Source organism: Anarhichas minor, unplaced genomic scaffold (genome assembly GCF_050575085.1).
Source record: "Anarhichas minor isolate MPS153535 unplaced genomic scaffold, ASM5057508v1 ptg000022l, whole genome shotgun sequence".
NCBI classification, from domain to species: Eukaryota; Metazoa; Chordata; class Actinopteri; order Perciformes; family Anarhichadidae; genus Anarhichas; species Anarhichas minor.
The window spans coordinates 3641147-3713235 of record NW_027466468.1 but is presented as its reverse complement, the minus strand read 5'-3'; the positions used below and the strand labels follow the sequence as shown (position 1 = coordinate 3713235).

Genomic DNA, 72089 nt, shown 5'->3' with positions numbered 1-72089 from the left:
AGTCCCTTTAAGAATTAGGATTTAGGAGTAACGCGGATATGAAAGCTAGTTTATCCGTCTTTCCTTTACAAGCAGGAAAATTATTTCTCTCTTTATTTGAGAAAAGTTCATATTTGTGTTGTCAAATTTCACTATGACCCTGAAATTATGTCTCTTGTGTTATCATATACTGAATGCAAGCAAAACTACAGAGCAAAATCACACTCTTTCTGATTGAACCAATCTATGAACTGTCTGAAACAATGGATATCCAAATAAAATTGCGTGCAAACATGCCACTCCCCTTGGGGCTAAGCCCCCCCCTTTCTTTGAATCCTAGAAACGCCCCTGCCCCAGGGTTTTCTGCGCTTGGGCTTGGAGACGGCAGAAAAAGTTCTCCTAATATTTCAGTTATTGGACACAAACAACATTATCGGAACACATTAAGAAGGAAACATTTTGATAATTTCCTGTTTCCTTTTGGTTGGCGGGCGACATGAACTAAAATGCAGATTGGATTGCCCGTGATGTGTTTCTATATATTTCCGTAGGACGAGCGAGGAAATGTGCTGTGGGTGAAATGGACTTTATTGTTGTCACTGACATGCTAACATTTGTGTTTTCCTCCTCTGTGTCTTTAGAAAACCACAGGCTGGAGTCTTCATATCAGAATCACTTGGTCCTTAAAGTATTAGTAGTGAGTATTAATAATCACATTTTTAACACACGACGTCGCCAATTTCATCCGTCAGAGTGCAGCTAACACCGTCTCGACTCTTTCCCCCGCAGTTCAACTTCTTCAACTGTTTCGCCTCGCTGTTCTACATCGCCTTTCTCATGCAGGACATGGTGCTGCTCAGACAGGTAGGCCTACCTTCCTCCAGTCCTTCCTTTATTCCTTTAAGGTTTCTTCCTCTTTTTGTATTATTATCTTCCTTCTTTGTGCCCGTGTTTTGTTTTTGTCTAAATTTACTTCTGTTTCCTCTCTTCCTTCCTTGGTTCCTTTAATATTTCCCTTCTTACGTCTTTCCTACCTGTGTTCTTTCTTCCCTCTTGCCTTTTCTTTGTTTCTTTCCTCCAACATTTTTTGGCTTCTCACCTTCAATTTATCTTCCCTTTCTCCCTCTTTCCCTCCTAATTTCACTTTCTTTGCAGTTTTCTTTTCTCCCTGTTTTCCCACTTTTATTTACTTTCCTATTCCATCCACCTTCCCTTACATATCCCTGCCTCTCCTCACCCCACCTGGTTTTCATGTTTCCATCTGTATCCAGAGTCTGGCCACGTTGTTGATCACCAGTCAGATCTTGAATCAGTTCATGGAGGCCTTCCTGCCCTACTGGCTCCAGAGGAGACGCAACAAGAAGATGATCCGCAAAGTCCAGAAGAGAAAAACCCTGGAGGACAAAGAGCTTCCTCTGGCCGATCAAGTCCGGCTGGAGGCCGACATGAGCACCTACTTGGTAGGTGCAAGCGGACTATGAAAGCCTTTACATGATTTTTTTCTCACGCGTCCCTCCGAGTCCATGTGTGTACGTGTTGGTCAATATGTCCGTCTGTGCCTCCCTCTAGGGAACCTTCGATGACTACCTGGAGCTCTTCCTGCTGTTTGGCTACGTCAGTCTGTTCTCCTGCGTCTACCCTCTGGCTGCCGTCCTGGTGGTGTTGAACAACATCACAGAGGTTTACTCTGACGCCTTCAAGATGTGTCGTGTGTTCAAACGACCCTTCTCGGACCCGGCAGCGAACATAGGAGTCTGGCAGGTGAGCCGCACGGACCGCCGGCTCGTTCGTGAACAATCATGTCAGATCACTTGCGCAGCTTTTAAGCATTTATCAGATTTTTCTCGACACAAAAGGAGGCAGTTGATATTATTTTTAGGAACTGAAAACACATAACATGATGTTCTTTATTTGAAACACTGTCCGTGAGAATATTACTCCCCCCCCCCCCCCCCCCCGGGGATAAAATATTGTTTCTATTCCGAACACTGCCAAGTTGATTAAGAACAAGATATCACGTAGTCGGCACTGTGGCCCAGCTGGCAAAACAAATAAAATGGTTTTCCATTTGTGGGACTAAGCCGCTGACTGCTGCCGTCTCTCTGTCTGTGTCCAGCTCGCCTTCGAGGCCATGAGCGTGATCGCTGTCGTGACCAACTGCTCGCTGATAGGCATGTCTCCACAAGTCAAGGCTTACTTCCTCGACTCGGACACGCAGCTCATACTGTGGACGGTGGCTGTAGAGGTAAATACACACACACACAAACACACTCGCACACTCACACACACTCACACACACACTCACACACAGAGACACCCCTGAAGTGCGTGATCCCATACAGGACCTGATTGTTTTGGTGTGACTCGTTATAAAGCAAGGCTCGGCTTGTCTCGTATCACAACACCATAAGAAGCAGGGACTAGTCTATTTGTCAAAATAATGTTCAAGGATTTTTAAATATTTGCTCACTGTTGGTTATATAAGTAATGATCTACTCCTCATTTCTTGTTAATTGTAACTCACTGTGCTCTAGCTACGCTTTGTACTAAATCCTGTAGTGTGCTGCATTACATCTACTGGAACCTACAAGATTGTAATGGACGGATGGACTTTATTGAGCCCTAATGGGGAAATGATTGTGTTACAGCAGCAGCTTATCTAGGCAATACACAACAGTAAATACTCAGTAAATAATTGAACATATCTACACTGGAAGAGAGATGTATATCTATAGAATGCATAATATATTAGAATACACTATAGATATACCAAACTATTTCAACTAAAATATAAACATAACATACTAGTTATAGTGTGCAAATTCGTTGCGCTTTAGTTTTTTTTAATGCAATGAGGCCGACTGAGTATAAATATGTGCTAATTTTGCAATACATGCACATGTAATCATGTGTAAGGTTATTGAAGGGGCAATAAGAGTAGAGTATGGTTGAGACAGAAACTGGAGTGTTAGAGGGTTATTGCTTTGGGCAGGAAACAATGTCCTGTGTCGGTCCTTGTGACATCGAAGCTGAATCAGTCCGTTAGAGAGAGAAATGGTAACAGCTCAAAAGGGCAAACATATTGTCCACAGTCAAAGACGGTCAAAGACGGGAGACAAAATGTCCGGGGACTCAATTTATGTCCAAGGCTCCACGACTACACAACTGTTCCACACTGACTCTGTCCTCTTTACAGACATTATAAACCAGGGGTTCTCCACCTTCCAAATAAATGGGGAAAAAACAAACTCATGACAAAAAAGGGGAAAATGATTGGCGTGGTGATATTGAAACGCACTGCCCATTATTAAAATAACGCATTTTAAGTTGACGTTTTCTTATTTCCTGGGCGATTATGGAGCCCCGGAAGCAGAGGGACTGCACAGGCTGCATTCTTCCTGAAATCCACAACCACCTCAACTGTCTTTAGAGCGTTGAGCGCTGAGTTGTTCTGTCTCAACGTACAGTACCAACGAGAACAAAAAGTAGTTTCATATTACTTCAAAATGTCTTCAAAAGTTGTGTTTGAACAGTTGCAACATGAGAGTGAAGGCCACACACATGTTACACCGTATATATTTAAGGCCACACGCATGTTACACCGTATATATTTAAGGCCACACGCATGTAACACCGTATATATTTATGGCCACACGCATGTTACATCGTATATATTTAAGGCCACACGCATGTTACACCGTATATATTTAAGCACATGCATGTAACACCTTATATATTTAAGGCCACATGCATGTAACACCTTATATATTTAAGGCCACATGCATGTAACACCGTATATATTTAAGGCCAAATGCATGTAACACCGTATATATTTAAGGCCACACGCATGTAACACCGTATATATTTAAGGCCACACGCATGTAACACCGTATATATTTAAGGCCAAACGCATGTAACACCGTATATATTTAAGGCCACACGCATGTAACACCGTATATATTTAAGGCCAAACGCATGTTACACCGTATATATTTAAGGCCAAACGCATGTAACACCGTATATATTTAAGGCCACACGCATGTAACACCGTATATATTTAAGGCCAAACGCATGTAACACCGTATATATTTAAGGCCAAACGCATGTAACACCGTATATATTTAAGGCCACACGCATGTTACACCGTATATATTTAAGGCCACACGCATGTAACACCGTATATATTTAAGGCCAAACACATGTTACATCGTATATATTTAAGGCCACACGCATGTTACACCGTATATATTTAAGGCCACACGCATGTAACACCGTATATATTTAAGGCCACACGCATGTAACACCGTATATATTTAAGGCCACACGCATGTTACACCGTATATATTTAAGGCCAAACACATGTAACACCGTATATATTTAAGGCCAAACACATGTAACACCGTATATATTTAAGGCCACACACATGTTACACCGTATATATTTAAGGCCAAACACATGTTACACCGTATATATTTAAGGCCAAACACATGTTACACCGTATATATTTAAGGCCAAACACATGTTACACCGTATATATTTAAGGCCAAACACATGTTACACCGTATATATTTAAGGCCACACACTTGTAACACCGTATATATTTAAGGCCACACGCATGTAACACGTATATATTTAAGGCCACACGCATGTAACACGTATATATTTAAGGCCACACGCATGTAACACCGTATATATTTAAGGCCACACGCATGTAACACCGTATATATTTAAGGGCACACACATGTAACACCGTATATATTTAAGGGTAACATGGAGGTGCAGTCTTGCTCTGTGCCTGTAGATATCTTCAACAAGGTTCAGTTGATGGAAATTTTTGCTCACTAGATGGAGTCAGAGTCCAGACTAGATCCATACAGGTTGAGAGAGAAGGAGTAAGAGACACACGGAGGGAGGGGGAGAGAGATTTCATGTGCATGAAGTGTGTGTATTCTAATCATCATTGTTGTTCCCTCCCCCTTTTTCGCTGTCTTCTATTCAGACAGTACACACACACACACACACACACACACACACACACACACACACATATATATGCCTCTGGAGAGAAAGCTCAAAACAACAGCACAAACGGAAAAATAGCAAGGACATAGTGAATATGGGGATGACACTCAGGATCAGGACATTCATAGAGAAAACATTCGTATGCTTTTGCACCGCTTAAAAAAAGCTCTAGAGGGGGACGATTGTTCTAACCGTCCAGCAGACTGTAAAACGCTCCATAAAGTCACACTGTAGCTCACTGTGCCGACGCAGAGGCAGAAACTGGGTCATATTGATTGTCTGCACGTTTGATTGAATGTGCGGTCCGCACAGCCGGATGATAAACTCCACTGTCGGTGGAAAAGTTGTTCACTGCGAGTGATTTATTTTATTTATTTATTTCTCCGTCGGCAGCTGTCTAGATAACCTTGTGTTTAATTAAGCCTTCCCTTTGGTCAGAGATAGATTGAGTTGTTTCTGCCTCACTCTGCCTCAATGCAGGTTTAGAACACTGACTTCATCCCAGGAAACTGCATCTGGACAGACTTTTCTCACTCTTATGGTTGTTACCTATTTCTTATGTATTAATTAGAAACAACCAACATTAAGCAGATCCTCATTTTGCTGCAGATTCCCCAAAGGCCTTATGAAGTGAAGTCTACAGGCTCCACTGTGAGAACCTCAGGTCTGATGACAGAGTACGTGTGCACTATTGCAGGGTTTTTAAGGCCCACCTCTGATTGTTCTGATAACTTAGAAAAAGGAGGAACAAATAAAGTGGGCTGTAGCCTAAAAATGTTATGCCACTGTCAGCTAATGACAAAAATAAAAATGCTGCTCTCCCTCACTCATCTTGTGATGCCATAATGAATCAAAATGTAATGTATTTAGGGTCATATTTCCTCACCACACGTTTTGGAGCTTTTGATGATGCTGGGTGGTCTCCCACATCACTTTTTTGTTAAAAAAAAATAAAATAAAAATTGTGTCACTGTACAAAACATACAAATACAGATAGTGGTTAAATATTCCAGGTGACATAGTGAAGAGTTTGTCAAACACGATGCAAATTTGTTCATGCCCGACTAGCAACAGAGCTCAGAATGTCTCATCCATCCAATCCATTTGCTGGTGGCATTAACTGTCCATTACAAGAGGATGAACTCTGATGTTTTCAGTGAACTGCTGCCACTGTTAAGCTAAAGTATCAACTTGTACACGAGACATGGTCTATACCTGTTATCAGCGTCGGAAATACACGAGGGCAAAGGGCAAAAATGCCCCTAAGAAATATAATTTTATCGTAGCCTATATGACCCAGTCCAGTTGCCATAGAATGTTTTTGATTTTCGCCTTGACTGATGTTGCGTGTGCGTGAAGAACCAAACTTTCTAAACAAATAAATAAATGGAGCGCTTCTTAATCAGACCTGTGACTGCGGTCAACTGAGCAGACACTTAAATTGTAGTGCACCTACATGCTGAAATTCACGGTAAACGGCGCAGATCGGGAGCGAGCGAACGACTTTGAAAGCTAGCGGAAAGATTAACGTGAGACAACATCCGGTTTCTTCAGACGAACATCCGGTTTTCAGAATAAGATGCCAACAAAGTATACATATTGCATAATGGGAATTAGATTAAATGAATTATATTCACATCAAGTATAAAACATTCTACCTGCATCTCGTGAGTTAAAGGGAAAATACACCTAAATTGTGTGCAAAGTGTCTTTATTCTTTGATTTGAGGGTTGCTGGAAATTAATAATACCTGACTGACAGTCAATTAAGATTTTACTAAGCAAAAACTCTGAATTTGTACCTTTAAATGGCACATTTAAAAAAATGTTAAGGTGCTCTAAAAATGTTTTTCTCAAACATTCCACACAATGACTGATGCATAAGTTCAGGACAAAAATGGGTAATATCACAATATTTAAGGTGCGACAAAAATATCTTTCTCAATAATTCCATACAATGACTGATGTATATGTAATCAAGGCATCGTTGACTTAATAATTGTTAATAGTTGTTTAAAAAATGTAATAATAACAATAAATAACTACAAAGAAATAAGAATAAAATTGAATATGATTGTCTGATTTATGTTTGTTTTTTGTTCATAAAATCTAAGAAAACACTTTGAATCTGTAGACTACTGCTTAATAGTCTTATTGCCATTTGATGACAATTGCTCATATACTGTAAGCCTAAATAAGTATATTTATTATTTTGAACAAGTTTCAAAAAGTGCCCCCAATTTATTTTAAATGCCGCTGGATTTCAGTCAGTGGGGGCAAAAATTGCCCCCTCAAAAATATGTAAATTTCCTACCCTGGCTGTTATAAATGTAAAAGACAGGTCATTTATTAAGCACATTTCCTCCAGCCCCACCTTCAGGACACGACATGTCAACTTTAACAGACCAGTTGTGTTACTTAGTTTTTTTTAATCATAACCTTTAGTCTACCTCAGGACAAACTTAAAGGGTAACGTTGTTATTTTCAACCTTTTCAACCCCCTACGTTCCTGTGTTTTTGTGTCAGACTGACTAATGGGGGACAACATGTTTTGTAATTGGTCCACTGTTGAAGGAGAACACTGCAGACAGCAGCCGCTAAACAGACTGTGATGTAATCGCTCGAGGCGACTCTGTCTATGTACGTCCACTAAAAGTGCCTGTTTTTGCCACGAACAGATTATTATAAATGTCTGATAACATTATGGAAAGAACCCTACAGAGAAATAAAACCCATGTCTTTACCTGTCACTTGATCCAGTCTGTTTGTTATTGTGTGTCTCGTCAGGAGAAATCTCATTCTGAAATACTGCACCAATTTTAGAAAATGTTGTTCCCATTAGCCACTTGGACACAAAAACATGGGAACATAGGGTTCAGGTTTAAAAATACCCTCCAACCCTTTTAACCTCACTGCTGCTTGGTTTGGGTTTTAATGTCCAGACTCCAGGAGCTGCTTGCAGCAGTGTTTTAGGATTTTAGTCTTCTCGATTTAAAAGCTCGGCCGAGGAGATTGACAGGAAAGTGAGGCCTTCTCGCGCTGACAGGGAGCATGGCGCCTCTCGTCCATCCCCGCCTCCCTCACGCCGTCTCCCTCACATGACCTTTTATGGCAGTAAGTTTGCACGCCGACCCCCAGGGCGATGTTCCCTGCTTGACTTATACTCTGCCCCCCACGCCTGAATAAGGAGAGGAGATGAGGCGCTGCTCTGGTGAGCACAGAAAAAAGCTGTGTTGTGTTGTGTGTGTGTGTCTGTGTGTCAGCGACCCATCCTGCACACACTGACACACTGGATCAGTTAGACGTCTGCACGCACACGTCTGTGCACGCTCCTCTTTAATAATAATAATAATATAATGCCTCGGACCTGTGATAGAAAGGCTCGGTAGAGGTGGGAGGAGTGAAGTAGAGCGAGCAAATGAAGCAGTCAGGGAGGAGAGGGTTGAGAGGAGAAATGATCCGAGGAGAGGGAGAGGATGACTTGAGAGAGAAGGAAGATGACTTGAGAGAGAGAAAAAGCAGCACGTGTGTTTTCTGATCAACCCGACTCACCGGCTGATTGTACATCCGAGCACGTTCCTCCCTGTCACCATCCAGTGCATTTCTCAGAATAGAGCAAGCAGGCTATTAAAGAGATGGGACGACCAGAATAACGATAGCTAGGTTGTAAGGTTGTATAATGTTCAGTGTTCGAAGCGGGAGCCACAGGCGGACACACACAGATGTCGCTTATTGACACAACATCACGTACTGTTTTTATCGAAAGCCGTTAACAGGCCAGAGGGTTCGTGCATTTTAAGTGTGTGTTTTTCCTCCAACAGTTTCAGATTTCACTTTCACAGGTCAGTCATCATCTTTGAACCTCCTTTTCTTTTTTAAAGAAGGGGTTAAAATCAAATCAGTCAGCCCTTCTTATCTTGGTTATAGGGCGAGGGCTGGCGGGAGGGAGAGCAGCGTCTCGTCTCTTTCCAGCAGCGCTGCCATGATACCTGAGTAATTACTATACAGGGCTTACACACATCAGTGAGCAGTAACCAGGCAACCGGCCGGCCGGCGACAGAAGCAGAGACTTTCCCTCAGCATCTCGGATCTATCTGCTCACAAACAATGACTGTTCTAAGGGGGGCCTAGTGGGGGCCAGTGCCCCACTAATATTGAGCCCAGACCCCCCTCCGGCCCCCCTCTAACAGTGGCGAATATGCTCGTACATTTTTCACCCCGCATTCATCTCCAGAGTAGGGGATTTGTATTTATGTCGGTTAATACAGAATGAGTTTAGAACCACTTCTCTCAAGGCATGAACTGTTTTCAAGGATTAATCATTTTATCTGTGATTTAAAGTACAATATGCAGTTAAAAATTTTTTATTTTGACAAAACCGTACGCACAAGAGATCAGAATTGTATGATGGATTAATAGCCTGTGTGGTGTAATTCCTCCTGGACCGTCCTGAACGAACAGCGCAGGTTTTCCCTTCAGTCTTTGTCCAATCAGGGCCAAAAAACCAGAACATGTTGGATCTGCATACTGAGGAGTATTTGTAAAGGTTGTATTCATTAATAGGACTATTGGCAGGAATCTGGCGATTCAATACGTATCGTCATACAAGGGCTACGAGTCGATATATTGCGATACTGTGAGAGGCAATATACTGAGAATTGTTTAATTAAATTGAAGGAAAACTGTCATAGTTAAAGAACACACTACCATATGCATCAAATCTGAGTAAAAAATGCAGTTGAAACAGTTATATCTGCGTCAGTGTTCAGGCAGTATGAGTTAAAGACGGATTAGCTAATTATTTGGCAGAATATGCTTTTAACACATTGAAGCTTGATAATTGCTGACTGGTTGTTATGGCTATAGTATGTTGTCGTGTTTCTGGCCACCTGATGAATCAAACTCACCTTTTAGCTCTGGTTTGGTCTCACCAACCCATTAAGAAGATGCTGCTTCACTATGTTCACCAGCTAGCTTCTTACTGTGCGTGTCAGCTGGAGGTTGATGAGAGTGATGAGACTGAACCTAGCAGTACATTTGTGGGCCAAAAAAAATGTGCCGAAAGATGCTAAAACACTGAAGACATACCGGCTTTAAATAAACAGTATTCTATTTCAGTAAGACTTTATTCATTAAAGGTTCAGCAGGTTGATTTGACTAGCTTTAGTGTAAAAGGTTCAATCATAATTCTGTTTCATGAAGTCTAGACTGGTGTCCCACAGTTTCATTTCAACAAAGAGAAACACGTTGTCATCATAGTAGCTGAGCTTGGTAATAAAGGGGCCATTGTGTGCCACTTCCATCTGGGTTTTGCCAGTTTGTCTGTTTCTCCACGATTATTTTCCGCAGCCCACCACACAGTAATCTCCTTACACTGTGTTTTTAGATAATCAGATTATATATGAATAGGGATGCCGCCTGAAACTCGATTCTAAATAGGAATCGTTCCAAATGAGTAAAAACCCTGAATATTGATAAGGTCCGGAGTTAGCGGTTCTGCTATCGGTTCTTTAGAAGTTACAGAGTGAGATCTTGTCTCTCTGTCTCTATGCCTGTCTCTCCGTGAGGGGCGGAGTCGTGCTTTACTCCGACACACACACCGACTCCAGCTCAGTACGTGAGACACGCATTATGTAAAGAGAACAGAAATACTCGAGTAGATGCTGAGAACTCTAGTTGTATCAAATGCAATAATACCCTCACAAGCAATGGAGGTAACATCAGTAATGTATCAAAACATTTGGCAAACAAGCAGATCATGAATCTGCAGAAATGCAGTTTTCCACTGTTTGTTGAGCAGCCGTCCATCCTCCACTGCAGGTAACGTTAGTGATGCTTTACAGAGTTTGATCATAAGAACAGGCTAATCAATGAAAGCTAATTATTTAGCTGCAAATGTATTTTAAAGATTTTGGAACTTTTTTCCAGATCCAGGAAAAGGAAATCCAGTGATAAGTAGTGATAACTCCATATCACGTGCTGGAGAGTCTGAGTTTGAATATTATATTCTGCTAATGTCAGATTACACATGAAACTGCAGAACTAGCAGTTCCTCATCAGTTGGATTGAAATGTTAGTATCTCAATTCACAGTAAAGCGGTGCCATGGTAACAGCTTTAAGTGCCGAAAGAGCAGTCTAGTCAGCCATGCAGCCGCATGCTCTCAAAGACATGTCTGCTCTCATGGTTAAAGATTACAGTCTTTGGATTAGGACCCCCCACTGGGTTCTAACTAGACATGGGGGATCATGTAGGTGAAGGAGAAGACCAGTCAAGTTCCATGTAGCGATGGCAATGAAATCACCTTTAAAACTGCATTTGAATTTCCATCACATCCTTTAGTGTCGGGCACAACAGAATTTATTGTCAGACCTTGAACAGAACAACATTTCAGACGTCACGTTCTCAGGCGCCGTCCTCTGTCTCAGCTTAACCTTGCGCCGCTGAATCACTCAGAAATATAAATTAGCCTCCAATAGCATTAGCAATCAACTAAGAGCCGGCGTGTTTATTGTGCACTTTCCATCAATGTGACAAGTCCCCCGGGTCAGGGGTTTCTTCTCTCGTTCCGTTGTTAATTAGCGGAGCTGCTGTGCTGACTGGAATGACAAAAAATCTGAGCTTCTGAAGCCAGAAATGTAAAAAACCCTTTGAAACGGTAAAGGCTCAGGACAGACCTTTACTCACCACCAGGGCTCATAATTACCATTTCTGTCTAACAGCTCATCGTGGAAGTAAATCGAGGCAACGCAGTTCATCCACACATTTTCCAAAAACCTCACCTTGTGTTACCTGTGCACAAATAATCGGTAACATCCTGGCTAAAGACCCCTGAGGACGATCATTGGACTGTTGGTGACGGGAGTATTTCGTCAAATTAAAAAGTCTACAAGGAATGGTTTCAAAAACGTAGGTTAACAACCTTGGTTAAAGCTCATATCAACATTGTGTGGGTGAGCCCTGTGAAGTTAACATTAGAGAGTCACAGAAGCATATTACCACTGGAAGCTCATAATCATGCGTCTCACCCAAATCACTTCCATCTACAAGCCAGAAACCCATTTCTGTGAAGCAGTCTGCTCCCTGTCCACTGTAGCGCGCATCGGTCCATTACCGTGATGAGGAAAAAGGGTCCTGAATCAAAGGAGCTGATGGCAGTTGGCGGTCCTCCAGATGGCACAGGTGTGTGAATGTGTGTGTGGACGGTGGCAGTTGAGAGCTGTTTGCTCAGCATTAATGGACGTGAATGTGTACTGTCATCTTCATGGGAAAGCACACGTCCTGCTGATTCAGGTGTGTGCAGGTCACCTGTGTCTGATAACCAGAGCAGCTGAGAGAAGACATTTATCATCACACAATTTGCTGGGTAATAGTTGGTACTGTATCAGCAGTTTTCACACGTACCCTCATATAGCACATGTACTTTAGAGCGTAGAGTGTTGGAACACCAGGTTGCAATAGAATATAGAGGATGGTTTATTGTGATATTTTGGTTCAAAGAAGTCATTAGTACTATCTGCAATAGGACGGTGATATGTTTGTTATTGTTTGGCTCTGGAGTCCATCATATTGAATTGATCGTAGTAAGTTTTAGATTTTGGTGGTGAAGGTCACTGAGACCTCACGTGCGTCCCATTCTCGTGAACGTCCCAGGAAACAACAGGAGGGAATTTAATTTCATCTGGCACAAACATCCTCTTGAACTTAACAAATTTGGTAGTTCGAGGTCAAAGATCAGGTGACTGTCATCTGACTGACCAGATGCAGACTGTGGGTATAAGCTTTGCCATTGGCAGCACATCACATTGTTAGCAGCATTGTCCTCCACAAGCTGCTATCTGCGCTGTGGCTAGATCACCGTCGCGGCGTCCTGTGCTCAGCGCCGCCCAAGACGATTGTGATTGGTTTAAGGAAATACAAATAAGGGTTTTTTCCCCTCTATACCAGAATGATAACGTGTTGAGTCAGCCCTTTCTTTAGCGCTGACACAGAAGATATCTGTGCTGACATTTTGGACGGACGTGGATGTAAACTCTGACTTGACTGGATGGTGGATGCACAGAACCTCAAGGAGGCCTTTTTATTTTTATTTTATTAGCTTCATTTGTACACAAGTAGATATCGTGGGTCTAGAGTCGCAGCCCTTTTATGCATTGCTCCCCAAGTCTAGGACAGGTCGGCAAGATAACGGTCATGTGTCTCACTTGTTGATAACCAGACAGGATACAGAAAGCCTCCCATACAAGCAAGAAGCTCAGATGCCTGTAGTTCAGACACAGAGCCTCACCCGGGAACTATTGATACCATGTGTCCTGTATCCCATAAAAAACATAATCAAGTTATATCGATCTTTCTTTCAAAGCATGCCCTCCTTACTACATTTTCTTTTTTAAAGGATGCACATACAAACATCAGGGTCTAAAGTATCTGTTACTCCATGTGATGTGTCTGTTGTTGTGTGATTTCAGCACGGGCTGCTGGCCTTCAAGTTCATCCTGACCTTCCTCATCCCAGATGTTCCCAAACACATCCAGATCAATCTGGCCCGCCTGGAGTTTGAATCCCTGGAGGCCCTCAAGAAGAAGGTAAAACCTGACAACACAGTCACTTCAACGTAAAGCCACTCGACAACAACAGCGACGACTAATACAAGAAAAGAATGCAGCACAATTAGACGATTGTAGGCTTCTCATGTTTAGAATATCGGAACCAATTTATATATTTTAATGACGGAACAAGCCTGTCATATTGTGGTGGACCCTTTAAATACATCAAATTAAAATAAAACCAGTAATACAATAAAATAAAAATATACATGTTATTAGCATTGAACGGTCAGAGTGTCTACTTATGAATGACATTACCTATCAAGATGCTGGAAAGGATCTATTCTATATAGCCAACGAGGGGAAACCAGATAGTATTATATATTATAAATCATCCGTTTAAAGGTAACCTCGGTTTCTTGATTTGAAGACGCATCATGACCTCCTTGATCCAATGTATAAAAGAGCGAGGGCTTAAAAAGGGTTAATCGTGGCGCTAACAGTAACACGAGTCTTAGGCAAAAGGTTTGTGAGTGGATGTCTAAAAGAAGCAGCTGAGTAAATACACAACGTCCTCTGTGCTGCATTGTCCACAGAAAGTGACGCAAACAGAACTTTAGTTACATTAACTAGTGAGAGAGACACGAGTGCAACAAGATAAGCTGTTTCTGAAGACTGATGAACTGGATTCAATTTATCTCTGCGCTTGTTTGCTGCTGTTAAAAAATAAAAATAAAATAAAAAAGAAGAAAGTTTGTGAAAAATCCAGACCTTGAAAATGTCTATAAATAGACATGGGTCTTTAAAAGTGCTTGAATTTATATATTTTGTGCAAGAATATAAATTAAAGTTCTGATGTTTGTATTTACTATGTAACAGCACAGTTGAGAAGTGCTCACACATTCCAGGCTCTCTTTGTTTAACTCTTCTGTAGAGCCTGCTACTTCTCCGTGTTGTTGCAGTAGTTAACCTCCATCCCTGTCTCAAACTCTGCCGTGTTGGGTCTTTGCATTAGAGGGTCCTGGGCTTGGGGAATCCTTGAATTTTATGTTTGAGAAGCAGTGGGAGCTCTGGGCATGTTATCCGACTTCCAATGAAACTCCCGCATTACTACATAGACGCATGCCCTGGCTTCTAAGAGTGACAGAAGACCATGAACAGATCTCTCAGCACTAGATGTTTCATATGTGTGCGTGCTTCTTAAAAAGGAGCAGCACACACACAAAGGGGAGGTAGTCTGATGCCAGAGACGCTGACAGGGTTTGAGCCTCCGATGCACAGCACTAGGTCATGTCTGACCCCATTAAGGAAGGTCCTACTGCAATGTGTTGTGGTGATGGCCTTCAGCATTAACAGTGTGTGAGAGTTTGTCCTCATCAGCACTGTTATCCAGTTCAAACGCTTAGTGACCAACAGGCTGGTTCTTCATATCAAAGTCAAGGACGCTTCCTTGGTAGGACGAGGACTGTTTTTGTTTTACACATGACATCAACAGTGTCTGTCAACGTCAGTATGTTCCCAGATACTAAAACCTCCCACAGACTGATCACAGAGGGAAACAGATGGCGTGGTTTCAAATGACTTCCTTTGTTTTCTCAGCCTCAACCAGCAGGAAGCCAGATTCACACAATTCTCCCGCTTTGGAAACCTGAGCAAAATATTCAGTTTCCACTCTTATGGAACAAACCAATTAAAGCGGCAATCATCAGCACACTTGAACAGCTTAACGTTACTGACCTGCAGTGGGAATTCATTGCTTTAAAACCAAAATGGTATCGTGTATATATCACACCTTTTACTGCAGAGCTAGTCTTTAGCTCAGACGCTGCTGGAGAAGAAGGTGTGTCTGCTTTGTATTAAAAGCACAGATATAATCGACACATAATGGGCGTGTGAGCATTAGTCCATTGTGAGGGACTAGTGATTAGCTGTCTAAGAATAGACTATATTCAATTTTGTGTATCAATTCCTAAAAACATTTTAATCCATTTTCCAGTAATAGTCTACATGCAGTACATGATGTTGGATGTTATAAGGACATAAAGTGATAAATCAGATCCCTCTGTTCACAGTTCTGAACTTTTATGCATTTGGCGGCATGTTCTTAATACTTTTACATAGGGGTGTCATGATAAACCGGTATAGAGAATAATTAAATAATCTCTCGCCTCTTAAATCACGTATTTCTACAGCTATGTTACAGACTCTCCCCTCCCTCTACTCGTATCTTAAGTGTAATTCATCTGATAAAAAAAGAGTCAAAAAGCACAATAAACAAAGTTCAGAGATGAATTTGACTGATAGCATTTCATTTTTCTGATTTTTATATAGATATCGCAATAATATCGTAATCGCGAACTCTTTTGGCCACAATAATCCTGTCGGGAAAATGTAAAATTGTTACAGCCTTAAAATGACAGTTTTCATAAAATACAATTAACAGAATTGCAATATATGGCGAAATATGGCAATATATTGAATCCTCCACCTGTATCATGATACATATCGTATTGCCAGCATCTTGCCAATACACAGCTCTACTGGTGACCATGTTAACCAAGTTCTTCATGTGTGACCTATGAAGTCAAACTCCGCTAATCGCTGTATAAGCAGTTTTATTTGTGTAGATATAATTCTTGCATTGCGATGGTATTGCTGATAGAACATTTTGTCCAGCCCTAGTGTATCTTCTTCTGATTATCGTGTATAATCAGAAGGTTATGTCCTCACACATACATTAGGATAAACACACACACACATGGTGGTCCCGTTGAGGCCGTAATAACTCCCTCGTCAGGCTACCAGCCTCCCCACACAACGTACACAGCGATGTTATGCTTACGTCCATTACAACATGCTCGCCCATAGCTTCCCATTTAGCATTAAGTATGAGCTCTTGATGCCTGTCCCAGAGCACTTTGCCGAAGACAAATGGCGTGCCCTATGTTAATAGTATTGACACGGCTCCTCCGCGGTAAAGCATTAGCTTGCTCGGCACCGCAGCCATTTGTTTGATGTGGGCTGACGGAGGCTGAGTGCTTTTCTGATGAGCTGTGTGGCTCTTGGTTCATCATGTCTCTCATGCGTATTCTTTGTCATACGTCTGCTGCTGCACAGTACGCAGCCATTTATACATGTTTGACCCTTTACATACAGCTTCCCCGTCCTCAATGTACATAATCCGGTCGTTGTAACACAGGTTACACACAGATTGTAGGTCAGTCCTTACCCCTGAAAGGTCACAATTCACATTGTTACATTAGTCTGTTGGATAAAACAACGCTAGTTTATTTCCTGTCCTGGTGACATGCTTGCCATGGCCTGGTGTATCCTTTTGTTTCGTTGGGTGTGATCAGTGTTGCTCTGTGGTCTCTTGCTTCTGCAGAGATCGCTCCGTGGAGGGTGAGTAGCTCTGGCTATGTGAGTTTGGGTGATATTTGGTTTGGAGACTGGAGTGACGTTTTAAAAGGGTTTTGTGTTTTCTCTGTTGAGCACTTGGATGCTCATCTAATCTCCTAACTCCAGTGGTTTGTTTGTGAGTCTGTGATATAACATGAGTGAGTTTGGATATTTAGCAGAATCCCCTTTTCCCCGGCTATAACTGGGATTTAAACCAGTCGATTTAACAGTCAGCATGGCATCATACTTAACCTCATCACAGGTCATTTACTCAAGTTAAATGTATGTACCGGTGCGTAAATGGTTTCCTTTCCCCCCGTAGCTTGTTGAAGAGCCCTGTTTGCAGCGGATGAGTCTGTTTGACCTCAGACACGCAGGCAGACAGACAGAAAATCACTGTGACTGAGTTAGAGACAAATAAAGGTAGTTAGACTGCTAGACGATGCACAGCATTACAATGTATTGACTGAAGCAGACAGAAAGACAGTCGAGACGGTTGGGGAACGAAATTAGGCTGCGTAGTTAGAAGAAACCAAATGAACACAAATGTTGCAGAAACATTTATATTTGGGTTTTGATTATGTCATCTTCTTTTTGTGGCGTTCAAACTAGTGACGCCAGAGTTGGTGTGCACATATTACAGTAGGAGGGAAGAACTACACTCAGACTCTTAACTTTCATCAGCATACATTGACCCTCACGCAGGACAAGGACAGAGAGAGGGTGGAGCTAAGTGAAACTTGATGCTAAATATATTTTTAAGCGACAAAAATGTTGCACTTATCCTCCATGAACTGAAAACACACTGTGAAAGAATTACAGTTCTTAGATACACGGACAAATTCCAGACCTGTCAATCACAGTAAGCCCCGCCCTAAAGCATCCCCTGCTTTATGGTCTGTTTGACTCTAAATGGACCATCATTTACTAAATGAACATCATGCTGTATTGAAGAAGACTTGAAACTAGAGATTGAGACCATAAACTCATGTTTACAATGTTTACTGAGGTAATAAATCAAGTGAGAAGCAGAGTCATTCTCTCATAGACTTCTATACAACCAGAGGAGTCGCCCCCTGATGGTCAGTAGAGAGAATGCAGGTTTAAAGCACTTCTGCATTGGTTTCACTTTTCAGAACCGGAGTTTGCTGCCTGGTACAAACGCATGTTTGACTTCTCATCATAATACCTTAATCTGAATGAATTTGAAATGACAGAAATGAACTAAAATAATATTCTGTTCACCATATCATCATCATCATACTAGCTGAGAGAAGCTTTTTAGACTTCATCATTCTTCTCAGCAGATGTCGGCACATCAACTTCTACAGATCAGTAGTTGCTGACAGCTCCGACTGCAGGCTATGATATTAATGTAGCTGCTCATTGGCTCTGTGCCAACACGCACACCGACAGTCACAGGAGGGCATGTAGGATGAAGTGGTGAGGGAGGTCTCACGTTCCCACAGGAGACACTTGATCAGATGGACAAGTGACTTTCTTGGCTGCACTTCTCCAGCTACAAGTCACCTTCCTTCACACCGCCATCTGAGCAGATCAATCACAGCAGAAAGAACACTTCATACCTCAACCCTGACTTCATTAGACAGAGTAGATACAGCTGAGAACTTCCATGTGATGTCATCGCAGTGAATACATATGAAAAGACACTTCCTGAAAGCATCCCTGTATTGTACACATGCCTCCATGGACTGTATGAAAAGATGGACGATGCGTCTCCCCTTCCTCCCACTGTACAAAAATGAAGCCAAAATAACCTGGATACGGGCGCCGCCATCTTGTGCAATTGGGGCCAGTGTCTGCGCAGTAGTGACCGGGAAGTGGTGCCGTGGTATCGAGGTCCCGCCCATACACCAGCCCCGACCCAATCACGAGCCGAGCACGGCCGCATCTTGTTGGCGCGAGAGCCAGCTAGCTGTGATGTTAGCACCACAGTAGCCGTTTGGCTAGAAAGACACAACAGCTCACCATAGATCTTAATAAATACATTTATAATCAAACTGACACGGCAGGCTCGTGATTCGTGTTTAAGAAGCGTCATCTGTGTGTCTCATACAACAAACATGGCAGTACGACGGCACCGGCTAACCTATGGAATTGTTGCTAAGCTAGCAAGCAACACGGTGAGTGACTGTGAACCATGTACTATATATAAGGATATTTATATACAGTCTATGTTTGAACCAGACAATCACGATTATGGAAAGTTACATCCCGCCACGGTCCCTGAGCGTGTCCACAATATCAAAGGTGAAGAGTACGTTGTAGTTGCAGTACATTATGTCACGGATTACTACAAGTGGTGGGTGAAGCGGAGGTTACTGTCCCCAGTGATGTCTAAACAACGCACCGGTCTAAATATATACAACGAGTGCTTGGGGCTGGTTCTGGATCGCTGTTGCCGGACTGTAAATAATTGTATTCAATATCGGGCTTTGACCAATAAACGTCAGTATGTAGAGCTGAAACAATTGGCGAACTAATCGATTAGTCGATGGCCGACGAGTGGCGACTCTTTTGATGATGGATTAGTGGTTTAATGCTGCGGGTAATGTGAACATTTGCTGCTAGAATTCAGCAGTGTTTAAGGAAGGATCCATTAAGGCCAGAGGCCTCCATCAGACAGTCACGCAGGGATAACAACTCTCACCCTTCATGCTACATGCAGAGTGCTGTCATCCCAGCCAGTGGCCCCCCCTCTTTGTGTTAGTTACCGGTTGATTGTAAACGGAAGTTAGAGCGTCTTTAGCTTCTGTACTGTGACGTATTCTCCAGTGAAACAGAATATTTGAGCGGCGTGCGGTTACCAGAGGGGTTGAAATCATATCCTTTGCTTTTGATTGGACCGCTAAAAATGGGGCGGGCTTAGAATGTAGTGCGCTACGGAGCACTGTTCACTCCACACACACCTCCCTTGTCGCTAAAACTTGCAGATTTATTTATTGATAGATGGATGTCGTGATATTGATGGTGCTAGCTTACGTAAGCACACGTCGTATTTAGTTTACAGAAAGAAAAGATGATTGGATTTTGATATAACTCTAGATATATTGAGATTTTGTGTTAAGTAGGCGCACATATCACCAATCTTTTAAAAATGTAAACTTTAGTTTGAAACTCTCCTGATTGGCCAATAAGCAGAAGCTACAGCTCAACAGTAAACCTTTAGCTAAGAACTCGTTTAGAACTCTGTGGAAACCCTCTGAAAGAAGTAATCCCACCCTCAGGCCAATAGGAACCTCCCTCTGTGGCACGCTGTCATAAACTGCATTAGAGTGGCACAAAGCCACCACTCTGCTAACACGTGTCCTGCTGCAATAGTGACTTTTCAGTTCAGTGTTGAAACAAACCCTCAAGTATCTCTTGATATCACGAGTAAGAGTTTAGAGGTATTCAGTTAGAGCAGTTATTATCTTTTTACTTTGCAAACCCATCCCCTCAGAAATCCCTACAAAGCTGTGGGCGTCCTGTTCATTAAAACGGATTCGTTCTCTGGATTCTCCGGTCTTTCAGTTCGTAAATTAAAAAGGCTTTAATTGCCTCTTTTGGTGTTTAGCCCCCTTGAAGAATCCGCTCAGAGGGCTAAACGGCTGCCTCAGCACAAACCCCTCCGTGGAAACAGTCTGTGGGACAGAAGAACCGGCCGCTTCGCGTCTCGCCAGAAGCATGAAAGAATAAATTGATTACAAAGTAACTCTGCCAAGATCAGGCTCCGGGGAAGTGGAGCGTCTTCAAAGCTGCGGGGCGTTATTAGAGAGCAACCGGGACGCGTTGGAGAGCATCAGGGCCAACCGTCTGTACAGTACGGCCCTTATTCTACACACACACATACACACACACTGTCTTGCTCTTTTCCGCTCCCGTGTAACCTCGTGGAAAAAACCCCAGCGGTGTTTGGACAGCTGCGAGAAGATCCGCCCTGTGTTTCAGGATCAGGTTTTGGCTCGCGGTGCAGCTCCGGCTCCCCTTTCCCTCTAAAGCTGTGCGCTGTCAGCAGAGCGCCACTAACAAAACCCGCCTGCCGCTCCTGCAGGTCTCTGTGCGATCCAGAGAGCTCGTCCTCAGTCCCCAGGACAGACCCCCTCGTCCCCCTCGCTCACGTGGAACGCTGTTTTTAAAACACTGCTCAGAACTTAACGACATTGTGAGAACAGAAAGAGACATTGTGTCTCTGGGTGACTGAGGACACAGGTACCACTGGAGAGTGAAGAGGTGTTCACTCAGCATTGTTGAACACCAGAATCTCACTTGCTGTTCTCCAGTTGACTGTCTTAGTAGGAAAATAGTTCTAATGAACACTGGATCATCCAGAGTTAACCAGGGCATGGCTGACGGTGACATATGGGTACAGTTTGAAAAGGCCCTTGAGGCAAAACTGTGATTTGCGATATTATTATATATATAAATACAACTCCCTTCACCTCTCTTTATAAAAAGGAATCTCGGTAAATAAAACCAAATGGCTAGAAGCTTCTGATTGTGGTCCTCGCATCCATGGAGCCTGTTGTGCTTCAGGTGTTCCAGACGCTCTCCAATCATTGACTGTGTGTCCACCATGTATTGCATTAGAAACGTACATGAATAAGACTATCCTGCTGCCTGCTTTCCTGTCTTAGCAATTAGTTGTACGGGTCGTTGCAGCCTCTGACAGGGAGTTCTCCCGGAGTCGGCGGATGCTCTCTACTCCCGGCGGTGGTCTCCTGGCCGCGGGAGATGACGGTGTGGCTCATTTACTCGTTTATGCCACTTCGGATTTAATCCAGGAAACGAAGCGGGACCGAGCAGCCCCTGGCACGGTGAACACACAGAGGGCGTAACGTCAACTATCAGGCGTCTCCCAGACTTTCAGTGGTTTGGTTGAATTGTGCGTATTCTTATCTTGCTGTTACTTAGTCGTTAGTTACTGATTTACTGATTGTGCTCTCAGAAAAATGGATGTGGGGCCCTGAATCTTTGAGGCTTACTGAGGCCGCTCCATTGTAAGTAAAGTAAAGAGTGAACTGACGGATGTTTACGATGCACAGATTTTACTGTCGGCCTTCGTTTTCTCCTCCTAATAAGTCTGTTTGGTTCCGACCTGTCTGATCTCCACAGTCAGCTTGACGTAGTGTTAATAAACGGGACCAATGAGACGTCCTGTAAACGGCACCAGGGCCCACAGAGCTCCTCCTCGGCTACGTGCACATCATCACAGTCATCCTGGTGGGAAGCTGCTTTCTGCTTATCATTCCAATAAACTGCACGGCTACTGTACCAAAGCAGGATGGATGCCAATTCCTTTTAAATAAATGACAGGCTGACCCGCACATGCAGCACGTTACTCCAGCGGAACAAATCCACATGAACCTGTCGCTGTGTTTCAGAAAATGCTCGAGGCCTCGGAGCTCAGCAAGACCGTCCAGTGAGGAGGAGAGGAGGACCTGCAGACGGTGACGGACCGCCGGCACCCGCTTCACACAGTTTATACAGGACACATGTACGTATCAAGACCACACCCCTACGGAGCTCGTGGGGCTGATTTTATTTTTTTTGCTTATCTGCAATATCTTCAAAGCATGAAGACCGAACGGGCGGCAGACGGTTGTAGACACATAGCTAGTGCGTCATGTTGGTCTGTGAAGGAGATGTCGGGGGGGGGGGGGGGGGGGGTGTACACATGAAGTAAACGGGGGGATAAACAGGTGGTGAAATCACAGATGAATGCTGTATTATGACGTACTGTAGCTCATATGAAGTGATGATGAAAGGACTTTTTTTCTGTTCTGTCATATGTGTGACTAATGGTGTGAACACAGTAAACCAAAGCCTCCAGTTATTCACCGACTGGCTAAACTTAAAGCTGCTCTTTGTTGACGACATGTGATCATGTTGTATTGTGCACTCCAAGTAAAGAAGCAAATAAAGTTCCAATCTCATACGCAAGCCAACACATTATTGTGAAATCTCTACTGAATACGTCGGTGGTGTTGAAATGTTAAACACTATTTTACTTTGAAAAGCATCTTCGTTTATGTGGTCTGAATTCTGCTCTTTGAACTTTTCATGAGATCATTTCAAAAAACTTAATTCGTTAAAAGAAATGTTTAAATGCTAACAAATTCATGAAGGAAATGAAATTGTCTGATAGAAATAAAAAGCTATAAACATGTTGCTAAAACCTTTTCATTTTTGGATATATGATTGTAATTAAAATCTTGAACAAAATGACTGTTACCAAAATAAGATTTAGAAATTCAAACTTCAATGTGTGGATCCCAAGAAGAAGCAATCAAATGTTTAATGCAGTACATGTATGGTATTTATATTTCAACAGGAAGTCGATGGTCGTGCTTAAAATGTTGTTGCTTCCACAGACTTGTTGTAATGTTGTCTTGCGTTAGCATGCACTGTGACCAGGGTATAGTCAGTCAGTAATATGGAGCTCTTGTAACACCCGTGGTGCCTTGAATTGCAATCTGAATATTAGTTTTTTCTGTGCTCTGGTATTTACATGACCTGATGTATTGAAAGTGAGGAGAATAAAGTCTGTTGAAAGCTTCTAAAGGAGGAAATGAAATGTTTCCTTGTTGGTTTTCACTGATTCATCTCCTGGAATGTTACGATTCTTTTGGGAGTTAGTTCAAATGAATTCTAAAAGTGCCACCTCAAAACAATATGACTATCAAAATATGTATTTATGATATATATGTACATTATGTGTATGTATATATATTTGTAAATATATGTATATATATATTAAGTCATAGTCATAGTATAGTATGTCGAAAAAAGATTTTTAAAAGTTTAGAAAACCCTCATATTATAGTATTTGACAGTATTGTATGTAAAAAAACGATGATAAAAGGTTATATATGTATGTCGAGAAAAAGTGAAAAACAAACCACAGTGCAGTATGTCGAAATAAGTCATAAAACAAGTCGTAGTGCAGTATGTCAAAAAAAAATCACAGGTTTCAAAAGTCATAGTATAGTAGTTAAGTAAAGCTTCTTTTAAAAAGGCATGATTCGGTATGTCAGACTGTAGTATGTCGAAAAAAGTAATAGTATAGTACTTCAAAAACAGTCAGGTGAAAGTCATAGTATATGTCTGTTGGAATTTACATCATAACCATATTTAATCATTGCAACCATTAAACGCTGTCCTCACTGCTATATCATAAGAAATCTTAATTATCAATATTAATTCAACATTTACCACTTGGAACACAAAACATAACATAATAACATGCTTATCATTAACTAGTCAATAATCAGTCAGTGATCAGAGTTGTCTTCCTGCTCTGACACGTCCTCCAAATCACCTTCAACCTCCTGTTGGAACAGGTCGAGGGCCTGTTGCACACTAAATCCTGCTGCCATGATGTCAGTCAGCTACCTTCATAATGTTATGACAGGCGCCATTGATTTCCACTGACAATATCTGAATATTAGTTATTCTACCCTCTGGTTTTTACATTATCTAATGTATCAAAACTGTTGATACACAGCACAAAGTAGATTGAAACCGTAATAAAAAAATAAAAAGGGAAATGAAACGTGCGTCCAGCTGCACCTGCTGTGTGTTTGGCCCGTTATTGGATTGAAGCGCTCGAAGCCCGGAACATGCTTCACTGGATGTGGAAATAGGAGACTTGGTGCCGCGTCAACTTCTTAATGTGTCGCTTTAGTGCTGGAAGTTATTCTCCGTGACTCGAGGATCAGCGGTCTCACCCGGTTTGAAGAAAACATGAAATAAAATCAACCAAGAAAGACTCAGAAGACCACACGTATGAGACAGTATTCCACATTTTATTTTTGGATATTACCATAGCTATATGCAACTTCTGACGACAGGTATCAACTACAGAATTATACACTGAATATTTCTGTCGGTTCCAATTTTTTTTTTAGTTTTTCCTTCTTTCCTGCTGCTTTTTGGTCCAGTAACATGTTCTGGTGGCTGATTCTGTGTCACTGAATGTCAAACATTGAAACACATGCACGTCACTCACCCGGATACAGTCGAGTAAGACGACAGTCAGACGGACCCGACAGTATGAATAGGCTTGGTTTGTTTTCAGCTGAGACACCCATACAGTAGTACTAATTATCATAAGGCTAGATCACTGTACAGCTATGCACCAGAGGGCTCACCCGGCTGTTCTAGATGGAGAGACGGAGCACCGTATTTACACTCTATTTACATTTGGTTTGAAAAAGAGAACTCAGACGGCAAACGGAGAGAAAGAAACATCAGACAGAGCTTTCCTGTTTTCTGTTCAGTCCAGTGAGGCTGCACACGTTTGGAATAAAAATAAAATGAAACTAATAAAAATGTTTCTGTACAGATAGCTGCAACACACCGTATAGCTTATTGCCAATGCCCTCAGAGAACCCCCCCCCCCCCACAGACCGTCTGTCTCTGGGCTCCTTTAAGAAGCTGGAAGTCTTATCTTTTATTACATGTCTCTCTCCAGCTGAGCTCTCAGCCCCCCCCCCCCCCCCGCACCACCGTACATGTTTCAAACAGCAGATCGCTTCCGAACAAAAATGTACAAGTCTTTAAAAATAAACTTTACTTTTCAACATACTTTATATATACATACCCCACACGCCCACGTGTACAGTAAGCTTTGGGTGACACGTGGGTGCAGGTGGGACTGAGAGAAGCCAGCGGGGGGGAGGAGGGGTGATGTTGATAGGGAGAGTCAGACACAGCTCATGTTCTTTATCAGCGACACATTTAAAATGTGAATAAAACAAATAGGAACACCTCATTTTACATTGATGGTCAGCAGTAATATTTCAGAATGCACCATAAACACTCGTTCATCAAGTGTCTTTAAATAAAGAGCCACTCAGGTCTAACGGGCTGTAACAGATGAGCTGAAACCATTCTAGTGAAACAACATAAAACAGATTGTCTGAGTGCAGTACGAGTCCAGACTGGAGTTACAAATTAAAAACTTCTCTCGTCTTGCGTGGATTCATAGAAATGAAATCCACTTTATAATCCTGCTGCCGGCCAACATTCAGAGTGTGAGGGGAGGGGAGGGGGGGGGGGGGCAGTGTTTCTGATGGAGGGTCAGCTGCCTGCTACTGTACAGTAGTTACAGTATGAGGGCTGCTGTTACGAGGGAAAAAAGACATTTTAACAATAAAAATGTACTATTTTGAGAAAACACAGCAGTGTTTTGGGGATAAAGTTGTAATTATAAATGTAAAAAGTCATATCAGTCATAACTTTTCAAGAAGGTCACAATATTATGAGAATAAGTTCTTCTGACTTTATTCTTGAAATATTTTGACTTTTTCCTCAAAATTACAACTTTATCAGAAATATGACTTTTTTAAATGACATTTAGGCTCTCTCTAAATATTAAAAATGTTTGGTGAAATTACAACTATTCCGAAATTATTTTGACTGTTGTCTCCTAAAATGACTCGTGATATTGACCTTTTCACCAAATGATTGACTTAAACTCATAAAAACATTTCCCCCCTCACAGTACAGCTAAAAGAAGTGTACTTCTACCTTTATATTCACCATCAGACATTTCAATACGTTCTGAAAGCAGCACACTAGTTGCACTGACGTGGTGAGACGTGAAACAAAAGAAAAGGGTCGTAAGCACACTGACGACAGTTAAAAACAAGCGTTAACAGGAAGGTGAAGGCGGGCTCTGCTCCAGCTGAACACAGCGAGTGATCCGACGTGAGAGGGACTGAGAGGGGGCGGGGCTTCAGATGACCTGGCAGCAGCTGGCCGGGGTCGAGGTACAGAGCAGGCCGTCCCTGGAGCCCCCGCCCCGCTGGATGTTCACGGAGATGGTCTTCTCGCACAGAGGTAGTTGAAGCACGCCGCTTTTCAGAGCGCTCAGGTTGCTGTGAGCGTCCCTGCCGTGCGGCGCCGTTTTGCGGTGGTGGTGGTGATGGTGATGGGGGGGGTGGTGGTGGGTGCGAGGCAGGGCGGCGGTGGTGGGGAGGGTGATGGTGTCCAGGCTCCCGGTGGAGCCGATGCACATCCTCCAGGCTGATTTCTCCTGGATTTTCACGTTCCCTCCCGAGAGGCCGCGAGGGTCTATGATGAACTTACCCCCTCCCCCTCGACCCCCCCGCCCCGCGCGGTGATGCTGCAGCTGGGAGCTGAGGCACAGACTCATCAGCTTCAGGCTCTCCACCAGCTCGGTGCCGCGGCTCACCGTGCGGGACGAGCGGGCCAGAGAGCTGAGGGAGGGGCTAGTGGTGCTACTGTTGTTACAACAGCTGGAGGGGCTGTCCTGTCCTTTGCTGCCCCCTCCTCCTCCTCCTCCTCCTCCTCCCCCACTCCCACCACCCCCACCCCCTCCTCCTCCTCCTCCTTCTCCCCCATTACCACCCCCTCCTGGAGGACTCCCCCTGTCCGGACCAGAGGTCCCCCCTCCTTCTCCGGGAGGCTTGCTCTGCCCAGAGCTGCTGCCTCCCCCGTTGCCCCCCGAGCTGCCGGGCGGCCCCTCGCTGCTGTCCCTCCTGTTCCAGCCGTAGCCGAAGCCCGAGTCCTTATCCAGACGCCGCCGGTGGCTCTCCGAGTCGTCATCGCTCGTCTCGGAGCTGGAGCACGACGACCCCCGGCCCTGACTCTTGCGCCGGTGGTAGCGCTTCTGCGTGGGCCCCGGGGACGAGGAGGAGGAGGCGGCCCCGGAGCCCACGCCGGCGGCGTTACCGGCCATGTTCATCTTGAGGCGGCTGAGCTTGGGCGGCAGGCCCTCGTCCATGTCGAAGTCGTCGTCTGACTCCCCCTCCTCCTCGAAGATCTGGTTGAGCACGGGGGCGCTCTTCCGGGAGGTGAGGCGGTTGGTGATGGATTGGGGCTTGCGCCTCAGGACCACCTGGGTCGGGAGGGGGGACGGGTCCCGCTCTTCCTCCTCTTCATCCTCCACCAACCTGAAAAATGCACAAGACTTTATTTGTTAGATAAAAAGAGGATCGAAGCAACGCCATGCCAGACAATTTAGAAGGGCTGCAACTAACGATTATCTAATATTTTCTACATCAATCGATTGGATTCTTTAAGTCTGATGATACATTGTCAGTGTTTTCTTTTTAGACCGGTCATAGTCCAAAACCAAGAAATATTCAAAAGACTTTTTTCTAAAATCACTACTGATTATTATCAAAATATGGAATCCACTTATTCTGTCTCCTCTGGTTCTTAACTAACTTCTTGTTCAGGGATAAATGGACATAAATGACGACACCACTGAAGCTGAATCCCACCTGAACAGGCACGTTCGCTGCTTGGCTGCTGCTGAGGTGGATGGAGTGGGGGCCCTGGTGGAACCAGACCCAGGAGCGGGGCCCGACGCAGCAGCACCGGCTCCCTGGAATGAGACGGAAATTTAAAGAACATAATAAAATAAAACAGCTACATGCTTTAAAATACATCAAAACAGGATGTTAAGTATCCAGTGCAGAAACAAACTGAGCCAAACATTCCCAGCGATGGGGACGGGACGGGGGGGCGTACCTGTCCCGGAGAGTCGGTGGTGTCCTCGCCGCGGCGGCCCAGCTCCATCAGGCCCTTGGAGCGGTGTCCGTTGAGCAGGTTCTCTGCGCTGCGGGCCGGGGACTGGGGGCCGCCGGCGTGGGAGATGGAGGACGCCGCCAGGCTGTCCTCTATGTCCTGGTGCATGTCCACTCTGGTGGGCCACGACTGCCTGTAGAGGTATGACAGGAGGATCCCACTATGAGTTTCATATTTCATCCATTCAAATAAATAAAAACCTCTTCTTAAGCCTTTGATCAGTAATTATACAGACCAATACAAACGGAGCAGAGAGGAGAGGCGGAAATCAAAGAGTCCACTGAGATGATGGAAATGTCAAACGATACGCTATCTGACCCGAGTGGGACGAATAGATCCACCTCCTCCATCGCTCCACTCTGCTTTGTTTGATCAGGACTCGTGTTACATCACAAGCCCAACAGATGTGAATCTGATTACAGGTTAATTATGTCCACGCTGTGTTTATATTCAGCGTCAGTCATCGTCTCAAAACGCTGCCGCACAAAGGTCACACTTTGTTAGCTAAACCACGGCTCCTCCATTCACCCACAGTGAGTAAGGCCCCCCCCCCCCCCCGATGGAACAGAGTGTGCCTCCGGTCTCTAGACCCGGAAGAGAGGAGGAAGAGATTATCCAGCCGGTTAGTCAGCGTCACAATGGAGAGAGAGAGAGAGAGCTGTGAGATGTCCTAACATCATACTCGTGCAGGATACGTGCCTCCTGTGTAGAGTAAGTGATGGATAGCAGCTTCTCTCCAAACAACACTGAAAGAGTGTCAGCTTTTAGTCATCACTGCTTAGGTCACCATACATACAGCAGGTCAACCCTGTCTCACGTTTAGAGGAACACCTGTTTTGTACCAGACTACAGTCAATTCTTGAGAATATTCAGACATTAGACCCGCAATGGAACATAAATTAAAACACAACTAAAGCAAACATAAAGGACTCTCAGGCTCTGTTAACAGCTAATGTTGTCTAATGGGAGGGAAACCCTGCTGTGTGTTCTCACGTCATGTTGGCTAACATGTTGGTGACATTCTCATGTAAATTAACACAACGGGGAAGATGGAGGTCATGTCCATATATATCGTACCATAAGTGTTTTAAATCCCTCAAACACGTGTGACAGACATGTTATGGAGACAGTTTAAGAATAAACAAGTTAAGCTCTACAGCAGCTAGCTGGTGAGCAGTGAAACAGAAGCCGTGCCAGCATTAAACATCCATTCTGCTGCATCTGATGACTTGCACCAATCATAAAGACATGAATAAAAAACACACCTGCAGTGTGTGATTGGCTGTACCGACATTACAACATATGATCTCAAGTGTTACACCTGCTCACTGGTTGTCTAATGTTTTCCTCCGTGTGGACTGGAGGCCTGCTTACCTCACACACACACACACACACACACACACACACACTGTAATGTATCCGAGAGGCCTTATCCACCGTGTGGGTCACACTGAGCCAATTAGCAGGTCACACTGTACTCTGTACAATCCTCTGCACAGGAGGCTAAAGGCCCATCCCACCAGAGCTCACAAACACCAGCAGCTTCTCCACTACTGAGAGGACGGAGGAGGAGAAGCACCTTCACATGCACCACTTTGTCAAGCGTGAGAATAGAGGTGGCAATAATCATAAACACTTTCTGATGCAGTGTTCCGCGACAGAGGCCAGCTCAGCGTTGTCACTTCCACTGTATGTGCAGGTCACTGTTGCCATGTGCTCACCGTCTGTGGGCAGCTGGAACATGGGATGACTGACTGATGTCTCCTCTTTACCTGTGTTTACCCTTTAAATCTTCAACCATTCCAAGAATAGAGGAAATAATAAACCTTGGACATAAAAAAACCCAAAGGTATTATTCTTAGACTTGTTTCACCACCACAGCTGTCCCGCTGAAGCCTCCTCACTTCCTTATTTGTTCCTGTTCCTTTTATAACTGTACGCCATCCAGCTCTCCCTTCCTGTTAACAGGAACAATGCTGGCAAGGAAGCAAAGATTGGAGCACTTGGAAAGCTGAAGTTATAAACCAGGATGTGTTTTCTTAGTTTATACATTCATGACGACTTTCATCCCTTAACCTCACCAGTGAACGGGAATGTGAAACGTTAAAGGTTCTTTCAGACATTCAGAGCATTAATGGAGCAAAACACAACAAGTATTGTCTTCGTAAAGATATAGTGGAGTAATGTCTACCAGAGCAGAGAATGAAGCGACTCTCCCTCTGTGTGTTGTTATCAGAGCTCGTTTACATAGCCAGGCCGGCAATGTAGGCCTTTTAGTGCATGTTAGTGCATATTAGACTAAATAGAAGAAGTGGACGTAGTTATGCCGTTATGAAGCCTCGAGTTTGGGGTTTTGGCCGTCGCCATTTTGACTTTTTGCAACCGGTGAACCAAAGTGACCATATTTCGACTGCGGAGGAGCGACGTATTGATGCCGAATACAGCCCTGGTAGTGGTAGCGACCTGTCAATCACAGTAGCCCCGCCCTAAAGCATAATTTACTAAATGAACATCATGCTGTATTGAAGAAGACTTGAAACTAGAGATTGAGACCATAAACTCATGTTTACAATGTTTACTGAGGTAATAAATCAAGAGAGAAGTAGAGTCATTTTCTCAGAGACTTCTATACAACCAGAGGAGTCGCCCCCTGCTGGTCAGTAGAGAGAATGCATCTTTAAGACACTTCCGCACTGGCTTCACTCTTCAGAACAGGTAGCACGTAGCACGTAGCACCCACCCTCCGGTTCCATCCATACGTTTACTATCCACTTATCCACGTTGAGAGCTGTGTGGAGGCAATACATTTGATCACATTGTTGGATTCATCACCTTTAAGTCAGGATATGATGGAGTATCTGTTGACTATTTTCCCTCCTACTCCACCTCCTCCCTGAGCCCAGCAGGTGGAGGCCCAGTGACCCCAGAAATGGAAATGAAACCTTTGGAGATCTAACCTAGTCTTAAGCAAATGTGGCAGAGCTCTGCCAAGGGGAGCCAGACAGGCAGTGGAGCGAGATAGGTCAATTACCCTCTTCACGGCTCGCACCGTGACTCAGATTATGATGATGAGCAGTGATAGTTCTGCTTCACTAGAAGAAGAAAAAATCTGGAATGATGCACACGGGCCACAGCCTGAGGAAGGTCGCCCTTCAGCTCAAATAGAAGCTTGTTCCTTTACCTGAAGTGGGCCTTGATGTTGCTGGGACTAGAGGAGCGGGTCTGGACCTCCTTCTCCTGCTTCTCCCTCAGGATCCTCTCTGCTAGCAGGTAGTATGTGGCTGTGATATGGTTGTACTTGTTGGTCTCCAGGGCTCTGAAACAACACAGTCAACTATTACAAATGGAAGACAAGACGTGGGCAAAGGGCATCTTCCTAGGGCAGCAAGGACTATTTTTATTATAGATTAATCGGAAGATTATTTTGTCAATGAAACGATTGTTTTGTCTAGCAGAAGATAGTGAAGAAAAAAGCATTCCCCCAGTGCAAAGTGACCTCGGTATGTGTCTGGTTTTGTCTGACAAACAGCCCAAAAACACAAGATTTTAAATTTACAAAACCAAAAAAAAATGCAAACAATAATTTGATTCTCAAAAAAGTTGCAGATTCATTTTCTGTCCATAGTTTAAGTAACTGTTAAGCGCTTACAATGTAAACATCACTTTCCATTTCATTCACCGCTTGTTCTGTGGAGCATCGATTTTCAACAAGCAGTTCTGATGATGGTACTACTGCAGGTAGTAGTTATAGGGCTCTACAACAATCCAATAAGAGTGCTCCAATATGGAAGCAACAAACAATGACGTCACACAGTCGAACGCTTCTAAAGGCCCAGGCTATAATAACTGATTGTATGATCTGTCCCTATCTGTCAATCACAGTAAGCCCGCTAGGGGTGGGGGGGGAAATCAATACAGCATAGTATCGCGATATTTAGCGTGGCGATATTGCATCGATACACGGAAGCCAAGTATCGATCTTTCATTATATAAACTATAAACTTTTTGGTAGTAGAAAAATAAAATAAATTGCTTTTTCAGTCCACTAGATGGTGCTGAGTTGTTTTCTGGTGAGGTCAGCAAAGGTCCCGGGTCAGCGTGATTGGTAGGAAGTTGGTCAAAACAAAGAGAGACATCGGAGAAAGAAATCAGAAATGCACCGTTAAATCAGACGTCTGGACTTATTTTGGATTTTTTAACAAGGAAGGGAAGAAGGACATGAATATGACACATGAATATGACACCGTCGCAGTGTTTTTTCACCGACACATCTGTGCCCAAGCCCTACAGAGAAGTGAAGCTTAAAGTTGAAGAGTCTTTGAGTACAGCAGAAAGAGTTGCATTAACTTGCGATGCGTGGACGTCAAGCGCAGTGGATTCCTATGTGACTATAACAGCACAATATCTCAGGGGACTGGTGACTGCTGTCTCACGTTCTCCAAACTAGAGCAGTAGCTACACGCAAGTCACACCGGGGCAAACATTACAGACCTCCTGCAGAATGCAGCACAAGATGGGGGATTGCCGACAAAAACCTGGTGGTTGTAACAACGCTTCTAACGTGGGCGTTGCCGTTCAGTTAGCGGGATTCCTGCATGTGAAGTGTTTCGCTCACACGCTCAATCTGGCCTCACAACGGGGTTAAATCTGCCAACAGTAGCCAGGCTCATGGGGAGAGTGCAGCGCAAAACTGTCTCTCTGCCCTCGACGTCCACGCATCGCAAGTTATATAACTCTTATATCCTACTTATATAAGTTATAGTTCATATACTGAGTCCACACGTTTGCATTTAGTTAAGTTGGACTATGTAGTAATACATTCAGTTTGTCAGGTTCATGCCACATTTATGACATTGTTGGTCAGTCTGTCTGCTTGACAATCATATTTTGCTGCAATAAAAATGATTGAAGTGAGATGAACAGACTGAAAACTTATTAGATAAAACATGTTGACACAGTTTTCCTTTGGGGACATCATTTGAAGTTGAAAAAAGTAATAAATCGCAATATATGTTATCGCAATACTCAGAATATCGCAGTATCGTGATAATATTGTATCGCGGGATCTCTGGTGATTCCCACCCCTAAAGCCCGCCCTAAAGCATACTCCTCTTTATGGTCTGTTTGACTCTAAATGGACCATCATTTACTAAATGAACATCATGCTGTATTGAAGAAGACTTGAAACTAGAGATTGAGACCATAAACTCATGTTTACAATGTTTACTGAGGTAATGAATCAAGAGAGAAGTAGAGTCATTTTCTCAGAGACTTCTATACAATCAGAGGAGTCGCCCCCTGCTGGACAGTAGAGAGAATGCAGGTTGTAAGACACTTCTGCATCGGCTTCACTCAGCATAAAGAGAAGCACATTCCTCCAGTAAGCATATTTATGAAAGTGATGCTGCCAACAGCTGTACAGCCTGGAGGAGCCAGAGCATTTCTGTTCTGCAACGTTACAGTAAATAACTCGGTGCCTTAGATACCCTTTTGAGTAGTATGTATCTAATAAATCATTCAACATATTTCTGTTGATTCACACATGTGGTGACCAGTTCATGATGCCTAATGCTGAACAGTGCAGGGCTGCGGTCTCTTGTTCACTACACCGTGTGTTTTTGGTGTATTTTATTTATATATATATATATATCTATCTCAAGTGGGGGCACAGGTAATTGACGGGCAGGCCAGGGCCATTGTGTGCTGTGGTATGAGAGCCACTCAGTACTCCTACCTCTCTGAAGCCGACTGTAGTGAATGAAAACCTCCCAGACTTTTTGTGCCACGCAGTGTGTGGCAGCCAGGCAAGGTCTCTGCTGTGTGACACTTTCAGCTTATGAAAGAGCTACCGTATCAGACAGGAGAGAACGTAGGGTAAAGCACAACTGTAGTGACGACACCCCTCTCTCTCTCTCTCTCTCTCTCTCTCTCACACAGATGCATCAAAGAGTGATGCTCAGTGAGCTGTAGATGTACGGTTTGTCTCTTGTGAGCTTATCCACAGAGCATCTATATGAGAGAGACACTAGTGTGCTCGTCCGTCAGCACACACGTAAGCGCTCCCTGTTGGTGTGAAAACAGATCTATGACGTTGTATTTGTGGTGGTGTTGTAGCTCTGAAGGCAAGAGAGGAGAGACAAGGAAACGGGCGCAAATGGAGAACGTCGACTCGACGCTAGGGTTGCGAAGGGTTGGGGAAATCCTGAAAAATATCTGAAAAAGGGGAGTATTGAATCATTTTCAATTTGTTAAAGTGGACTGATTTGGGGGTAAAACACACCTTTAAGGAGTTTTTCCTGATCTGATGCGAGGGTCCAAGGACAGAGGACGTCGTATGTTGCACAGACTGTAAAGCCCTCTGGGGAAAATGTATTTGTGACTCTAGGCTATACAAATAAAATTCCAACTGTATTAAAATGAGCAACACTGGGCTTTATGTCATGTTAAATGTCTGCCCGTTTCATTGAATTGTAAACAAGCACTTCATTCAGCAGTCGTCATCCTCCAGATCCCGCCTACATTAGCCTCCCCCAGAGTGCAACTGATCCTTGCCTTTGGGAACGCTCACACCAACGCAGGCAACCGGCTGACCGATGCAGACGTGTGTCATGGAGGACGTCCATGGACAGGAGACGGAGGTCTGAGAGGGACATTGTGTTTCTGGAGAGGGGTCATACGGAAGGGTTTGTTGTTGTTGTTCAACTCCACTGTTGATGTTTTTTCCATTTCTATTAGGAAGGTTTACAATGATGTCTGCTTATGACACTATAAATACAAAATGAGCAAATAATTCACCTGTTATTTACATTTTATTACAGTCAGTTCCCGTGAAAAGTTTCCAGTTTGAATATTCAGGTGAGCTGTTAAACTAGGCTGACAGGAGCAGGTGTCAACTTGAAATGGTGACTCTGTAATCAACAGCTGTTCTCCCTTTTATTCCCTTTTATTTTCTCTTATGCAACTCTGTCTCAGCGTGTAGCAGCACACCAGGATTCTCTCATAGCTGCAGGGTAAACGCGTGTGCTGTGTCTTAGTGAAACGGGTTCACTCACATTTTACTCACAAAGGGGAACAGTGTGACTGCCATCAAACTATGACTTTGATAAGATGCCAGCTAAACTACCTGGGTACTGATAGTGAAAGTTCCATCACAATCTATTATTGCCCGTCATTTTACGTGTGTAAATTAAAATAAGACATTGGTGTATTTTGAAGGCAGAGACTGTGATTCTAATCTATTACGCCTTTTGTCAGATTCCTCGAGTATCTCTTCACGGTCCGCCGGCTGCTCTTCATACATCTCTGTAACTAAGAAACAAAGTGGATCAGGCCGAGCCACTACGGGGCTGTGCCCAATGTCTTTATTGTCTTTACATTCAAACTTTCTATGTTTATTCATACAGGTGTGAGCCTCCCTTTGTGTGTGTGTGTGTGTGTGTGTGTGTGTGTGTGTGTGTGTGTGTGTGTGTGTGTGTGTGTGTGTGTGTGTGTGTGTGTGTGTGTGTGTGTGGCAGCAAGTGGAGGAGCAAACGGTTTTGACCGCAGTGAAAATGTGTTTTTTAAAGGCTGAACTCCAGTAAATACAGACTGAATTGTGAAACCTTTCTAGTATCGGTATATTGTTAAGCACTAAATCAAAGTAATCACATGTGGCTGTATGTGGGCTGTGGGTCTGGTTTTCATTGATGTGTGTGTGTGTGTGTGTGTGTGTGTGTGTGTGTGTGTGTGTGTGAGAAAATCCGCTGAATTACCAGTGGTTTTGTACAAGGCTTTTGAATCCACTTGTGTTTGAGCAGGAGGGAGTTGATGACAGTGTTGTATTTCAACAGATAGACAGATAGCCTTTTAGAGCCCTTGGTGACCTACATGCCCCTCAATTGGCCAATCAAAGACACAAGAGCTTAATTACAGTAGATTGGCTTTGTAACGTCAACTGCATATTTCTACTCAGTACCCTGTGTGATGGTCCCTGCTTAGTCTGCTTGTGTCGGTTACTGTGTCTACCTATCCTGTCTTTAGGTGCTGTAGGAGCCTGAGCTGTGTCCTGCCACATCTGTAACACCTGGGCCCAGTGCCCCAAAGGACATATAAATATACAGTATATAGATTGAATATACTTATTTCTGGCCTTTTGTTTTTTACACCTCAGACTTCATTATACGCACACATCCACATGAACACTACAGATGTCACTGACTAACAGGTCACATCTGGATATACCTCTCAGTTTATCTTCTGTATTAGAAGAAATGTCTTATATCTGCTGTCTATATGTCCGTTCCCGTTATTGTCACAACCCACGGCCCGGGTTATGATACTTAGCGATCATTGAAGCAGAAATGCATAAAATAACATAAATTAAGTTGAATAAATCATGTCCAATAAATGTCTGTGCTGTACATGCACCACCGCCCGCTCATCTCCTTCGTTGCTATTGAAAGTAGTTTTGGTCATTTTATTAGCAAAGGAAAGAATTTTCATGAGCAGTTGTGACTGATGAAGATTCTGCAGTTCTGTTTGTGCTCGTCACATTTTAATATACTTGGCAAATGGCCAAAGGAAAGGCAGGGCGTAACAGCGATTATGCAAACCAAGGGTGCCAATGTTACGAGGATGAAAGCACGTCTTTGAGCTCTACACTGCTGTTTGAACACCAGAGAGACAGACATCACACAACTTACTCCACTATGGCCTCTCGGTCGGCGATGTCTCCGAGCACCATGCGCTGGATGATGCTGTTGTGTTCCTCGTCCGACAGGCTCTTGTGGGAGACCAGGGGAGTGTTGTACTTGGTGGCCGGGGACGGGTCGACCCCCTGCAGCCAGGCATGGCTCTCAATCTCCTCCAGGGAGGCCCGTCGCTTGGGATCCCTCTGGAGCATGCGGTCTATCAGACTGGAGCATGGAGGAGACGAGAGTGAAGGGGTAGGAGGAGAGGGAGGATAAAAGAGAAAGAGCACACGCTTAAAATGTATCGGAATTCAAGAGACACAGAAATCCTGTGAAATGATCACATCATATTTATGCGAGTGTTGTGAGGGACGTGGTCTCAATCGCACCAACTGGACATTCGGTTCTGGTTGAGTCTATTGTTTTTCTAACCCACTTTAGATTAAACCACACCCACTTCTCTATGACGAACGGCTCGACGTAGCGACACCGGCCCACTATCCGGCTCATTTTCTGTACCCAGTGTGGCATGAAAGCATGGTGGAATTAGCAAGCTGGCTAGCTAACTAGCCAGGTGCTAAATGAGCACAATGTAATGCTTCATCCACACGCTTTCAAGTCCACAGAAAGAAGTGAAGGGGCATGTGCTGTGCTACACTTGTTATGGAAAACAAGCCGAACAAAGTTGTCACTCGTAATTCCACATGGCATCCAATCACACGGTCGCGTTGAAAAAGAAACCCGATAGACCGGTTCTGGTTGATGCCGGCGGTGAGAGCATAGGGGCTCCTGGGTGTTGAGGACTCCAGGTGCATGCTTGTGAAGAAGCTTACTGACTGCTTCCCAGGTGCTTAAAGGTCGCCATCTGCTCCGCTGGCTGTCTCTTCCGCCTGAGGGAAGAGACCCATCAGGACCGCGTTGTCAGAACGATTGACAGCTGACTGGTGTGGCTCTGCTCTGCTTCTCACTGTGTTAACACCGTCGCACCACTCTTGCCCTAACAGTGCTGATCTGTTGCTTCAGTTTGTCTGATCAGAAGATTTTCGGGGGCTGGGTTTTTCTTTCGTATCTGCGGTAGAGATTAACCATTTTTATGCAGATAAAATAAAGCAACTATAAAAGTTAATACACTTAAATTATCGACATGATATGAATTAAGTGGGAGGATGCGACTCCTGAAACTGACGTGATGCGATCCACTAGAGAGAAGATGTATCACTCTCTGCTGTAGACCCAAAGCATCCTAAATGAGCCTCTTCCATTGAAGATCATGTTGGACCAGAGCTGTTTGCCCTACAACAACAGAGAGGCAGTGAAAAGGTCAATCGGTGTTACAGAGTGATGCGTCTTTTACCTCATAAACAAAGTTACTCACATAATTAATGTCCATCAGAGTCCGCTTTTTATGACTTACCCCTGGGGCTGTCACAATTGTCAAACAGTGGTGATTAAAGATTACATCTTTCTGTTCCGTTTCATTTTATGCCACGCAGCGATGTATTGTGTTTGTAACGACACATAAATCCATGTTGTTAATATTTGCCCACCGAGATGATGCGATCGTCAACTAATCTTCAAATAGTTTGCTGAAACAATGTTTCGTCTCTCGCTGCACACAGATGTATTTTAAATAGCTTGTTGTGAAACTGTTGCGTAGGCCAACCAGGTGTCCAGAACACCTGGTTCAAGACAGATATTCATGTAGAAAGAGGCTTTGTTTGTATTTTCAAAAGTTAAAATGCAACGGGGGAAACACAAAGCCAGTGTTGAGCTGAGTTTGTACTCGTAGTGAAGCCGGAGCGAGGCGCACGTTACATCTACAGTCTATGTGCATATCTCTGAGCTACACTTTGTGTCTCTTGATTCTTCACAGTTCGTTTTGTTTGTCTCCCCTCTGGTCTTTCGGAGAATAACAGAGTATAAACGCCTCCGTTCATGCTCGGAGCTGCTGCTCTGTCTGCGGAGTAAGCGCGAGTCTAAACAAAGCTGTAATTGGTCGGGATGGAGAACCACCTTCACTTTGTAAAACACAGCAGCTGGGTCTCATATGAGCTAGAAACAGCAATAAGACTGTTTTTTTTCTCCTGACATTAGAACCTTGCTGTGTATACTACACTCAACCCAGCCGATGGAAAGCAACCAATTCACTTTCTATTTGTTGCCACATTTGTATCTTTGGCTTTAAATTCCCTCGATTGTAGAATCTAACGATTATGCTAAATGATCGAGGTCAGCTCTACTAATCCCAGTTATGTAACCAAGTTCAATACGACCCATTTTGTCGCTGTGAACCACCGTATGGAGCAGATGAGGCATTGGATGCATGGAGCGGGCTGTAATGTACGGTGACAGACTGTACGAGACATCGGCCTCGACAGAGCCGAGGATGTGGAACTACAGCTGCCCGGCTGGGAGCTGAAATTCAACACAAATGACACCGTTGAAAGCCGAGATTGCAATTTCATAGGATTAGATGGGATATGGAGTCTAGTGGGAAGACTAATATTAATATAGGGAAAAACATCATGCATCCAGAGACCATCTTTATCATCTGCACAATAAGGCGGACAGATGACAGACTGACAAAGGGGAAACATAAACGTGTGACAACAAAGCATAACTTTTTCCAAATGGAGAAGATCTTCATGAGGGAACTTAACGTGAACAAATCTATTTGGAGTAACATAACCTGGACTGTCAAGACCTTGTGCAGTAGGTGCTGTCTGAACTACAGGACCCACGATACCGTAGGGTGACTTGAACCCCACATGGAGTACGGGACGGGACTGGTTTTATTGACGAGGGGAGTGGAACAAACCCATCCACCCACATGTTGACACGTTTAGACTAAAGCTGAGAAACCTGCGCAACCAAGCCGGTGCCTCATTTTGAGCTTTACTAAATCCATTTCCCCCCCCCCAACTCTCTCCAGTCCTCGAGTGTATTTGTGCTACAGTGGGAGCAGACCATGGGATGGATGCTGGAGGATAACAGGCTGGGCAGAGCGGCCTGTCAGTCATGCTGGGGATTAGGGCTCCCTGAGGACCACAGCCAGCAGCAGCAGCAGCAGCAGCAGCGGAGGGGAGATAGAGGTGGAAGCCCCCCTATCTGCACACTGATGGCAAACACTGCAGTACTACCAAGTAGTTTCCACAATCACACTCAAAGTGATACAGTGTGGAGAGAAGCACGGACATATATGGAGACAAATTAGGATTAATGACGGTGATTGATGGTTTTTATCTTATTGGTCAGGGTCAATGCTCATCAGCTTGACTTAGACTAGAAGGCTCATTTTTATCGGTCATATCTGGCTGGATTTTAAAAAAGACACCCTAAAAATAGATATAACAACACTTAATAGGCTTAAGTTAACATTACAACACTACAAAACATAATGCATAAGTTAAAAAATAAGCACAAGTGGATCTGTGAGCCCTTTGGTCCATATTCTTCCAAAATACTTAATCATTATCAACAATTCCCCTGAACAGACCAAAACCAACAATGATTTTTTTTGCTAACTTGCATGGCCTGTGAAGCGGCTGAGTGGCGGTGAAGTGCGGCCTGCAACGAGCCGCCATTTAATGTTTGTGGAAAAGCTGCGGCCGTTCAATGCTACAGTGTAAACGACAAATCTGTGTTTAAATGAGAAGGAGAGATAGCTAACGTCCGGTATACTAGTATCGGATCGGTCTGTCTCGGCCGATTCGCAAGTTCGGGTATCTGAATATGTTGAAGCCCTACACAGACTTGATACGCTACACACACGATTTCATGGATGCAAACCAAGGCAACTAGGCTGTACAGACTTTGTACATACAGGCCCCTAACACAACGCAACAACCACGGCCTGCAGCAGAATACGCACACTCGCCTATGTCTCTCGCTAACACGACACACAGACCTTGGCTCGGCTTCTTCCCGTTGCCGTCCTGGTATCCGAGAAGAGGAGAGACAATGTCCTGCTTTAATCTGGGGTTCTCACCAAAGACACCGGATCTAATGTTCACAAAGAGGGTCCGTTTAGCTCCACAAACAAGGCGTGAAGACGGGCTCGCTTCATTTACGGTGTAAAATCCTCTCTCGCACTCATTCTTCATATTTGTGAATACATGTTTTGCAGTTTGAACAATGGAAACGGCTGCAGTACACTTTTAAAGCTACAATTGCAAGTGACAAATAACTAGTGACTTCTAGAGACCCTACAAACAGCTGTCTTGTCCCATCCGTCTGCCTCTCTTTCTCTGTCCCATGGGACCTACACAGAGAGATGGTACTTCGCAGTCACACAGCCTGTTTTTCTACAAGTTGCACACACACACACACACACTAGTGTATAACAGTCCACACATTCCCACAGGAGGGCTCATCCAACCGACCCACGAGCCAGAGAAACTGTTGGTGTGTGAAAAGGACATGCGAGAGAGAAATGTGCATCGAAACAAGGCGTAGATATTAAACTCTGTTCCAACAATGGATATCAGCAGGCAATGAACTGACTCAATCTCTGTCGGTGATGTGTGTGAGACAAATACAAGAGGAGGGAGGGCCGAGTGTTTGTGTGCAGTCCCGTGTGGTTCGTACAGCGATGACAGGAAACGAAGGAACGCCGTGTTCTGTTTGGTCGATCAGAAACACAGCCACGCACACGTCACGCTGCGACGGGAGCACAATCGTCTGTTTTTATGAGTGGATCGGAAGTGGGGGGGGCGGGGGGGGGGTGTAAAGCAAACATTTTTCTATAAAGCCTAATCCCCTGAGAACAAAATCAAGGACGACAAAAACCAAACAAAGCTCAGAAGGAGGAGAGTGAGGCGGTGAATAATTAATTAATTGAGGCCCGTAAATGCATTTTGGTGAGTCGACGGGGACCAGAGAGTAGAAAGGCCTCCGCTCACATAGAGACGAGCGACGAACACAAACACACATGTCGAGGAAAACTGGCAGTCAGGAAACAGGGATGCAGATCTCATGGGAGTTCTTATTTAGAGGACGAGTGCATAAAAGAAAAAACAAGCCAATAGGACGCTTGCAACAAACCTCGACCTTTGTGATGCCGATGTCTAAAACTGAGCCCGTTTAAAACTCAAAACGTGTCCCCCTAACCTCGTAACTTACAACGACTCGGACTCTGTGCTCTCCTTCTGTCAAAGAGTGCATATAAGTAGGTAAAATACAAGCCACTTAACCACTCAACTGAATAGATCAGCTGGTGTGCTACCAGCTCCACATGCTATTTTTTCAAAACTCATTTAAGGTGAGACACTACGGTGCAGAAACAACAGGTGTTCCTCCAGGTGGCCACGGTGTTGACATGACGCCCTCTCTACATTAAACATGTTGGTATTTCAACAAGGCAGTTTCTTTTCACTTGTGTCAGCAGCTCTACATAGAAGTGCATTTCTTGCTAGAATTCCCACAATGACCAGGAAAGAAATAAAGACACGCACACACACACACACACACACACACACACACACACACACACACACACACACACACACACACACACACACACACACACACACACACACACACACACACACACACACACACACACACACACACACACACACACACACACACACACACACACACACACACACACAGGTGTAGTACTCCAGACGTATCGTGGGGCATCAGTGGTGCAACAGGCGTGTTGTTCAGCAGAGCAGAATGATTCATTGAATTACAGCAGACATTGTGATGTAATAGAACGCAATGTTCAAATCGCAAAAGCTGCAATTAAAAATATATTTTCTAATGCTACTTAATCTAACCAGCCAGAGGGGCCGGAAAAACGTGACCCCGTGAGCTTCACGTGCACACAAGCTGCCCTACGCCAGAGTCCAGTACCGAAACATCAGCCCGCAATTATCTCAGAGTCAAATCCGGACCCCGGCCCGGTTATAAATTAGTAAAAACCTGGAGTATTGACAATAATGAATAAGAATAAGAATTAATAAGGTCCAGAGTTAATGGTTATGCTATTGGTCCTTTAAAGGTTATGTTCGGATGCATTTAAAATATTTTAGAACTTCCTGTATTGCTGCTCAAGAAAGACTATTTGTTACATACAAGAATAATAAAAGAATCAAAAAGAACCGATAAGCAGTATCGCTAAGAATACTAGTATTGATAAAATGCTAACGATACCCATCTCTAACCAAGACCAGGTTTCAGTGCTAACTACGTTTACATACTACATCCTTCGTTTTGAGATGCACACACTTGATTTGTTTTTGCAGTACTGTCCTCCAACCCCCTTCGTCACGTATGAAATCCACACCTGGTAGCTAACAATGGTTGATTACGTCTGTTTCTCTAATTGCCAACGTTAAGAGAACGAGGTGAAGCCACACAAATGCCGCACTTTAGCACGACGAAGCCCTGCAGCATCAGCGGAGGCTGGCTGGAAATCCCCAAACCTGTGACATGTGTGGCTAATTCACCCGTGAGTGACACCGCGAGAACAAAACGAAAGCTAAAGCTCTGGACACAGCATGCGACAAATAGCTCTTCTGCTTGTGAAGCCAAAGCCCATCAGATTGATCACAGCTGCTTCAGCTTAGCACTTCAATCTAGCCGCATCTCTCCTTGGACTCGGAGGAGATGAGCGTTTATTTCCTGTGTCTAAAAATACTCCGATGTGCAGCAGTGAGAATGTGAAGAAGAAAAAAACAACATGCTGAGCACACAGGCTCTGGTGCCATTGCTCATGACATCCACCCATTTCCCCATTGCATCAATCCAAAACACGTACAGGCATTGAGCTGAAATAACAGGAGCTTCTCTTGTCTTTAAAAAGTGTGTGTAAGCCGATCCACTGTCACACGCAGGATGTGAGCGACTGTCTTTCACAGGCAATCCTGCAGCAGGTCTTCTGAGCCACTAAATTCAATGTTGTGATACCAAATAAGGTATAAATAAGGTAAATAGTGGATACACAAGGGTCTGGACTCTGGTTACGTTCGATGTGGAGAGCAGAACATTTTCTTGATTAATTCTGGCCACATGCTGGAATCTATACCCCCCGTGCATCTGGAGAGAATTAATTAGTACAAAATTAGTGATTTACAAACACACATGGGGAATTACGCGAGTGCTAATTTATCTGCCTAACTGCCTCACTCACTTTGGGGGTTGGACATGTGCTTGTTTTGTGTGTAGCTGGACTGTGCTGCTCTGCAGCTGCTCAAAGGCTTCTGGTCTCTGCCAGCTACTGGAGCAAAGTGGTCTGCAGGGCTCGGAAGGAACGAGCGGGCTGCCGCCGAGTGCCGGTGCCTGGGTCGAGCTCCACAGGTGGGCTGATCACTTTAAATGCTGTGTGCCAGAAAACTACAAATAACTGAAATGACTGAGATTTAACATTTTTGAAATGCTGAGGCTTCACAGCCTATGGTTCATACAGTATTTATCTGTACAGTATATATATACAGATACAAGGCACACAAAAAGATGTTCCAGTGTGGATGAACACACTGTGTTGATATCAACTTTGCTGTAGTTAAACCACGGACAAAGGAGTGGGCGTGGTCACTGTGACATCACCCATCGGTTTGTGGACTACTATTTTGAAGCCTCGAGTTTGGCATTTTGGCCGTCGCCATCTTGTTTTTTTTGCAAACAATAGTGGCACGAGAGGGTGGAGCTAAGCAGAACCAAATGCTGAATAAGACATTTTTTGGAGGCCAAAACTGTTAAGATTAACTTCAATGAAGAGAAAACGCGCCGTGAAAGGGTTAAAGTTACAAGACGAAAACATTGGCCCTGTATAGTTGAGCTTTACTACAAAGTGAAACGATTGTGTTGTAACATTTAGTATACAAGACATGTTGTACGGCCACAGCACAATGTGAGCTAACCGTACTGGGATCAGGTGTGCAAGCTGCGGTAACTGCAGCGTGGTTACAGGTCAACAGGCCGAGTCAGCTTTATGTGATGTGCTGTCCTCCATACCACAGCATAGGCCTGACACAGAGAGATGTATTCTTCAATGGTTTCTATCAGAAGCGGAGTAGACCGAGCACCGCTGTGTGTGTGTATCACTCACTCTTTGCAGGCGCTGGAGACGTGGGCCGGCACGGTGTATTTGCAGTCCATGATCATGGTGAGAGTCTCGCTGTCGTTAGCTTCCTGGAACGGCGGCTGGCCGCATACCAACATGAACAGGATCACACCGAGACTCCAGATATCTGAGGCAGAGGGAACCAAACAGAAGACGATCTGAATCCAGGTGTGCTGCCGGTGTGCTTTTATTTGTATTTGTTTCTATTACAAGATCAAACCGTACACATATCACAAACATTTCAAAATGGATAGAATACCAAGTTCTTTCTGGACCATGTGAAACACTGGTGACATAATATGGATTATCATTTAAGATTTACATGTAAAAAAAACAGTAGTAGTAATATCTCCAGTCAGACACTCTCAAACTCACATTTTTGTACTTTTTTAATATGATATTGTGTGACATATAGTCATTAAACACACCCTGTGGAATCTACAAAAGCAGCCACGGACATTTGAATGTGCTCAAACGTCAACAAAACAAGCAACTGGAAAAGTTGAGTTGAGATGAAACACTTCTGAATCTTCACAAAGTCTAAATGAGGATTTCCTTCTGAATGAGGTTTAGTCATGTGGGAAGTAATCTCTATAAACAGATTATGGATTCTTATGTAGAATCTGTAGGCAAAGGGACAAGATTTAGGTCCTGGAAGCGCTCTGGTTTCTGTTCGTAGTCCAAGAAGTATTGACCAATCACGTTCAAGCTGCAAAACAGGCGTAAAGCATTGGAAGAAATGCAATCTGCTTGTGCAACAACTCCCTCCAGGTGTTCCTGAGATATTGCGTTCATGAGAATGGAACAGACGGACGAACAACCCGTCTATATCACAACGTTTGGTAAAAAGCCTTTTTTGGGCCCAATGGCATCATGTGACGGACCAGGAAGTTGTAATTCTATGGTTTTGCCGTTATGTAAAATTTGGTCAGACCGATAACCGATGGGTTGTGAGACTTTGTGGGAGGTAATATCAGTGACTGTCGGCTCTTATTCTTTGGGCTGTGGATTATATAATCTGTTCAAATATAAACCCCAAGGCACCGACCAACACTGCAGATTAGCTGATGTTTCCCCTCCATGCCTCTATCCTCTCTTCCTACCGTCTTAAGAAAGGTTGACTCCAGTGGAAAAGACGCCACAGAATGGAAACCAGGAGACAATTAAGGGGAAGTGGGATGAGTCTCAGGGACGGAGGGAAGTGTGAGAGTCCTACAAGTAAATGTCAGCTCTTTCTTTCTCCCGTGGCATTTTAACCAATCCCGTCTCCTCACAGCTGGAACAAAGAAGGGGTCGCGAGCACATTAGGTCTATTTCATCGAAAATCCAAAACTAGGCTCTCATGCGCAACGTTGACACGCTAACGTGGGTGTGCCAACAGTGTAATGAATGTCAAATCAATTCCCCTGCGCTTATGTGGGCTTATCCAAGTGAGCGTATACTCAGGGCTAGTTGCACCCTGGGAAAGCAAACTCTCAACATGCAGAAGCACTGGGCCATACATACTTTATGCAACCAGAGACACACACACACACCTTGTTCCAGCAGTGTGAACCGTGCTAAAAGCAGGAGGGTGAGAAAGAGCCTCCGGCATGTAGCTAGGACGGCAGACACCTTCCTGTCACTACTTATAGTATGCAGTCAGTCAGTGTCACGCACACACACACACACACACACACACACACACACACACACACACACACACACACACACACACACACACACACACACACACACACACACACACACACACACACACACACACACACACACACACACACACACAAAAAGTACTTACAATCACATGCAAACATCTGTGAATTCATTTCCCCTTGTTCAGCAGTGAAGCAGAGCCAAATCACTCTGGCTGAGAGGAAGCAAAAGAAGAAAAAAGACAGCAGCCGCAGCTCCAGTTAAATGTTGGCAGCTCTGAGGTAATTACCATGAGGAGGATTTTTAAGTAACTTTCCAATTAAGCTCAGATGCCCTCAACACTTAATGGGGTTGGCAGAAATGGACATACACATCAGAAACTTTTGGTTGTGGCCGAAACGCACGATCAAGACTCGTCACGCGGATTGTGAAATGCTTTTAGCTACAGGCTCGGCTATCTGAGTTGTGCTGGCCCTAACTTTAGACTCGGCTTGGCGTCACTGTTGCAGGCCTTGGCCTCAGGCTAAGCAGTGCTGTGTTTAATTAAACTGAGTGAGTGATCACTCAAGAGAGCAAAGCGGAATGAGCTGGACTCCAGCTCACGGTGCTTTTAAGAGCATTTGTTTTTAAGCGAAAAGCCTCGGTCAATTGACGTTTCAATGTATTTAGCTTGTTTTGGATTTTAAACCCGTTCATACTGAATTCAATCTCGAGACACACCTGAGCTCCACCAGCACGGTTGACCGCTCTATGGAGCTGTCCTCCGTCCTGTCTGTCACAGCCACCGGGGTCATGGACTCTCCAGGAGAGGAGTTGTCCCTGAGGTGTGTTTATCCAATTTCACCCATGATCCCACAGCAGCGGTGAAATAACGAGGCAGTACAAACACGGCGTGCATGAGGAAGCGGCTGTGGCCGACGGTGGTCTAGCTTGCACAACGCAGGCTGTGGAGCGGTTTAGAGCATAATTCCTCTTCTCTGTCCGAATTCCAGATGGAATTTTGTTCTAAAGGCTGGGCAACAGTGAAAAAGGCATTAGCCACAGTGAGCCGCTGCTTAAGCTCAACAAATGGTATGCAGCGGGGGCAACAGACGCAGTTGATGATTAAGTCTAGATACATCAGTAGGGTCACTGTGTCCGTAACCCGGTTTAAAAAAAAAGCGCATGCAACAACGTGATTCGACCAAAATTTGTGTCATAGCTATTAGTCCACCTCACCAAGCCTTGTGAGATGTTGATGAAACAACTGGTGTAACGCGTGTTCAAAGCTAACAGCTGACACGCATTTCCAGGAGCCCCCTGTGCTCGGCGTCACCACGTCAACAACTCTCCTCCAGCCTGTACCGATGTCTGCTCTCCTGTTGCAATATGAACAGACGCAGGTATAGAGAAGGGTCAGCCCAGCATGGTCATCTCGCTGCCCCGTGCGACCATTGACCCCTCGCTAAGCCCCCGCCCGATGATGTTATGATGGAGCCCACACTGTCACTAACTGCACGCCCTGAGGAAATGTCAAATTTGCATTTGCAGCAACTTAACTCCTACACAGCTGAAAGAGAGTCATCAAAATGAAGCAGATATATGAAAGTACAAACAGGTACGCAGGAGAGAAACTAAACTTCTAACCACAGAGATGCAGCAGGAAGCTACGAAAGTACTGAGAGTTGAAGACGCAACGTTGGCGAGATATCACCACAACCCACTTTTTACCCCGTCACGTTTAAACTAGTAATAAAAATCAGCGCGGCATCGTTTGACTCGGCGCAGCCAATAAAAAAACAAAAAGAGATGTTGTGGCTGGACAGCTACGTACTAACTGGCCCTCAAATGATTGCTCTTAAACCGTCCTTCAGGTTTGAATGTGGCTCTTTCTCACAGTGAGAGCCTTGCTTAGCGCTGCATGTTGTATTCCCTCCAGCAGGTTGGCACAAGTCTACAACTCTACTACAGTACCCCTATACATCATTGTTTAGTCGTGGTGTAACGGACCATTGTCGATCCGTGATCTGGAAGGATCCCCCTCGTGGTTTGGCATGCATGTGAACCCCGGATTAACTGCACAGTTTAATGTTAACCACCACAGTGGGAAATAAAGTTTTACTGACGATCGTTATCTGCCAATATTTAGTAAAATATGCGATCAGGAAAATGTCATTCATGCTTTTCTAGTCGCCGATCTCTCCCGCTAATGGCCAACGAACGAAGGCTCCATTCAGTTACATTATGATGCGTTCAGGTTCTGTTCAGTGAAAATAAGTATTGGGTGAAGGTAAATTATAGTCATCATGATGTGTTCACATGTAATCTAGTAAAATGTAGTGTAAGTAAAACTTGAATAAATCCAGTTGTATGAAGGAGACGTTTTCACAACAACATAAATAGATATTAGAGAGGGAATAATGAGCTGTTTACAATACCTCTAAACAGCTAATTATACATCATTAAAACGACTAATGACTTTTCAGAACCATAGGTTGCCGGCTGGCGCATTCCTAGAAAAAAGCTTCGGTGGAGGTATCACGGAACAAGGAACTCACAAAGCTACAATGAAACAAAAGTAGCCAGGACACAGAATATATATATCAACAACAGTTCTCAGAGACGTTAATCAGGCTACAGTAGGACTCAGATGTGTGGATTAATTAGGGCCCGAGCAACCGACAAGTGTCAAGCATGTCAAGCAATCAATTCATGTCCAAAAATGAAATGATTGCTGTATTTCCACGGGGCTCTCTGTCCTATTAGCCTAACAGTGTGCAGACATGGCAACCTCAGGCCTGAAGCCGTGGAACGCTGTGGAAGTGCTGAGCGTCTGATCTGAGGGACAGGTTGATTGGCTAAGAAATAAACCGTCCTTCACAGCCAGTTAAAGTTGTTTGGAAGAGTGCTTTAAACACTTGCTTTAAGAGCATGTTTAATGAAGCAAAAAGGTGGATTTTCTCATGCGTTATTTGTTGTTGCTAAGCTGCTAAAAATACATTTATATATTTTCTCTGCCTCTTAATATCCCAACTTAAGCCTGGATTTCCAATTAAGTAGGAGTGTAAATGAGTCCACTTCTAATCTCCCGCTGTCAGCTGCCTACTTTGTACCTTTGTTACGTTACTGATGCCTGGCTGTCTGGCTACGTGAACACCAGTGAGGGCAGCATGAAAGAGAGCCATACCTAAAAAGGATCTGGGTCACAGAGCTGCTGCTTGCTTTGGACACATTATTGCAATCTTCCTGCTGCTGTCTCCTCAGAGCGGTCACTTCAAAATGTGTGCACAACACAGAAAAGAGGACTATTTCACAGCAGCACCGTCTCACCTCACTTTCTACCCGTTCTGTGGAGCATCATCTACAGATTCACAAACCCAGCAGCGTGGAGCATTGTTCCTATTGGTTGCTTCCTTCATCCAGAGGCTTGATGGGAGGACAGAATGACTGCACCGGTCATTTAGGCCAGCAGATCATTTTCATAATCAATGAACACGGTCCCCACTCTTTTATAGAGATCATATTCCAGGAGATCAGTGATAATCTAGCTGGTATGACAGACAGGGAACTCGCCATGTTCCAGTCAGTGGGGGCCTGATTTAAAAGAAGGGCAGTCCACGGCTGTAACTCGAAATAACTCGAAAGACAATGCTGGCTAAGTAAAAATGTACCGTTGGTCGTTATTTAGTTGTTGTTTAGGGCTCCCATTCATTAGCCAACTCTCTCAACAATGCCCAACACACATTTGAAACCATTGTTCCTAGTAGGAGTTGAATCACAAACCTTAAACCTTTTTGGGCAAAACAAGTGAGCAAGCAGGTCAACTTTACAGAACTGAACCAACAACAGCGTTTCCACTACGAAACCAAAATACTCTCATCCAAAGAATACCATTTGAACGTTAATATGATCCTGATCATAACGTCGCCTTTTCAGATTGCAATATAATCCGTTTTGAGGAGCTCTACATCACGCTGCATCTATACTGTCATACAGATGAAGAGTGAAGGGAAAGAGATAACCACAGACTAAATACAGCTAGAGTTCTCTGTGTCCTTCATGAACCATCTAGTGACTTTGTAGTGCGTTTAAACTTGGTAACAGAGCTTGGTAGAATAAATTAAGTGATATAATCTTGTGTTTGTCCAAGTCTTTATTGTGCATTGGCACGCTCATAACTCAATGAAGTGTATTCCCACACAGACTTGAGCGGTTCTGGCAAAAATAGAAAACAAGTGTAAACAGGACAAAAGCAGCAGATAATGCCACGCAGCTCCCAGCGCTGTGTGGTGGCTCACACAGAAGAACAACCAAAGGGATCAAAACCAAAATGTATTTAAAGCAAAGCAGCCATGTTCATAGTTTAGACCCCACAGAGGGGCCGGCAGCTGGAGAGTAGAGACTAACCTGCAGAGTGACTTGTAAAACAGGGAGCTCAAGTCAAGCCATCCGACTGGTTCATAACTGTGTAAAACATGGACGTAGTCTCTGTGACGTCAACCATGGCATTCACTCACTCAAAGCGGCCCTGCCCTTAATTACGATTAACTTTAAACCTTAATATGATTACATGGGTGAGTTATATAGTAATTCACCTCCCGTACGGTCGTCATGAACATGAAAATGAATAGACCAACACTGGTTTTTGTACCAGGTTGGAGACATGTTTATTTCTGTTTGGCGTGGGGCTCTATGGGCACTGACCCGCTTTTTAGAACCAGCCTCAAGTGGACTTTATAAGAACGGCAGTTTTTAACACTTCCACGTTAATTGCTCAACACCCAGAGGTTGCCGCTTGGTTTGTAGATTTAACAACCACATAATTCCCAACCCCGCTAATTCCTTTGCGGGGGAATCGCTTCTCCCAACACGGAGCAGGTCACAAAGTGACAAAGTTAGCTGCTAAATGGAAACATTTAAGGTTAACTTCTATGGAGGAGAGGACTGGGCGGAGCCCATTTCCAGAAAAAAATGAATCCACCTGCTATAAGTCATGCAGCGCTACATAGAGAGGAGGTTCCACAGTGTTGCCCACAATATTAAAGCAGCAGAAATACACTAAGCACTGGCCCCGCAGCATCCACACCTCCCCCTGACAGATAAAGACAAGCCTGGTACAAGCAGCCATCACAGTCAGCCTACTGACGCTGGACACTTTCTCAGCAGTTGCACAATAAATGGCAACATACACGAAATGTAAATAAAATGCCAAATATAGAAATCAGAGAACGCTAGCATGTGATGACAAAAGAAACATGCTAGCTGCTACGCTCCTCAGCAACTGCATTGGTATGTGCAGGCAGGCAGCCCAGGAGGGCCTACTTTACTGTGAACATTATTATATAAAACAATTTAAATTGGAATGTGTCTAGAACTTTCATATTGCCATACTAGATGGCCATTGTATAAAAGCAAATCCATCAGTTCAAGTATGCAAAAAGATTGTTTTCAAGGTATCTCCATATATAATGTACAGATGTAAGATTAGAAGTCATGCTGAAGGAGCACACACCTGTACTCCTATTAATGGACAGCAGTTCTAGAGGCTGTCACCAACACACACGGAGCCGTCATCCTGAAGAGCTCACACACACACACACGCACACACACACACACACGTAAGAGTGGAGAGCACTCTGGGTGACAGCTGTTAGAGCTGCTGTCACAGACAGACCTGCTGAGGCTCCACATGCAGGAGACTGCAGGTCTGCTGCTGCACATGTAATCGCTCCATGTGAAAAGTATCAAGATGAGTTCGTCAATTACATCTGTGTTGTTATCAACACGCTGCTTTCAGTTTCTCACATCCAGTACTTGTTGGTGGTGGTGTCTACCAAGACTGCAACCAAGATCATTTTCATTATCAGTTCATCTGCAGGCTGGTTTTTGATTTTTATTAAATCGTTTACCACAATTCCACAAAAACCCTTGTTGACATTGTAAGATTCCTTTTTTGTCTAAGAAACATCACAAAACATGAATATTCCAATATCAGTGATCCCTTACACCACTAACACACATATACACATACATATACACATACATACATACATCTACTTGCTTTTTTTAACCCATCAGGAGTACAAATATGCATAAAATACACCAAACTTTTTGGAAAAATGCATCTTATTGAATAAAGATCCAACTATTAAAGTAGGATAAAAGAGTCCTTAAAAAGAAAGGCCTTGTTGCAGCGATGTGCCGTCCCTCTGGGCCGAGAACAGAGAAGTATCTGGCCGAGACCTTCCCGGGTCACGTCTCCGTTGCTTGTGTCGGCGTGGGGCCGAAAGGGCCGAGCGGCAGCCTCCAGAGGTTACGTTATTTATGGTGGTTTACGTTACCCACCGGCTCACAGCCTGGTGTTGCCTAGGAGGCACAACGACCGGAGAAAGCGGCCTCGATTTGTCAGAACGTGGCATAATGACAGATGTCGGTTCAACCGGTTGGCATGAAATCAAACCGGTTTATCGACCCAAGTCTAGGTACAACACACGTGCCACGTCAAATACATGGTTTGTCTTTGAAAGGGCTTTTTCTTCCAGCGTCTGAATTACAGAAGATGTGAATCTCATCTCGGTCTGTAGCTCCAAAGCCTTTGTTTGTGAATGCTCTTAATGTAGAGGGCCATTACTGCCCTTTGCTTTCCTCTGCTGGCTTGTCTGAAGCTCCATCAAGCACAGCTGCTCTGCTTGTATTGGGTATTGGGGGGGGGGGGGGGGGGGGGGGGCACTCAGTGTGCACTTCAACATACCACAGTTGTCCGACACATTTGAGCCTTTACAGTCTGATGTTTCAGCAGACTTGAGGCAATAAAAGAAAGGGATTAAAACTTTCCAAGTAATAAGATTCTTGGAATTGAAGTTGTACTTGTGTTGACAATGAAATTAACGGCGCCTGGTCGGATTCCATTCTGAGAAATCAACGGTTGAAAATGTGACAAAAGGAAATGTATTCTTCCGCATGAAAGAGGGTTTTGTTCCAAGTTTTTTTAAATAAACATCTTATAAGCATGATATAGAGTCCAGGATCTCCATCTTTAAGGTTTACAAATTTGCCCATCCTCAATTTGTGATGGCAGCAACTACAAATAACGCAAGAAGATGAAAGAGGAAATCAACCGCAGTCGGGTCCTCAGGAAAAGAAAAAGGAAGATGAAAAGCTCCCATGACGCTCGCTTCATGAAGCCTCCTCCTGACTTGGCTCAATGTGCTAATGATTCCGCTACAGCCTGCAGCAAAATGTGAAAAGATGCACAGAGACACACATGCAAATACAGCTTAAAAATCATCCGGGATTGTCAGCGTGTGACAGTCACCTTGGAATCTACAATATACTCACTTTACATCTGAATTTCAAAGAAAAGCATTCAGCATTCTGAAGTCATTCTTCAGCCTACATCCTGCTCAGAGCCTGATTCAGCACGTTGGAATCAATTTGCATTCTCATTTAATAACTCTCTTTTTTGTGTATTGTTTATACTCTCCTTTTATTGCTTCTTGTTGAGCCGTTAACCAACAGATTGATAGTAAATTGACCAAAGTAATCATGTGGATATCTCAGAGACAATAAGTGGCTGACCTAAAAATAGGATGCTGGTAAAGACTGGGCCGACCTACAACCGGACGCACAAGTGCAGGACAAAATAGTTTAGTTAATATGCCAATATTTTCTACATATATAAACCCCTCTGGTTTACATTATATAAACCAGAGGGGTTTATATAATGTAACAACTGCCCAGAGCCCATGGGGACATAATAAAACTGCCCAAGTAAAAGTAGAACATTTAGTCAAGTACTTAGAGGGACAGTTTGAAGCAGTCAGACAGTATTCATTAAAAAAGACACAAATGGTACAAGTTTATGTAAACCGGAGAACATTTGGGGTTGATGTACTAGTAGTTTTGGAGATATCGGCCTCAAAGATGTCTTCCTTCTCTTCAATATAATGTAACTAGATGGCACTTGACATCAATGTGTCTTTTCAGAAATGACGACTCCGGTTAGATGATCCACCGATGAGAGTTTGTGACCCGGCCTACTTGTTGAGAACAGTCGAGCCCAAAACCAGCTTGTGTGCAGCTAATGTCATGGTTGTTCATCTAATAGTTGAGGTATTTCATAGACCCAAGTGGTGGACTGACTGTCATCAACATGGCTTGAATTTTAAAAAAGCACCATTTGGAAATAAGCTCTATTTCTGTTAGCCTTGTGATAACAGTAAAATAGGGCACTGCAGAGTGATCATCCATCATTCCTCCTTTGCACATCTAATTAACCCAACAGCACATAATTACTCACGCGTTTGTCCTCGAGTCCTGTCTGACAGCAGGAAACCAACCCTGTTCTGGGCGTGTGTCCACGCATACTGGCATTTAAAAAACGTCTGACAAGAGGTTCGACACGCTCCATTGTATCCTCAGGGCGTTTAGTTACGAAAGAGATGATCTTTAGTTCATGCTCCTGCTGCAGTTTCCTTCCACCGTCGGTGCTTTAGATCTGCTCTGATGAACAGGTTTCACTTGGTCCTGCAGCACGTCCACACAAGCACAGATACAACCTCAAGGGGTAGCATTAAAGCTGCTGTTAGGACTACTCAGGTGTTGTTTATCTTTTCATTTGTGCTGTCAATGTATTTGTGTGTTCAACAATGTCTCTTGTACTTAGAGCTTGGCAATAAATTAAAATTAATGGTTTCGGAGGATGTTAAAAAAAAAGAAAAAAAAGAAGAGTTTTCCTCAAGCAAAAAAAACAAACACTGTCCTCAGTTCAGTTTGTCTGAAGTCTGTGGCAACTAAAAGCAGCAGCAAAGCTACATTGTTCTAGCATCACAAAAAAGCGGCACGCAACCGAGTGTATTGAAAATTGCGCAAGACGGCGGCAGCCCTGAAACAAAAAAGGAATAACGATGATGAAAACTGATTTTCTCATAGTATCCCATATGAGAGAAGGCGAGCGCAAAAAGAAAGAGCCGCCTGCTGGCTCCCGTCAACCACGACATCGACAGGTAGAGATGGACTTGTGTTCAGTGGTGTGTTGGACGAGGGAGGAGTGTCGGCGATGGAACGGAAACACGTCCAACATGCTGAAGCACACTCGCTGTTCTCTGGCCAACAGACACTTCTCCTTACTACAAGAGCCTACTGGGCGAATACTACACCATGACGGTAAAGAGCGACGAAGGGCCACAGGACATTCCAGTGTTTCCAGGCAACATCTCAACCATAATACATCGAGTGGCAGTGAAGGGGATGTGGTGGGCCTGCGGAGACCATGCATATCCAGTCCTACCCCTCGACTTGAAGGGATGTTGTGGGTTGGCCACCCTGCAGTTACCCTACCATGATGCCGAAGTCCGGATGGAGCAATATCCCAATGGCACGCAACATATCGACCCTGAAAGAGTAAAAAGATCCATGGCACAGTTCCACACCATGAAGGCGTTCCATTTCCCAATCTCACTGGGAGAAAAATGGGGAATTGGACTGACCCCTTCTACGGAGTCACATTCCTGGCCGACCACATCGACAATATCACCTGCACCCTCCAAGAGTTCGCCAATGAAACTATAGCCGGATTCCAGTACCTGTCAGAGTCAGCCAAAAGCCAGAGACTAGTCCTACTCCAACACTCAGCCGCCCTAGACTTTCTGCTGGTCAAACAAGGCGGTCTGTGTGCAACCCCATATCCAAACGAAACCGGAACGTGCTACACCATCACTGGAGATATCTCCGCAAACATGTCCCACGTCATTCACACCCTCAAGAGAATATCCAACGGCTTCGGAGCAGATGCAAATGTGGGAGTGTCCTATGGACCAGAGAGCTGGTGGGGGCACGATTGGAGGAGGAAAAGGCTTCATCGCGCTCATGGTGAGTGCACTGCTTCCACTGCTCATGATAATGGTGGGAGGTCTAGTCTTTGTCACCTGCATAAGGGCAATGATCAACAAAATGATAGAAGTAAAGGACAATACTCGATCCAAGCAAGTCCTAAACACCTGACATCACAGTCGAGGCAGAGACCTCCCCCCCGTGAACTACCTCACACCTGGCTCGCTCTAAGCAGCAGCATCTGTTGCCATAGCAGCGCTCCCCCGTCTCAATTTGAAGAGTGAAACGTGTCGGGCCCTCTGGCTAAACAATAACATGGCAGCTCCACACGCCGATTTCCGTCTATAATCATTCCGTCGAGTCCAGCGTGGTGGTCTGCAATTATATGTCACGATTACGGGCAACGTTCTTTACAAACAGGGAGTTCATCTTCTTCACTAGCTATCGTCCTGGCATCCTGCGCTGTGATGCTTTCATTAGCGGCCGTGGGGTTCGTCTCCCGGCCTCTCTTCCTCTCCTGCTCTGCATTCAGACGCTTCGCTCTGATAAACCAGCGAGCAGCTTCAAGTGACAGCAGCCGCACAGGGCCAATAAAACGGGACCTGGACCAGATCAACACTGGAATTTATCAAAGCCCCCGCGTCTCTAAATGGTGTTACAGTGCTGACAGAACTATTTCAGCTCAAGGTTCATTTAGCAGTTGTTGTGAAAAGCTTTCGATCCGAATAAAACGGTTAATTCAGTGTAAAATCAACGCTCCTTTAACTCATTCATTATAAGATACACACTCAATGTTTTACTGAGAGAATGGCTGAGGTATTCGTCCACAAAATGTAATCATTTTTTAAGCAAATGGATGATTCATGATTTTTTTTTTCTCAAAAGCAAAAAGACCAAAATATGATTCAAATGTGTATTTTTAAGGCCTGCATGTGCAAAACAGTTTGAATCACAAAAAAAACAGAAACCGCATTTCTTGCCAGAATGTCATAGTTTAGCAGACTTTCTCAGACAGCACAGAGAACAACACACAAGCTACATAGCACTCATAGTGCTGCTGAAGCTCACTTATCAACCAATCAGACTCTCAGTCTGAAGACTTTGATTGTCTCCTGCCTCCTTACCTCCTCCACTCGCCACTTTTCTCGGCTGAATGATTTGCCTACAAGTCCCAACTAGGCACAACCTGTCAAAGTATTTTAAGGAGGGGATCGACTTCAAGGCTAATCAGTACTGCAGTCATCAGAACGAGCAGACATTCATCTCTGGAGCAACAACAGGATCTGAGCCAACTAGCCGGCCTGTAGGTTAACCCCTTCCCGTCTGCTCTCCTCCTGGCTGAAGGCTCCTAGTGGCGAGGAGCTGGGACACAACTCTGCCGCTGTCCACCAGCTTTTAAAGTAACCAGTGGAACGTTAGCATGACAATACGGCGAGCTAATGTTAGCTAGCTAACTAGCGAGTTGCTAAATGGGAAGAATAAAAAATGGGAAGAATAAAAAAGACACAATGCTTCATCCACGCACTTGTCACAAAGCACTTCTTCAAAGTACAGACGTACTATTTAGTTAACAGCTTGAAAAATTTACTTTTTCATATTAGAAAAAAATCCCTCCTATATGCTACATTAAGGCCTTGATAAACCATCCATGCTGCGATTTGGTATCAGATGCTTTTGACAATTGGAGATTTCTGCAAGAATCATATTCTTTTTTTGTCGATTGTATGGCGAGCACGTCTGTTCAGAAACCCTTTATTGTGCATAACACTCTGAAAGACTGTAAAGTCAGTCGAGCGCTGACAAACATGTTAAGTCTGTATATCGACCGGTCAGTCGGTTGGCTAAGCCCACCCGATGGCCTGTGATGAGGCCGCATCGCACACCGCAGAGGAACATTTACACCTAATCACCGGTGTCTCCCTGCTCGCTGGCTCGTCGCTGTGCATTGTCTACAGCGGAGTGATACTGGGATAGTTGATCCAGCAGCTCTGTCTTTCGATAGAACTCCTGTCCTTTACTGCTCTTCTTTTCAAAAGGGGACACACGAGTCCTAATTTAGTGTGTGATCAAGAAAAGAATTAATAGAATGCCGCTGTGATCACATATTCCTCCCTGCTTCCATGTCAACATGCAGTGGACAGAGACAGAGAATGAGAACACATCTGACTGCTTCACCGTGTGCTGGCCAGAGCCGGCTGCTTCATCTACGATGTGTGTATTAATAGCAGACGATAAACCTGCGCCGTTGTCAGGGAAGTGGAAGGGGAAGGGGGGGGGGGGGGGGGGGGGGGTGAAGCACAGGAAACAGCAACCCACAGTGAGAAACGTGTTGCACTGAGGTTGAAAACAGATACCGGTGCAGAGTGTGGCAGCGTGCTCCATGTGACGAATCACACACACCGACTACGGACCGGGGTACTGGTCCCACTTCTGTAGGGTTGTTGTTCCTCTTAAAGGAGTTGATCTGGTTGAGGTAGAAGCAGACAGACTAATTTACAAAGTACCTGCGTCAGATTAGACTCCAGCAGCAGTAAGTTGGCCAACTGACAGACAACCTGCAGCACTTTGCAGCAACAGATCCTCCGTTTGCTTTCAGGGGTTTGGTTTACCACAAAGCAGATATGATGGATTGAGACGTGGGCCAGGGGCTTGCTGTTTGCCAGTACCTGTGCCAGTATGACATTTGAGTTATGGTAAGAAAGAAAAACGTATTCGGTATAAAGCAGGGTTTTTCCTGGTGGTACCATGCGTTCATGTGCACCGGGTAGTTTGAGACTGAGAACTATGACCACAGACACTGACATACGGCATATAAACACAGATTGATTGTGATGAAAGATCTCCTTCTGTTTGATAAGCATTTATCAAAAAAAGAAAAAATTGAATCGTTGTAAATAATTGTAAGTAAACCTCTTTTACAAGACACTTTATAAGATAGCTTATCTTTTTTTTCTAATTTCTGTGGTTTAATTTACTTCCTCATTTACAATATTTTTTCAGTAGTATATATATATATATATATATATATATATATATATATATATATATATATATATATATATATATATATATATATATATATATATATGTCTGTCCAAAGACGAACAACTTTTTTTCTTCCTCTTTGGTAGTTTTGGCAGCAAGAATTGAAATCATACCGTCTAAACTAAAAAGGAAATCTGGTTTGAATGGACAGCCTTGTTGAAGATATTCAGCGTTATTCTTTATGCAGGAAAAGCCCGGTATAAACACGTTGTTCTACACTTCTTCCCAAACCCACAAGCTTCTCAAAGTCAGCAGTAGTGGTGTAACCGATCAGCAGGGTTCCTACTGTTAAAACAAACAGAACAAAGTGATCATTTAAATCCATCAATGTCTTACTAATGTATACGTTACATGCACTAACTTCCCACACACAGCAGCGTTTGATACTTGAGGAGCAAGACTTTAGATTCCACCTGGATTCAAAACCAGCTGGCCAGCATTCAAACTCACCTTAAACGGACATTAGTACCCTGAGACGAAGCCGGGTCACAAGTTAATCCCGACTATAGTATAAAGCAATGCAAATGTGTTGCCCATCACAATCACTTATAGCTCCCTCGCAGCATGAAGGGCCTTCCCACCCCCACATGTTAATGACTTTGAAGTGCACTCTAAGCTTCCCAAGGCCGAGTCTGAAAGAGGGTTTAAAGCGGTTTAGAGTGCAGCGGCTACAGAGGAATGACTGCAGGCAACAACAACAAAAAGATTGCATCGCATGTATTGCATTGTTCCTTATGTGCCTTTGGAATTCACTGGAAGTGTGCTCCAGAAGAAAGGAGAGCAGGCGTGTCCAACCGGTCCATGGGTTACCCCCCACAGTGTCAGTCAGTGGAGAGCAGCAATGCAACAGAACTCAAACGGTTTTAATCAAATTAATCTTTTGTTTTTTAGGCCCATTAAGGATCATTGGTTTATGCATTGGGATTTTTGTAAAGTCACAACAAAAATGACACTCTGGTCCAGGTTTTGTTGTTCATTTTCAGACCCATGTATAATGATGGCAGGAGAATACGTCAGTAGAGATATAGTCAATATAGAAAAATGCCAACAGTTGCACACACAGAGAAAAAAAAAAGAAAAGAACGCTTTTTACTCCAATTCATGAAATAGTGCGACAAATTGGCCTGTTAGCAATATGGGCTCTCATCCTAAAATTAAGTCCAACAGCTTTGACTCGGACCATGTCCTCGTGTCTCAAACCCAGTGTGCAGTTAGTTCCTAACCTCCAACACCTGTCACCCCATTCATTCCTACCAGTCTCTCTCTCTCTTGGGAGCATGGCGAGCTTTGACTAATCCCCAACAACCTGACTGACAGCTGACCATTTGCTCTCTCAGCCGCCGTGCCTAAGTAGGCCTCAATCCTTCCTTGGCTCTAGAAATAGATAGATAGATATGTACTTTATTCATCCCCAGGGGGAAATGTGTATGTTACAGCAGCAAGACACACCAAGAAGCAAAGTAACAGAGTAAATCACTCTTTTACACTCTCGCACGCACGCACGCACGCACGCACGCACGCACTCTCGCACGCACGCACGCACGCACGCACACGCACACACACGCACACACACACAACATTACTAATGCAAAACAAGTTGGATTTAGCACCACACTGAAACAGAAAAAAAATGGAAATGGCGCGAACTCAGCCTGCCAGCTCCTGGCGTCATTAGTAACGTTGGGTTTAATGGACACAGACCGTGATGTGGGCTACGTGTTCTGGCATCCCCACATCCTCATGCAACACTCGTCCACAGCCCTCTCTCCCCTGAGATCCAGCTTCATTGAAGGGCTTCTTCTCCCGACGGAGATGAAGTGGGACACACACAGACACACTTTCATGTCCCTCTGCAGTTTAACCCACTTCATAGGCCCACTTAATTAAGACTGGACCATCTATTCAGTCATAGTTCTAATCACATATTCATACCACTTCCATCGTGGCCAATGAAGGGAATTGCAGCAACTAAACTGTGTATTGCAGTGTCCGTGGCTGCAGACATGCTTAGCCCCTGTGAAGGTGAGCGGACATTGAGAAGGATAACCGTACAGCAGGGCCCAGAATGAAGGTCCAACAGCAGAACTGGACTCACTCAATAAGGGCCGCACTGGTCGAAGTCAAACTTTCTGAACAATATTTGGAAATGGAGTACCGTCAGAAGTGGTGGATTTAAAGAAGTAGAGGAAATATACGAATAACATCTGATTTTAGACATTCTTCTGTTGAAGTACTGAAAGTCATCGAAAACATATCGAACCGTGAACCCAAAACCGAGGTACATACTAAAGAGTGAATTTTGTGTACTGTTACACCCCTAGCATTAGCTAATAAAGCTAAAAATAATTATAATAATTGGCCAATTACTTGGAAACCAGCAGCAAAGGCCTTTTGACATTTCAATAAGTAATACAAATGAATGACGGCTGAATTGCATTTAGTTGCTTTTGTGCACACTGGTTCACTGTCACAGTGCCGTGTACCGGGACAAAACAGAGACGTCGTTAAATGCTTTTAGTGAAATCCTGACGGACCTGTTTGTCTGTGCACAATTCCTACAAACCTTCAGTCAGTCTGACATGTTGACTTATGCAACACATGCCTCTTTGACACCTGTACGTGACTGTTGTACTGGAGAGTGTGTGTGTGTGTGTGTGTGTGTGTGTGTGTGTGTGTGTGTGTGTGTGTGTGTGTGCGCGCGTCTGAGCATGCACATATTTCCATCCCGGTCGACCACAATAAAAAGCCTCGGGCACCGAGCGAAATGCAGCTCAGAGATAAATAAAGGCAGCCGGAGGTGTGGGAGCGTCAATGTGCTGCACTCACAATCTAACCTACAAATTCTTGAGAAGGACACCACTGTTCATTCATCATATAGCCTCCTATTCACAGCGGCTGTGACCCACACCAGGGTCCATGAAACACAACCCAACGAGGAGCGTAGACAGACTCACTGGGACAGAAATACAATAGTAAACATTGACGCTTAGCCAGATAACATTCATACAAGTGTTACACTCCGTCTCTTCTTGTTTCCACTGGATATTCTCTAATGGCAGTGAAGCTAAAGCCAGCAGGGCCATACAAGGCTTTCTGTGACCCTGACCATGTAACACATCTGAGTCAAAAGTACCAGAGCTTTATGTAATAGGCACGCCAGGAACGAGCACAGAAGGGGCTGTCATTTACATTTCTGAACATTAGTAACGATAGCTGGCACAGGAACGTCTCTCTCACACACTCGCACACGGTTTGTGCGGAAGTTCTTCAGCGACAGCGACTCGCAATTTATCCAAAATAAAACCGTATGCATCAACTAACTTAATCAGACACCGATATCATTATATTGTAATTAAGTTCTATTCAGAAGAAAATGTGTATTGGGAGAAGGTAAATAATAATGCTACCATGTGTTCAAATGTAATCTCGTAAAAAGAGAGAAACTTGAATAAACACAGTTTAATAAAGTAGATATTAGAGAGATGACCTGACGAACTTCCTAACACTAACGTTAGCTCGAAGCTTATAATTAGTGGTGTAACGGACCACCGGTAATTACACAGTTTAATGTTAACCACTGCAGTGTGAAATTAAGTTTTCGTGATCCATCAATATTCAGTAAAATATGTGATCAGGACATCAGCATTCAGGCTTTTCTAGTGGCTGATTTCTTATAGTGTTACATTGTAAAAAAACTAAACGTGTTTAAATCAACAGGAGAACGAAGGTTCCATTATGATGCGTTCAGGCTCTTCAGTGAAAATGAGTATTGGGTGAAGGTAAATTATAGTCATCATGATGTGTCCATGTGTAATCTAGTAAAATGTAGTGTTAGTGAGAAACTTGAATAAATCCAGTTGTTTGAAGGAGATGTTTGCAAACAACATAAATAGATATTAGAGATGAATTATGAGCCGTTTACACTAACTCTAAACAGATTATAATACATCATTAAAAGTACTCATGATAAGAATCTTTTTAAATCAAAGCAAATATTTTTAAAAAAATGTAATCTCCTATTTTCTAATCATTTGAATTGTGTGTTTTATGAAAATAACCTTTATAGATTTTACACTGACTTCGGGATGGTTGATATTATATTTGGGACGGTGGTGAAAGTTAGTCCAGTTCTCGGAAAAAAATCTGAATATGAAAAAAAAAAAAACTGAATCGGCAGATTTGTACAAAACTTAAATTCTGTAAAGAAAATTGCAATTGGTGCATCGTACACAACTCCGTCATCAGGAAGGGTTTCATTCTGAGCTCACAAGTGTGATTCAAGACAACACACATTAACCCAAGGAGCAATCTTGCAAACTATTAGTAGAAACATTCGGTTCAGACAATGAGGAAGCTGGTCTTGGGCCCAGCGGTGGGAACCAAACAAATGAGTTCTAATCAAAGCGAGCCAGTCTGTGTCAACACAGGACTAATGTGACTGTAATCTCTGCATCCTCCCCCCCCCCCCCCTCTCCCGGCCCAGTCCAAACAATAGCGTGGATTAACTGTTCTTCCCATCTTATTGCCAGTGGGCAACAGAAACCAAGGCTGCAATTAGGAGGCCGCTCTCCAGAGACGGACTCCTGATGCCGGCGTGGTGCAGACAACAGAGCCGGCCAAGCAGCCCTGCAGGGTTCAGGCACACATCCGCAGTGGGAGGGTGAGACAGGTCATCAATGTAGACAGGAAGGCTTTTGTGAGTGTAGGGCTTTCCGTCAGCTACAGTGTGTGGACATTTTGAACCCCTTAATGAAGCTTTGACCCGTCTCCGCTATCAGCTGGAACGTGAAGGTAAGACATCACCCTCTGAAATGAATCGAATTGATTGCACTGCACTTTATCCCGCCTCCAGTGCGATTTATAAAAAGAAGCAATAAAAGGTCAAGGAATGCGGTTCTCCATTACGCTGTGCTGATAATCTTTACAAACATACCTAAAAACACAAGCCTGTTTTGGCTCCAAGTGAGACGAGATAAAAGGGGCTTTGCTCCCCACGGGTAGCCACTAGAAAACCAAAAGTACACCTTTCCGAGGCTTGGTCTGCAAATGTGAGTGTAGTTAAAAAATGTTTGATACATATGGATTCTGAACATTTGAGACATTCATTCTACGCACTTTCGGTGCGGTAAATCTCTAGTTTCAAGTCTTCTTCAATACAGCATGATGTTCATTTAGTAAATGATGGTCCATTTAGAGACAAATAGACAATAAAGCAGAATATGCTTTAGGGCGGGGCTACAATGAGATTGACAGGTCGCTACAGCTGGAAGAGCCGTACACGACGTCTCTACGTCACTCCTCCGCTGCTCAAATGTGGTCACTTCCGTTCACTGGTTGCAAACAAGATGGCGACGGCCAAAAATATCCCAACTCGAGGCTTCAAAACGGCAGTTCACTAACCAATGGGTGACGTCCCGACTGCGTCCACTTCCTAACTACAGTCTGTGGTTGACACACACACACACCTTCAGTGCCCACATCGCCCGCGTCATCACCACTCATATACAACCAATGTGTTTGTGATTGCATTGTCTACTAGAGCAGTACCTTGTGTACCTTGTGTACCTTGTTATGTTGTCAAACATCATTTTTTACATTTGTAAAAAACATTTTGTTTCAGAAAATGTTTTATTTAAAAAGAATGTAGTATGGCACTTAAATTCCCGAAATGAGTTTAGTTTTGACAGAAATAATATTGTCCGCAAAGTAAGCAATAAAAATGTTGATTTTTCTAAGGATACCAATTAGTGAGACTGGTCTTATTTTCTTTCTTTATTAACTATTGCTCTTTAGTAATAATAAATAATAAAAGTACTTATGATCTGATTACTGATGGAATAATCGGTAGAATACTCGATCACTAAAATGATCAATAGTTGCAGCCCTACAGCCACCACAGTGCCACAGAATCCTGTAGGGAACACTGGCCTTGTTATTATAATCTTTTAATAAAAATATAAAATGTTATGTGCTCGATGTTGTGTAAATCTGTATTTTTTTAAGGTATTGCATCAAACTTAGACAAGTGCAGACAATAAGCCCTTTCATCTCATTACACTAATCTTCAGAGCCACAGACCCACGAGGCTAATGGCTCTGACCACAGCATGCCTCTGCAACATTTAACTAAACTGCTGCACAGAGGAGCACAGACAACATAGCACCAGAGAGCGGCCATCAGTGGCTCAGAGTACTCTCAACACTACAACAACTGCAGAGGGCTGTGGCTGTACAGCACGGCCACAAGTAGAACCTCGGTGCCTAAGTGCATCACATACACAGCAGCTACCTGGCAGAGAGCGCAGCTTGTTGGGCCCATAAACAGCCCGGCTCAGCACAATAAAGCATAGTGAGCTGCAGACATCCAGTGCCCATCAATAATACTGAGCACTAGGGCTATCAAACGGCCTCTCAGCACAGATGGTGGCACGCTAGAAATTCGTGGAAAGGAAAAAGGCGAACGATACAGCTCCCTGACGGCTCGACGCACAGCTCGTGGTGGAATACGGTTACTGGGAAGAATGGGGCAAGATAAACGATGGCTCCTAGTCTTCAGACGCTGACCTCAACAGTTGGGCAAACCACGTATCACCAGGAGTTTGGCGTCTTCTTTCACGGTGAAGACCTCTCTGAAGACGGTGCTTAATTGGTTTCATAAAATCGTGCATAAAACACTTCAATATGGCAAATATCTGTGTTATTTCTTCATTAAACTAAATACAACAGTCCTTGCCTGAATGGTTCATCTCCCTGGACTTCACAATTAATATTTTTTTGTTTTTCATGTTCATCCGGTTCTTTGTCAGATGAATCAATTTTGTGTTGAAGGGTTAGTCGAAGTTTTTATTCCACAATCAAAACATCTTCATTTGCCAGATGCCTGTGCCCACCAACGCACGTGCAGCATTGTCTGGTTCAGGTTCTGACCCTAACAGCAATATTTAAATATCCCTAAAGGAACAAATGCCGTTTGCTGTCCAGCATTTACATTAACTACATTTTAGGTCATGTTTTCAAACATATGAAAACATGCGGTTATGCCGCGGGTATCGATATGACAACTCCTGTTTGCTGGCTGTCATAGTAACACGACACGCTTTTACGGCTTGAGAGATTATCAAGAGCTCAGCAGTCAGATAAAATAGGGACCGTCAGAGCAAGCCATAGAAATGTTGATAGGTCTCAACACAGTCCGAGACGCTCATCAACAAAACTAAACACTAGTCTTGCGCCCTCAAGCTGTTATTTAAAAACCTGAACGTCACATTGAAGAACAATACAACTGAACAATCCCCGTTCTACATATCCCGGCTCGTACTACAGGTCAGCAATGTTCTGTAAGAAGCCCACATGCCCCGACCCTCGGGTCCCTGTGCGCCACATGCAGTAATCTGGCATTGTTAGCCAGCTGTTCATTCAGACCGTCGGCATGTTTCCTGATTAATCCATCAAGGAGCTCTAAGATGCTTCCAGTCACTTCTTAGGAGTCAGTGTGGGGGACTTCCTCTGTGAACAACAGAGCAATAGACCTCCTTCACTGGCCCGGGTCTAACATACAATATGGAGGTTCTTATGATGTGAGTATGTGTGCGTCTGTATAAAGGTCAATGAGAAAAGTAACCAGTTTCCTCATTGCCTGTGCCGCACCTATTAAGTTGGTGAGAACCTTAACCGAAACAGGGGAAACAAATAATGCAGAGTTGACTGCCTCTGAAGGCATTTTCTACTCGCACAAACAAATCATGAGACTGATTTCAGGCTCCCTCCAGGATTAACACCACATGAGCAACCACACCGGCCGAAAAACAAGCTTAACTGGGCACATCTCGTTATCCAATTCAAGAGCTGGACTTAGTCCCGTGTTCCTGCCGTCGTTTGAGCTACCTGATGAGAGAGATATCATATCAGCAATGGACGGACACGCGATCCGTTTGTCTGTGCTCTGTCAAGCCTCGTAGAAAATCAATGAGCCAGTTAATTCAGTGCAATGGGACACCCACTGACATCAGTGCTAGAAGAGCTGACCTTGTAGCACATGGCCCACGGCGGGCAGCAAAACGATCAGTGTCAAGTACTGTTAGCAGCATAATGCTAATAGAACACACAGCTCGGTATTCACAACAAGTCCAGCTCTGATTGTTCCGTTGCACGGAGCCCTGGCGTGGGATTGAGGCGATCTAAACGCAAAAACGAGCCGCAGCGAACACGTGAGCAAACTAACAGCCATTGTGTTACAGCAAGGTGTGATGAAAAAATGTGTGGAACAGGTGTTAGCCACACTGCCGACCTCATTACACCACTGTGCCAAAAGCTGGGTTTTAATAGGACTTTGATAAAGATGTCCTGTGTGGTTTGATGCCAGAAGCCCGTGTTCTGACACAGGGACAGGCTTTTTTCGGGAGGTGAGGGATTAAATAGGTGGACTGGACACTTAGTTAGCGCCACAGGCAACAAGCCCGGTGCATCCAACTTAAAACAATCAATGGATCATAAAGCTTGAAGGCACCAGACTTTCAGAAATGGGCTGAATCAAAGAGCTGCTGTGCTGTATCCCTCTGCCATTTTCTAATGAACAACATGACTCATTTCATTGCTTTCGCATCATTCATCAGCCTACATGTTTTGCATACCTACGGCTGGAGCATCATACTCATCGCCAAGCAGGATTTCAGGTGCCGAGTACGCCAGAGATCCACAGCTAGTCGTCAGCTTTTTCCCCGGCTGAAACTTGTTGCTGAATCCAAAGTCGGTGAGTTTGACGAGCCCTTGCTTCTCGAAGAACACCACATTCTCCGGCTTGAGGTCCCTGTGCACCACATGCAGCCGATGGCAGTAGGAGATGGCGTGGACGATCTGGGCAAAATATTTCTTCGCCAGCTCCTCATTCAGACCCTCCTCGTGTTTCATGATGTAGTCGAACATATCCCCTCCGTCGCCTAGCTCCAGAATGAGGTAAAGCTTGGTCTGGGTGTCTATCACTTCATACAGGCGCACAATGTTGGGGTGCTGGACCAGCTTCATGCAGCGGACCTCCTGGAAGAGGTGGCCCGTGGCCACGGTGTCAAGCTTGGTCTTGTCGATCACCTTCACCGCCACTTTCTCCCCGGTGAAGACGTGGCGCGCCAGCTTGACCACAGCAAAGTGGCCGCGGCCCAGCGTCTTGTCCAGGTCGTACAGGCCGGCGATCTTGCCGTCGTAGCCCCGCTTGAAGCCTGCCATAGCTGGAGAGGGCGACGGAGTGAGGGGGGCCCCCACTGCAGGCCGGGGCGGGTTGGCTGAGTTGTGCGGGTCCAGCTTAGTTCAGTTCATCAAAGGCTGAAGGAGAAACCCATGGCTCCAGCTTCCTAGATGATAGGAAACACACCCATTTACCACAATTTCAATAAGCACTTATTACGTTACACAAGTTGACCAGTAAACCGAAACTAAACATATCCAAATACAATGGAAAACATTTCTCTGGTTCACCTTAATGTAATATTTGAATGAATAATATACCCACGCACTCCCTTACTCACAGTGAAGCATTGGGCAGAATAATGCTTGGATATGTTATTATATATTATTATTATACATGTACGTTATACTTGAATGCCCTGCTTGCTGCATATTCAGAGGAGGCAGGTTGGGCTTGTTTTGACAGGATGGCTGCTGCCCTAACGTTAGCTAGCGTTAATGTATCCTGGCGTACTGCAACAACAAACCAAGTTTCCTAAACTGTAATAAAGGGCTTCCTATAGTTGCATACACATGCTGCTGTTCGGCTACCACGGCGGAGTTTGACAGACTAGTCCAGAAGTCCGCTGCTCAACGGGCCCAGCGGTAGCACCAACAACTCACGTTAGCCTCACCCTACCAGGGGCTAGCTCGTTGTTCATTGATTGACATACGTTAGCTCACAAGCCGACTGGCGTGAACCGCTTCCGTTCTCGCACGTTAAAATGTCGCCCGCTAATTCACAAAGCCAACTCGGCGATAATCTCTCAACAAATACATTTAGCGGTGTAACAAAGCGCTAGCCACACAGGTACACGGGTGCTTCACATATCACACGGCTAGCCCTGGTTAGCATGTAGCAAGCTAAAGTTACTCTACGGCTCGGCTCACCTCTCCAGCTTCGGTAAACATAAAGCCCCCGAGTCCGGTCTCTACCGGGTGCCCTGGCTCCAACGGGTGCTCTCTACTGAAGCTTCTCGCAAACTGTCGGGGAAGACGAGGAGGTGACCGCGGCACTCAGAGGGTGCCTATGCCCGGGGGTTCATCTGTAAAACGAGGCATTGCATCGTTGGCAACGGCAACCCTGATCGGAATCGTTGTATCCTCCCAGCCGCGGCGGTGGGGCTGCGATGCTGCCTTCACGTACTGAAAGAAAATGTCGAGATTTTCAACACCATCAGAATTTGCCAGGATGACCAGGGGAGAATCATCGTACACCTGTTCGGAAATGATGTCCACTGTTCAAAATATATGCATCTTGTTTCGTTGTGTAATGAAAAAATAGTTATATTCATTTCACGTTTTCGCTCTTGTTGTTATCATTGTTGGCTTTCCTGCGGGACAAGTTTGACAAGTTGCATTCACAATTTGGAAGCTTCAGAGTTTGGTCCTTACGAGGACCCCCGAAAGGCAGCACAAGAGCATCGCCAACCGCATTCAGCTCTGACGTCAAACGAAGTCTTTTGATTGGGAAAGGTGGCTGAAACATTATTCTATTTACACAACAATGAATGGCGGTATATTATTTGTAGCTCATTGATAAAGGGATGGCAGTTGGTTCCTAATGAAAGGGACGGTTTTAAATTGGTGTGTTTTGAGATAATCAGTAGCCTACGTCCAACATGTTGCCCAAATAGTATCATTTAATTAGCAGGCGACAACACTTGATATAGTGATTATAGTGTATTTGTGTATCATAGTACATGGTTTACAGAGCCTTCTGTCCGTGTGTTACTGGTCCTCTCAATACATGGCGTACAGTGACATCTAGTGACGGACAATTAATTTTCCTTGAATACCATTCATCTATCAACTTTCACACATAATTGCAACGAAGCCATGAGTCATGTTGTTAGCCCCTTTAGTGCTTTTCCAGTTGAAAACTCAGATAATGAGGGTGTAGGTGCTTCCATCCAGTCGTACTGCCTGATGCAATTAAGGCGAGACTACAGGCAAAAACATTGTTTTTCATGCACTGGTCAATTTTGAGATATTTGGGCTATTTTTGCTTCCATAACATGTCTTCTTTCAGACAAGTAAAAGAAGAAAAATAACATCCAAAATACACATGAAGTTGTTTATTTTACTACTTTGTCTATTCAAGTCTAGATTTCTCCCGAATTCATCAAAACTGGGGAAGTGTCATGGTGATATCTATTAGTTTAAAATATTTTTTAAAACTAAAAGCTTCAGTCCAAATAAAAAGTAATGTGGTCAGATGTCAGCAAGTGCGACATTACAGTGTGAATGCTTGAGTCAAAGGGTCACATCAAATTAGGACTTTATCCTATGATGCAGCATTCTCTATCCTGATCTACTGGGAAGAATGGCGTTCATCCCTCTAGTAGCGTTCAGAGACTAAGGCTGTTCAAGAAGCATGTAATACATTATTAACATAGGCTACACAATGTTATTTTTAGCCTTCAATTTTTCATTCATTTGTAGGTAATTTAGTTTTTATCGATTACATTACAGTCATTTAGCAGACGCTTTTATGCAAAGCGACTTACAATTCAGAGTCTATCACATTTCTACACCGTAGGCTCAACTACGGGAGCAATTTTGGGGTGAGTGTCTTGCTCAAGGACACATCGACATGCGACTAGCAGAGCCGGAGATTGAACCGCCGACCCTCTGATTGAAAGACGGCCCTGCTATCCACTTAGCCACAGTCGCCCACAAGTGTAAAAGACAAGTGTAGACACAGTGTAAAAGACAAGGACAATATGACCTGAGCTAAATATGTATTTTTTTTAATTTATCTATTTATTATAATATTTATTTATAACTGACCATATATTTACTTATCTACATTTGTCAAAGTATCTAATGATTTGGTTATGATTTCATACTCGCAGCAATAAAAACAATGCTGGCAGTGTTGCTTTCTAAACTCAAGATGGAAGTGTTGCCTTGTATTTGACTCGTAGGGCCACTGATCCACTCTTCTCAAAATATCAGTTTGTTTCTCAGGAGTTTGTTTAAAAGAAAAAAAATTGAATTAGCTGAAAATGTTTGTGTATGTTGTTTTTTGTGTGCTAAATGATCAGCTTAATATATCCTGATCACATTGCAGCACGGCCCATTCAATTCTGGGACTAAAGCATTTATTTTGTAACT

At 44.0% G+C, this 72089-nt stretch overlaps 2 protein-coding genes across 5 annotated transcripts in view; one reads left to right on the top strand and one right to left on the bottom strand.

Annotated features, from left to right (window-relative positions):
* The window catches only part of ano10a (anoctamin 10a), a 40614-nt gene extending 18010 nt beyond the window's left edge, over positions 1-22604 (top strand). For 2 of the 4 annotated variants that reach the window (XM_076096575.1, XM_076096574.1), the window contains 6 exons: positions 621-676; positions 769-843; positions 1251-1439; positions 1549-1740; positions 2096-2224; positions 5611-7750. In XM_076096575.1, the coding sequence (XP_075952690.1) occupies positions 621-676; positions 769-843; positions 1251-1439; positions 1549-1740; positions 2096-2224; positions 5611-5847 (878 nt within the window). In that variant the 3' untranslated portion in view covers positions 5848-7750. Of the gene's footprint in view, positions 1-620; positions 677-768; positions 844-1250; positions 1440-1548; positions 1741-2095; positions 2225-5610; positions 7751-13467; positions 13585-16930; positions 16948-22328 lie in introns of those variants that run through there. The other 2 variants (XM_076096577.1, XM_076096576.1) reach the window with 2 other exon arrangements.
* A 2127-nt stretch (positions 22605-24731) lies between these two features.
* Positions 24732-70082, bottom strand: snrka (SNF related kinase a). The gene is made up of 8 exons (XM_076096469.1): positions 69861-70082; positions 68384-69097; positions 45232-45373; positions 37188-37400; positions 31688-31822; positions 28450-28639; positions 28200-28303; positions 24732-27866 (listed from the first exon to the last, which is right to left on the bottom strand). The coding sequence occupies exons 2-8, from the start codon at positions 68970-68972 to the stop codon at positions 26687-26689; spliced, it is 2553 nt and encodes an 850-aa protein (XP_075952584.1). The 5' UTR covers positions 68973-69097; positions 69861-70082; the 3' UTR covers positions 24732-26686.
* Between the last annotated feature and the right edge of the window lie 2007 nt (positions 70083-72089).

Bases quoted from the DNA above. Each gene is read 5' to 3' on its own strand.
- snrka (XM_076096469.1), bottom strand. From the start codon at position 68,972: ATGGCAGGCTTCAAGCGGGGCTACGACGGCAAGATCGCCGGCCTGTAC. The intron at 28,304-28,449 runs GTACGCCCCCCC...GTCTCATTCCAG, and splicing joins CCACCGACTCTCCGGGACAG to GGAGCCGGTGCTGCTGCGTC. The intron at 27,867-28,199 runs GTGGGATTCAGC...TGCATTTTTCAG, and splicing joins CAGCGAACGTGCCTGTTCAG to GTTGGTGGAGGATGAAGAGG.